Below are 72,089 nucleotides of genomic sequence, written 5' to 3' on the forward strand. Positions count from 1 at the left end.
CCAGTATCTGGAGAAGTGTCCAGTCCACTAGCTTCCACAAGTTCCCTATACCAGTCCAAATGCTCTGTACTGTTATCCTGGTGTTCCAGAGGGTATAAGGACCCTCTCCCATTCGCCTCCCAAGCCTAGCACAGCCTCAAATTGCTCCGGTGACAACATAGAACTCCTGGTTTCAATCAGTATCAAGCGAAGTCGTCTGGGATAAGGATGGGGCTGGTGCTGCTAGTGGGCACCAGACGCAACGACTTAGGGTCAGACTCTGGAGGAGGTCACGTTGGCACGACCAGCATCGACCCAGATTGGACCCAAGAGGCCCCACCGGTGCCATAGCCAAGCCAGATGGGGCCCAGATGACAGCAGAGGTGAATTAAGTCCACTTGGGCAACTTCTTTTTATGCCTCTTCCAAGTGTCCCGAAGACCTCGAGTGGGGTGAAGAGGACTTTGGGCTCCTGGAGTGGTCCCGCGACCTCCTCCTCTTCAATCTAGACCAGGATCTTCACAGAGACTCACTGGGCAGTAATGACTGCCGGGCCACAAGGGCTTCATTGTCTGCTCCCACAAGGCCTCCAGAGCCATGTCCGGCAATCCAAGCACGATTTCAAATCCTGGACGTGCTCAAAACAGAGACAGACTAGGTGGAAGTCGGAAACCGACATGCAGTGGCAGGCACCGAATGGCTTGAAAATGGTCTTCCTCAAAAACATCCTCGCACGCAAAGTTGTAAAAAATTCAAATGTCAACAAAAAGTTGAGAAAAAAACCTGTTAAAAAGCGACAGAGGGGTATCTCTTCCCGCATCAGTGCTTAACAGGCACAGCAAAAAAAAAAACTGACATCGGCGTGCCTCCAAAATAGGTACAGCTACATCATAACCGATGCAGACGACGTCACGCAGAGCCGAATAGAGCAACACGATGGTGCGCACAAAGTGTATTGCCAGGAAAAATATCCATATTCAGCCTGGCACCTGTGAAATTCAAAGGTAAGGCATCTGCAGCTAGAAGTCTCAATCAGATCATTTAATTTTACAATGCGTCAGATATACAAAGTTCAGCCATGTTTCAAATCAGAAAAAACATTACCTGTCCCAGTGGCCCGTAACCACCAGTCGAAGCGCAAGCAGGGCAGGTTGGTCAACTTATTCTATGGCATTGTCCCACAAGAAGATAGTCTTAAAACATTATATTAGTCAGAACTTCAAGTTCTGACAGGAACTACGTAGGTGAAAACATTTTAAAAAACAGACGCACCCTGAGACTATAAGAAAATGGGTCACAAGTGCTTTAACACAGTCTCCAGGTCTTCCACATTATCCCACGGTACACCCATGTCTAACCATTTTGTTAACTACCCAACAAGCACAACCCTCTTTACTCACCTGAATATGGCTCTGGTCCAGTCCGAACCACACTTGAATCCCTGGGCACTGTGAAGAGATGTAAACTGCAAGTTAACAACCAAGAGGTAAATGATAGCTCTGTAAGAACAGGGCCATAGAAAACAAGAACGCAATGAGTATATTGTGTGAAGTTTGATTTAGCAACTACATCAAGCTGTGGCAGAGTTGCATATTTGTGCTATGTAGAAAGAGGGCATTATTTGGCATGCCACCACTATTTGAACTAATATTTTTTTCAAGGGGGTTCAATCAGAAACCACACTCTGACCCTGGGATTATTTGGACCTCATGTGAACTTCACTTCAGACCCAGAAAGAATATGTGCAGACATGTGGGACCAGCATGCTGCATTCTGTGCCCCTTGAAGCTTGAACAGCTAACAAAAAATCAGGATTTTCAAGTTGAAACTGTTCATTGCATCTAGTTCTTTCTGTTGGTTAAGCAATAAAAAATACAATTTTAAGGTGTAAAACCACAAATCCAGACTAACAAGAAATACTACCACCAGCACAAAACACATTTGTCAACATACCCAATTTCAAAGAGTAATTTCAGAATGAAGCTGCGGACTGCATAACAAAAATGAAACTTACTAGTAAACATGAAGGAAAGTTTACATTCTGTTAACAGAGGAAAGGATTAAGCCCTGCTTTCTTCCTTTATTTCTATTACAGCACACTTCAATCTTGTAAAAAACTAACTTTCTTAAACAGGCAACGGGAAAAGGACTACAACTATTCAACTAATCAGTTGTTAGCTCACTGGCTATAGGGAGATATCCCCCGATTAACTTCCTCTTTCTTGCATGAGACAGGAGCGCTTCTATCTCTTTGCATTATTCTCAGAACCTGAAAGAATCCAGAACAGAAACATGAACCCGTACCTTTATAACTCGGGCCATGAACATTCTACAGAGTCCTAACATTGCACAACTGGAAAGACTTGGAGGAAAAAGAAACAGGATTAGCTAATCTGAGTATCATGTTTTAACAACAACCCCATAAAATGTAATAAAAGGCAAATACCTATATCTTTTGAGAGCCTTCAACCGAAATATGCACTTCCATTAAGACCAACCCTCCATATCCTCCTAAGTTGGGAAGAGTTCTCAGGAACCTTGGGTGAGAGCAATTCTCGCTGTTGTGTCCTTAATGGAATTGAAACTTTCCTTCATTCTTTTATTCTAGGCCTCATTTTGTTTCATCTGCGTAATTGAGCTGTTTCCCACTGGGTCCCCTAACGGGAATCGTGGACGGAGGTCTTACCTTCTCAGAGGCCTTCTCGATCTATATGACAGGGTTTTTTTCTGCCTAAGCTTCCCAAAAATGTCCAGAATTCTGCCCAAAAATTCGAAGGCTCTTCCCTTATTTCCAGACCAACAGCAGGAAAAAAATAAAATCTGAATGTGACATCAAAAGGGATGCAGCCAGCATCAAATGTCGGTCAAAGGGGGTGGGGGGGGGGGGGGGGGGGGTCAATGGGGCGTGTAGGAGAATACAAAAAAAAAACCTAAAGTTTAAGAAGAAAAAAAAAAAAAAAAAAAAAGAAATCCTGGCCAAACCACTAGATGGCGGAATAATGCACAGCATGCAAACCTAGAAATAATTTATGCTGCAAAACTACTAATTTAGTTTTTCACTAAACCAAAGCTCATCTCTCCCATAGGTTGGCATTGGAGCTGCCTAGTAACATCTTACAAGTGTATGTCAATTGGGAGTTGGTAGAAATCTCCGCACTCAATTTAAAATACATCTTTTTGTAAAGGTGTTTTTTTAAATTGCATTTATGAAACAAACACTTTTACTTAGTGCCCATTTTCTTACTTACCAATTCTGTGCCTCAGCCCATCTCTGAATACACATCTGGGTCAGGATAACAGTTGGGCTGTTTGTGCATTCACTCTAAACAGTCAGACAAAGGGAGCTGAGGTGTGCCCTGCAGATCCTGATGGCCAAATCACCAGGCTGTTAGGCCTTCCTGACCTACAGTGGTGGTGGGGTGGGGTGGGGTGGGGTGTGGGGAGGACACAGATACCAGAACAGAGCTGTGCCTGTTTTCACACAAATTTCCACCCGCTAGAATTCTGTCTGGAACCCAGGGAAGTGAAAGGCAGAGTCTTGTGCACTACAGAGACTATTCTTTGAAGTTTGCCCACTTCAAAGGCTGATATAGATATAAGTAGTACTGGATCCTTCACACCATATATGCTCAGAACATTTCTGGGCCGAGTACATTCTACCAGGAAGAAGGGCTGAAATCCTGTCGGGAGAGACTGCCACTTTGCTGTGCTGGCATCCTGCTGCTGCTTCTGTCCTGGGAGTAAAGAGACTGGACTTTGCTTTCTACATCCTGCTTCCAAGGTCTTGGGTTGAGCTTGCCCCCGGTTAAGTCTCAGGACCATCAAAGACTTCACCTACCAGCACATGGGCTCTTCTGCGGAGTCCTGTCTTGCCAAGTGGTGCCAAATCCAGTTCCCAGGCCCTTGGAAGAGAGCCCTGGTAATAAGAACTGCTGTGGTGTGAGTCTCAAGCACTCAGTCGTCCATGACGCACCACGCCAACGCATGACGCAGTGCCGGCTTCCACACGGTAGAACCGACGCAGTGGGAGTGGACTTTCAACCCATCGTCCCTGGGCACAGATTTCTCCATTGACACCGCACCACAGTAAGGAACTGAGGCCACTTGCCCAAAAATGAAGCCTCACCTCGCCTGCCTAACAGTATTGAAACGATGCATCATCTGCCCTGTAGAAGTAAGGAACCAAATCATGGTCTGCTTTTTCAGCACCTTACCATAACTTAGTCTTTTGATGCATTTAAGGTACTTTGTCTGGGTCAAGTGCAACCATTGATCATTAAAACTACACCTTTATTTAATCTTTAAAACTTTAGGATCATTACAGCCAAAGATCCACAAAAAGAAATCTTTCGAGTCCTAAATGAACTCAGGAAAACAAAAGATCAGAGGCCGGAGTTCACGTTAGAGGACTATCAGAGGTTTCAGGACTTCTTCACTAGCAAAATCACAGACCTCATCTCGGAAATTGCTCGTACTCCTATGCATGCCTGCCCCCTACAGACCACCCCGGCCAAGAAGCTGGTGGACAGACCTCTGGACACTCTACCCTTGATTGCGAAGGATGAACTGTCCCTGCATAATGGGGCGATTTCGAAGGATGAACTGTCCCTGCTTATGGGGCGAGTTAAGTCTGGCTCCCAGGCTGATCCCTGCCCACCTGAAGTCTTCAAACTGGTCATGCCAGGAATAGAAGAAGAGGTCCTGGCTCTCCTGAACTCATCTTTAGCATTAGGCAAGGTTCCGACAGCCTTCAAGGAAGCACGACTGATCCCTCTGTTAAAAAAAACTGGGGCAGACGTGAAGTGCCTGAAAAACTTCAGGCCTATCTCCCAGATTCCTTTCCTTGCCAAAGTGCTAGAACAGCATGTTTTGTCCGATCTCTCCGACCATCTGGAAAGGAATGGTCTGTTGGAACCAAATCAATCGGGGTTCCGTGCGAATCACAGCACGGAACTGGTCATGCTGTCTATCCTGGATGAGCTAAGGAATAGGGCAGACAAGAAGATACCCGGTGCCCTGGTGTTGTTAGACCTCTCCGCGGCGTTTGACACCGTGTGTCATAAACAACTCTTGTCGCGGTTGAGGGATTTCGACATTCAGGGCACAGCTCATGCATGGTTTGCATCTTTCCTACAAGGGAGGACGCAAAGAGTACAGCTGGGAGAATTGCTCTCCACTGCAACACCAATCTCTTGTGGAGTGCCGCAGGGGTCTGCCCTGTCGCCCCTCCTACTTAATATATATCTCCAACCATTGATTTCACTCCTCAATCAAATGGATTGCCAGGTATATAACTACGCTGACGACACCCAAATCATTATCCAAATGGACAATGCTCCTGGGGCATCAGCAAGGCTGCAAAACATTCTTAAACACACAGCCAATTGGATGTCGTTGAACTCTTTAAAAATCAACCCGGACAAGACGGAGGTTCTACCTATCACCATCGCTGGTAATCCATGGCACGACAGGTTTTGGCCAAGGGAACTTGGGCCACCCCCAGAACCTCCAGTGGAGGTAAAAAGCCTAGGCATCCATGTGGATGATAAACTATCCATGCGGAAGCAAGTCACCACGGTGGTAGGAACCTGTGTCGGCCTTCTCCGACAACTCAGAAAAATTGCGCCATTATTGTCCTTCTCCACCTTGAGACGGGCGGTGTCCGCAATGATATCATCAAGGTTGGACTATGGCAATTCGCTTTATCTTGGTCTGCCCCAAAAACTCTTGGACAAACTTCAAGTGGTGATGAATGATGCCGCCAGGCTCATTTTTAAGAAACCAAGGAGCTCGCATGCGTCCCCACTTAAGACGAGCTACACTGGCTGCCAATAAGGCAGAGGGTGCTCTTTAAAGGGCTCTGCATCGAAAATAAATCGCTCTATGGAAAGGCGCCAAGATATATTAAGACCCGCCTGACTCCATACAAACCGGGTAGGTTGTTAAGATCTGGTTAAGCAACTTTTCTTACCCAACCACGCTTCAGATTGGCTACTGTGGGTGGCCGCGCCATCTCCAATACTCTCCCAGCAGTCTGGAATAATCTATCGGCGAATCTGCGGAAGGAATCTAATTTGATGTCCTTCCGGAAGAAGCTGAAAACGGTTCTTTTCCGGAAGGCCTGGGCTGGGCTATAATTCCTGATTGGGTTTTTTTTTAGGAATTTCCGCTGTGCTCACCTGACAAGCGCTTAGAGACCCCCTGGGCTAGAACGCGCTATATAAATCGAATAAAATAAATAAATACATCTAGACTTGTGTATTTTGGATTACTGTTGTTTTGGTCTTGTTTTATTCCATTATCGGTTATTTTTCTTAACTGGTGACTACTCCTTTTGTAGTGTTTCCACTGTGTATTAATAAAAGCTTCACACATTTAGTCTGAGATAAGCCCAATTGCTTGTGCCTTGGCTACGAAGTAGGGGGGAACAGGGGTCATCTTAGCTGTGTGACTACCTTGCCCCGACTTGAGGGAGGGGTCCCTACTTGACAGGTAGGGTTACCAACTGGCAGGGTCAAAATTCAGGACAAAAATTCAGGACAGAAGGCCAAAATTCAGGACAAAAATTTGGGACGAAACATAATTTTTACAGACATATCAGAGGAGGTGGCACAATAATGTGTAAGTAAATAGACAACCAAAATAAATACAATTCAAAATAAGTTTATAAGGTTGAGCCAATCAATGAGTTTTTCAGAATGCGCGCAGCTTTGCAAAGCGACATCGGGCCCTTTCTGCAAACAAGATTTGTGCTAGTAACAAACATTAATAAATAGTATTTTTTATTTGTATGTTGAAATAATCTTTTGAATGTACCGTGAAAACGCTGTTAGTTATTTTATTTGTATTTTCTCCAGCATGGCGCCAAGACAAAAGCAGAATGCTTTGCCCTAGTCCCATGCAGGAGGAGGCACCCCACATGCTGTCCCTACAATTGGGCCCATTAGCCCTTATAGAATGACAATCAGCTGCAGTCTCAGACTGAAAATGGGCCACTCCACAGTCTGCAGGAGGGAGGCACTGGAGGGGCCTCTGCAGGCAGCCTCTTCATTTTAAAAAGATAAGAGCAAGAGGCCCGAGTGAAATCTTTTTAACTCACCTGGGGCCTCTCGTATGGGAAACAGCATTCCTTTCTGAAATTTCCCATTTCGATTTTAGTATGATGTCTGTAAGGCGTCCGTAATTTGGGATCCCCAAATTACGGACGCCTTGTGGACATTATGCTAAAATGACGGTCAGTGTAATTTACGGACGGTTGGTCACCCTATTGACAGGGTGCAAACCGCTGCCAATTTGAGACCCCATTTCTGACAGTACATAGCAGAAAAGAAAAAGGAAGTTAATCATGGGACGTCTGCCTATATCCAATGAACTAATTGCTGATTGGTTGAACCATCGTAGTCCTTTCACCGTTGCCTGTTGAGAACGTTTTTTTGCATTTTTGTTGTCAGTTGGAGAAGAAATAAAGGAAGAAACTTGAGAACAATCCTTGCCTCCACTCTGAACACAATTCAGAATAAAAAAAAAAAAAAAAAAAAAAAGAACAAAATGGAACACCCAACCACTACCACCACATAAATAAAGAATCACTTCCTGATAAGGACACTGCTTTTAAAAAACACCTAACACTCCACCCCTGATAAAATGGAGTTTCAGTCCCATTAACACGAACAGTTTAACAAATTCCAGCAGCTGATTTCAAATAGTGGCGCGGAAACCAGCATGGCACTCATCCAAGTTGAGCTTGTCAAACTGCTTTAATAGGCTCCCTGTGAGCAATAATTGCATAAGAAGTTACTTTACTTATGAACTTATAAATCATTGTTGGTCAAATTCTGGTAACGTTTCAGCACTATTAAAGGAACTGATCAACGTATCTTTGACAACTTATTTAGTTCTTGATCTACTCAAACAGAATAAAACTCTGACCAAGAATATTCACTGTCTAGGTTGTGGTAAAACAATTTTGAATATGACCCTTTATGGATTTGGAAAAGGCCACTAAAAATGGGACTTCATGTAAAAGTAGTAGAATACCAGAACAAACAATCTTAGGCCAAGTAATGTAGCAGGCTGCACACGCAGATGTCCCAAGTAATCTTTATGTCATCAAGGAGATTAGATTCAAAGGCCTCTAGTGATGCTAGATTTATCAACACAACTGGCAGTGGCATAACAAGGAGTGGGTGTTTGAGGTGTATGGTCGGGGGGGGGGACCTTCCATCCAAAGTCAATAAATATCTGAGATACGGGAGACTCATGGGCCCCTCATCACATTTTGCAGGGAAGCACCAATATTTTGCATTCTGCCGCTGAGTACATTGGACCACTGTTGAGTGGCCAGAGATAAAATTAATACTTACTAGAAAATGGATTACCAAAAGTAAAATGGGAAGAATGTGGGAACTTTAGCCCATCCAATTCCATTTAACATCGCACAAGAGTCATATTTAGCAACACTATTTTGTACCCCCCCAAAAAAATGCTTCAACACACCATCAGGGGTAGCAAGAGCTATATAAATACAAACCTTTGTTACTCTTCTATCCTTCTGAATCCAAATAACTGACTAACCTATCCACCACTTAAATTACTTTCATATTTCACTATACTAATTCAACACTAATCCTTTATGGGTCCCGGAGTAACGTGCCACTCGCTGAAAACTCGCTTTGACGCCTCGTCAGGGGTAGTAAGCGCTATATAAGGAAAATGCTACTTACCAGTATGCATCTGTTCTTGGCATGTTGAGCTGTAGATTTGTATTCTTATGCATATATTGCCATCTGGTGTTGGGCTCAGATGTTTGCACTTTGTTTTTGTCTTGGAAGAAGTCTTTGTAGTCACAAGGTAGGTGACTTCTCCTTATGACAATAGTGCACAATAGGCATCAACTCCATCTCCAGATGTTTTTTTGCCATGAGGGTTATGGAGTTAATAAGAATTAAAAAAGATGTCCATGTGTAATGTTTCTAAGTAAGAGAGTACTGGAACAGATAGAGTTATCTGGGGAGGCGGGTGGGCGTATATGAATCTACAGCTCTATATGCCAAGAACAGATGCATACAGGTAAGTAGGAATTTTCCGTTCGAGGCATAGGAGCTGTAGATCGTATACTTATGCATAGACTATACAGCAGTTATCCCCTTAGCAGTGGCTACCTGTATCTGTTGCAGTGGTTTGAAAAAGGGTTCTTAATACAGCCTGGCCCACACTAGCTTGTTGTTTTGCTTGCTGACTCTCCTGACTCGCTCAGAAGAGGCCGCTTCCCCACACTCCCAAGGCTTGGTGATTCCAGAGCACTTTGAAGCAGATTTGCGGTATCGTAGCGCCTTCCAGCTGACTCAAACCACCGCGTCTGCGCTCCGCTCGCTCTGCTGCCTCTCATTAGCGCTATTATACCCCCGCATTGCTGCCGCTGCCTACATTGTGAAATTGACATCTGTAGTGCTGCATATTTCAATCAGCGCATTGTTCTGTTCACATTGTCTAATTCTAAAGTACTTTATGCTCGATTGTGCCCCAGTCTCGCCCAGTTTCGCTTTCTACCTGTTGGAGCCATTTTGTTGTTGTTGTGCTTCTTAGCCCGTAGCTCCACCCCGCTCCCCAGCTGACCTTCCCTCGCCCCTCCCCTTCCACTATCCATTTATGACAGACGCATTTGCGTGTAGCGTTCACGTGCAGCGGACGCACCCCATGCGCGCCGAAGGTGCTCCAAAGGTAAGCCCTTCTACGCCCGTCCGCGCCTGGACCGCGCCCAGCGCCAGACCCCCTGGTCCTCGCAAAACCCTCTCCATCCGCATAACGTACGGCGCCGATACCCTCCTTGCCCTCAACCCCGGACGCACACCACAATGCTGTGAAGCTACCCCAGGACACACCCATGGACCATTCGCCTGCCACTCCTGCAAGTTCACCTGCATCAGGACACACACCAAATCCACTTCCTCCAAACACACCTCTGACTCCAACCACCTGAAGTGCATCCTGCTGAACACCCGCTCGGTCCACAGACACGCCACTGAACTCTGGGATCTACTCGACACTACATCACCAGACGTCGCCTTCCTTACTGAAACATGGATGAACACCTCATCAGCACCCGACATAGCCATCCCGGACAATTACAAGATCATACGAAAAGACTGCCCCATCCAAACAGGAGGCGGTATCGCCATCGTCCATAAGAACACCATCCGAATCACGACCAGCTCCAACGACAACCTTGCGGCCGCCTAACACCTTCACTTCCAGATCCACACCGACCCCAGGACCACACTTAGAGGCACCCTCATCTACAGACCACCAGGAACCCGCACACAATTCAACGACGACATCACTGACTTCATCAGCCCACATGCCCTCACATCCGAAAACTACATCCTACTGGGAGACCTCAACTTCCACCTGGAAAAGAGAAACGACAGCAACACCACCCTTCTGGCCAACCTGGCCAATCTCGGACTCAAACAACTTGTTGACACCCCCACCCACCTAGCCGGACACACGCTCGACCCCATCTTCACCTCCAGCAAACACATCTACTTCGATCGCACCACAGCTCTCCATTGGACGGACCACAGCTGCGTCCACTTCAGCTACAAAAAGACCTCGACTCACAACCCCCCACAACCTATTCCTCGAAGAAACTGGAACAAAATCACCACCGACCAACTCTTCACATCGCTTAACCAAAACCCTCCTGCCATATCATCGGGCCCAAACCAAGCTGCCACCAAACTCACACAATGGATCACCCACAGCGCTGACGAATTAGCACCCTTGAAAAACCACCAGATCAAACATGGTATCAAAAATGCCCCCTGGTTCAACGATGACCTTAAGAAATCCAAAAAGTTATGTCGTACCCTCGAGAAAACCTGGAGAAAAAACCCAACCACTGACAACCTGACCACCTTCAAGGACGCCACCAATAACACCACCAATTGATCCGATCCTCCAAGAAATCTGCATTCAAGGACCGACTCGACAACAACGCCCACAACAGCAAGGAACTATTCAACATCGTCAAAGAATTTACCAACCCCATCGCCGGCACCAACGACATCACTCCCTCCCAAGACCTCTGCGACTCTTTATCCTCTTTCTTCCACAACAAAATCACCGACATATATATTAGCTTTGAAAACCAGACCGAACAGACCACTCCACCCACCTCCGAACCAAAACCGCACTCTCACAACCTTTACGCCTGGAACCAATCACTACTGAAGACACCATCCGCCTGATGAACTCCATTCACTCAGGTTCACCAACCGACCCATGTCCCCACCACATTTTCAACAAAGCAGACTCCATCATCGCACCCCATCTCCGCGATGTCATCAACTGCTCCCTCAACTCCGCAACCTTCCTGGAAAGCTGGAAACATGCCAAACTCAGCACCCTCCTGAAGAAACCCACAGCAGACCCCTCGAAACTTAAGAACTACCGCCCCATCTCACTCCTCCCTTTCCTGGCCAAAGTCATTGAGAAAGCCGTCAATAGTCAGCTCGCCGCCTTCCTCCGAAACCACCCTCATCGCAGCTACAGACGACATCCGAACACTACTGGACAACGGAGAAACAGTTGCCCTCATCTTACTTGACCTCTCTGCAGCCTTCGACACAGTCTGTCATAGCACCCTCATACAACGCCTCAGCAAAGTCGGAATACAAGGAAAAGCCCTGGACTGGATCATCTCGTTCCTCGCCGGAAGAACCCAGAGAGTCCGCCTCCCCCCCATTCAAATCAGAGGCCACCAAAGTCATCTGCTGCGTACCACAAGGATCATCGCTCAGTCCCACCCTCATCAACGTTTACATGAGTCCCCTCGCATCCATCGCGCGACAACAAAACATCATCTCCTACGCAGACGACACCCAGCTGATCCTCTCCCTCACCAAAGACCCAAACACCTCCAAAACCAATCTACACGAAGGAATGAAAGGAAAGAAGTAGCCGATTGGATGAAGAACAGCCGCTTAAAACTAAACTCGGACAAAACGGAAGTCCTCATCTTAGGATCATCCCCCTCTGCCTGGGACGACTCATGGTGGCCACCGGCCCTGGGTACAGCACCCATACCTACAGATCACACACGTAACCTGGGCTTCATCCTAGACTCCTCCCTCTTGATGACCAGACAAGTCAACGCCGTCTCATCTTCATGCTTCAACATCCTACGCATGCTCAACAAAATATTCCGTTGGATCCCCACCGAAACAAGAAAGACAGTCACCCACGCACTGGTCACTAGTCGACTGGATTATGGAAATACCCTTCACGCCGGAACCACAGCCAAACTACAGAAAAAACTCCAACGCATCCAAAACGCCTCAGCCAGACTCATACTGGACATCCACCGTCATACTCACATTTCCGGTCACCTGAAAGACCTCCACTGACTCCCTCCGTAAACAAGAGAATCACATTCAGTCTCCTCAACCACGCACACAAAGCCCTCTACGACCAGAATGCCTCAACACACGACTATCCTTCTACACACCCACCCGCCAACTAAGATCATCCAATCAAGCCCTCGCCGCAATTTCGCGCATCCATAGATCCACCATGGGCGGAAGATCCTTCTCCTACTTAGCGGCCAAGACTTGGAATTCTCTCCCCACTCACTTCAGTCTTACACAGAACCACCTCTCCTTCAGAAAACAGCTAAAAACCTGGCTTTTCGATAAGTAATGCACCGATCATTCCCTCAAGCGCCTTGAGACCCTCTGGGTGAGTAGTGCGCTATACAAATTCCTGAACTTGAACTTGCACGCCTACACAATAGTGTTTTGTGAACGTGTGGGGTGTAGACCAGGTAGCTGCTTACAGATGTCATCTAGGGGAATGTTTTTTTAAATATCCTCAATCGCCACAAAAATCACTTCAGTTCACACTCAAGATGTCTATACCCTCACTCAGCAAGCCGAGAGGCGTAGACAACTGGAAGTGGGGACCCCGTCTACTCGTACCAGAACTTGCTCGGGTGCTAATTAACCAGCTGAGAACTCTTCTGCAAGCTCCCAGAGCTAGAAGACACTTGTCGGAGAACCCACAGTTACGAGCTATGAGAATCAGTCTTAGCCTGAAGAGTATTAAGGCAGCATAATCATAGGACTCAGAGAAAAAAACACCTCAAACGGTCAAATCTGGGCCCCATCTCCGTTGCAAGAGGTCCCAAAATGCTTTTTTCCTCTCCTAGGGGAATGTTCCCTAAGAATGCCTTAGATGCCCCTAGTTTACATGTTGAGTGAGCTCTAAAGGGAATGGTTAATGTGCGTTTGGCTTTAGCATAGCATAGCATATTTGGATGCATTTAACAATCCACCTTGAATTTACTGTGTTTGAGATAGGATTGCCCTTAGGAGTTGGATTGCCCTTATGAGTTGGGGAGAAAGACACAAAGTTGTCTAATCTTTCTAAAGGATTTGGTTCTTTCAACATAGTAAAGTATTGCTCTTTTCACGTCTAGCGTGTGAAGAGCTTGTTCTGCTATTGAGTCTGGTTGTGGGAAAAACACTAGGAGTTCTACAGACTGGTTAAGGCGAAAAGCAGACATGACTTAGACATTCTAGGTTAGTCCTAAGAACCACTTTGTTATGGTGAATTTGTAGAAATGGTTCTAGTATGGTTAATGCCTGGAGTTCACCGACTCTCCTGAGAGGTGATCACTTTCAAGTCACGAGCACAACGTTCTCCAAGTTTCTTAGGGTGCCTCTGCATTTTATGCTCACAGTGCTGATATAACTGTCTTGTATAAACTATATTTTCAAATATATGATGCGATGAGCACATCTGAACAAACTACTAGGAGTCTTCCTTTTGTTTCATTTATGTAATGTCTTGTACATACATGTGTATTAGCCTTTTTAGGTCTCGCCTACGCAGTACACATGCACTGCATAGGAGACCTATAGCCGCCGTTTTTCCAAGCACACTCGTGCTTGTGACGGCATACGCCTTGCAGGAGTGCGCAGCGGCACACCACAAGCACGAGTATGTGCTTTGAAATAGAGCAAACAGTTGCTACTTAGCGCGCGCACGCACGCACTTCCCCCACCCCTCCCACTTGTTCACTCTTGCCTTTTGTCTGCTTTTTCGCCCGTCTGCATCTCAGCTTTCAACAGCTGGAGTGCCGCTTTCTGTGCCTTCTTAACAATCTTCACCTCTTCCTTGATTCAGGCCTTCTGTTGTGCTCCCCACAGATATACCCCACACAGCACCCCACACATATACCCGCCTCCTTCCTGCTAGTGCTTGAAGTTGCGCTCAGTGTTAAAAACTATTTGCGTGTAGCACGTTTTTCTCAGCAGAGCATTCTCTTTCAGACAGCATTCTCTCCAACTCTTCCCGGGCCTCCTGCTCTGCTCCCCCGCTGCCCTGTCTCTTGTGCCCTCCTGCTACCCAGCTCTTCCACCGGACCCTATTTTACAGGGACTGTCTCATACTGGCCTAACGCCGGTCTCTCACCTTTGTCTCCAGTCTGTCACTGGCTTTGCAGATTGTCTCTCAGTAGAGTGCAGCCCCCCTCCAGGAGAGGAGTCCCTCTGGAGCCCGCCCTGCCCCTACCAGCCCTGCAGGCTAATTTCGATCAGACCCTAGGAGTCCCCGTCAAACTCATCCTCTGCCCGGTCGGTCGCCTCCTACTCTTCCTCCCATTTCAGCTTGCCTCTTCAGTTCGTACCCTGTACCCGTCACCATCGCTCAATCTTCTAGTGACTGTCTCACTTATCTCCCCTCTTCCAATGCCGCCGTCGTGCTCGGGCACTCAGTGCCCTTGCCGGTCACCTCTCCTCTCTGCCCTGCTTCCTCTCCCCTCTCTTTCCTCAGTCTCGTGCCTACTCCCTCCCTTGATCTTTCTCCCTCTCTATCCGCCTCATCCTACTCTTGCCACCCCCATCACCCTACTCTACCCTCTCTCCCTTTCTGTCCCTAAACCCTTTCCTTCCCTCTTAAGTTCATGCACTCTCTGAAAAGCAGTTACATTTGCCAATACTTGTTTACAGTGTTTAAACAAGCATTGGCATAGCCAATAGGTCTCGCTTTTGGGACCTTATAAGTATTTAGTTATACAGCACACATCATTACATCAACTGCTGCATGGCTAAACACTTATAAGGTCCCAAAGGCAAGACCTATTGGTTATGCAAATGCTTGTTTATTGAATCCGGTTGAGACATTGTTGCTAGCTTTCTCGTGCTCACCCAGATCTCAACCTGGTCTATGGGTTATACTCCTGTTATTTACTTAAACAATGGTGAGCAGCATACTGTGTTTTAAGAAGTGTGACCAGACTTGATTTGTGTCTGGGAGTGAGACTTACTGGCCACACTTGAGTAAAATTCAACTTTTGTGTTTATGCACTGAGCCTTGCACTGGCATACCATGTGTACGTCTAGAGTGGGCTCATGTGAAGTGTGTGAGTGAGCCTAAGAAATAATGGCAGTGGAAATCATTTGGATGCCCCTGGCCTGCATAGTACAAGACCGAAGTTTCCTGACAATGAAGTCTATTGTCTGCATTTCTGTGCGGGAGGGAGGAAAGTCAGACCATGAAGTGAGGAGCATGCAGACACGACTACCTTTAGAAATTTCACAAGGCTTGAACTGAGTGTGTACTTGACTGTGGAAAGTCTGAGACTGCACCGAGCTTGATTCATGCTTTACACGATCAGAAAGGGGTGCACCAAAGCACTACAGGCCACCTAGAAGGGGCTATCTTGGGGTATTGTGCCACAAATTAGATTTGCGTCAAGGGACACTACCACATATGTTAGATTGGATTGTGCAGTATTTAATGGTACTGTGCTAATAAAATGACATGATTTCCTAAGAAAACAAGCATTGGGTTGGACATTGAAGTAATTTTGTCTATTGGTTAATTGTTGAATGAAGCGCTTGACCTCCAAGCTACCTCCATGATAAGCCTACCACTGCTAACCTCACCACCCCAACAGACAATTGCAGTAAGAGCTGTACTTAGCCAAGTTTTCATAGAGCTAGGTGCGAGTGACAAACTACCTGAACCACAGGGGTTGAGGTCCAGTAGCTACGATCTGCATCATGGCTCCCACTGAACCTGGCCTTATCTCTGGGGGACACTTGCATGGACGCAAACTAGACCCGAAGATATCTGCTATCAGAGCGCTTTACATAGCACGTTTCTTTACACAAGGACACATTCATTTTATTTTGGAACGGGGAGATTCAGTGGTTTTCTCTGAATCACAGGATATGGAGTCCTTGCAGAGACCCGAAACCGGTTCCCCAGCTTTGAGGTCGACCGCTCTAGCCGTAAGGCTACATCCTCTCCCCAATGACAGAAAAGAATGCCAGAGACAAGTAAACATCTCAGCTACCATAATAGTACACAGGTCTATCTCTAAAAAGTATACTCACCTAAAAGTATGTCTGATTGCATTGGCTCGTAGATCATAGATCTTTAGCTGGTCATCTCGTGAGCAGCTCAGGAGTTCTGATTTATCAGGATTCAAGTCCAAAGCCGTGATTCGCCCCTGAAGGTCCAGCTCCCGCACTGTGCTCTCAGACCTTGAACGGAATGGACATCATGAGTTTGGCACTCATAATAAATAAATTAATTAAAAAAAACACTAAAAAGTCACGTTCAGCTCAGTGAACACACTCAAGAAAGGACCACAGGGCAACCCCCATACACAGAACAGACTGCCTGGGGGCAAGTTCAGTTCTCAAACCTCCAACACTTAGGAAAGCATAAGCTGACAGCATCCTATCTGTAAGCAGTCAATCTGTCCATTCAAAGCACATCTGTAGAATAGGACAGATCAGCAACAGAACAGACCTTTTACAGCTCATCACACAGACCACTGAACAAAGATAATCTTCCAAAGAAGAGGGGAAGAGTGGGTAGGAATTAGGAGAGTGGGCACTATGTTTAGCTGTAGACCTTGCCTAAATTTTTCCCAGATGCAATACCCACTTTCCCAGTCTCTTACCGGATATCCCAGAAACGGATTTTCTTATCGAAGTGGCCACTCATCACACACTGCTCTGTGCAGACAATGTCATTGCAGCTGGAACCAGCAAACACAGTCTTTATACCTACAGCATGAAAGAAAAAACTGCTAAGACCCTGATGTGTACAAATGTATATTTTGCTCATGATTTATTAAACCCCTGTGTTTTTTTCATTTGTAGCTTAATGGAGAAAATGTATCTAGTTTACCTAAATTACCTTTTAAACTAGGACTCCAGTCACATGGTCAGACCACCATTTGCTTGCTTCCCAACATAAAAACACAAAGAGACTTGCCTAAAACCACCTTGTATGCATCCACCTATCGACCGTGGAACAAACTTAATATGGAACACTTGGAAACACAAGATACAGATCTAGACACAATAAATTCAGTTTATGCAACGTGCCTGCTCAAAACAAACACCATCCAAGACAAACTCCGCCTACAAAAAATTACCATTATACAAGTCATCAATCAAAAAAGCTTAGAAAATGTCCTATTCAGAGAGGATTCATAATGCCCAAATAAAGAATTCTGTCAAATGCTCAATGAATTTCGTAAACCAAATTGCCTAGAAGGTGCTCATCCGGTTACTCCAGATTTCATAGAAACTGTCAAATCATTACCCGGCCTAAGCAGACACGTTGGACTCTTATTTAAGCAAAGACCAAGCACAAGCACCGACCCTTTTCCAAAACAATCAAAGAATACTCTAACCCAGCTTCTTCGTTCCTTCCCAACACATTTCACACAATGAATTTATGGACCTGGTCAAAGCAAGCAGGTCTGCTGGAAGCCTTTCTGACCCTCGTCCCCAGCAAACCTTCAAGAGAATTCTTGAACAACCTATGCTGCAACACCAGCAAGAAGAATCATCAATAATTCCGTAACTACAGGAATATTTCCAGAACAAAAAAAAGTCATTCATACGCCCATTAATGAAGAAAAAAAAACTTGGACTCTATGAACCAGATGTCACAGTTCATTGAAGATAATGCCATACTTGCAGATTTCCATCCAGAAAGCGGCACAGAATCTGCCATCTGGGATGACTTAAAGAACACAGTTGACAGGAACAGGGTTGCTGTGCTACTTCTCTTGGACCACTCAGCTGCCTTTGACGTGGTTGATCAAGACACTGATACAAAGACTCTACGAAGCCAGAATACAGGGGACTGATCTACATTGGATCACATCCTACCTTCGCAACACAGCTAATGTCATCCATATGCCCCCCCCCCCCCCCCAACCCCAATTTTCTCACCCAAACCGCACTTCACAAACGAACGGGTCCCTCAAGGCTCTATCATCTCAACCATGCTTTTTAACATCTACATGAAGTTATTACCAGCACTAATCAATACATTTCACCTCAAGTGCTATAACTATGCAGATGAAAAGCAAATGCTCCTCCAACTGGAATGCCCCAAAGACATTTGAAAGTCACTAATTTTCAGTTGTCTGAGCAGAAGATCAATAGATGGGGTGGTGCCATCTCAAACGGAATGCTTCCAAAACTGAAAGACTCATGTGTGGCGATTGGAAACATTATGACCCCTCCACGCTTGACCTGAAGATCTGGGAACACTGCCTAAAGCATCAAAGAAAGTAGGAAATCTCAGAAGGACCATGGACTCTTAGCTATCAATGAATGCTCAAGTGGACAAACTGGCAAGATCGAGTTTTGTTACTATAAAAACTCTGCTGAATCTTCCCCCATCTGGGATTTCCACACAAGGTACAGGCTATCATCCTTCTTGTTCTGCCCAAACTCGATAACGCCAAAAGCCTCTACTGCGGATAACCTTGAACGACTATGAAAAGACTACATAAGATTCAGAACTCAGCTGTCAGACTGATCTTACATATAAAGACAAAATACCACACCTCCGCTGCCTTGTAAGCACTGCATTGGTTACCAGTTGCCAGAAGATCCATGTATCGCAAAGCAGCTTGAACGTGGAACAGGACCCCTCTTCATCAGGAATAAAATCACCAAACATTCAACTAAGGAACCCACGCTCTAGAAGGGCAGATCGCCTCAAAATGCCAACGTACTAGAAAAAAAAATCCTCTGTTCAAGCAGCCAAACTATGGAACTCTAAAACCCAACATAAGACTGAAAGATAACCACCATATCTTCAGAAAATAATTGTCTCTTCCCCACATAACCATCATACACAAACAGAAATATACAGCTTATCACTCTGTATATAAGCATTTATTTGGACTATATTTATGTGCCTATATATGTGTATTGATTGAATAAACTTGTATACTGTTTTTTAAAAATATAGCTGTTAGTTCTGTATATAAGGGACTGCATAAATAAGTAAATCTTATAACTATTTATCTACAATTGCATCACTACGGATACAAAAAAAAAATTATTCAAGTACAACACTTGAAAGCCGGAGTTTACAAAATGCATCTTTAATCTACATATACTCTCTTCCTTATGCACACACATACAGTCAGAGTTTGTTATCTGCAACTTTCATTTACATGTATTATTTTCCTTTCACATATATACCTTGTGTGTACATATGTATCTATACATTTATAACTTTTATTCTAATTCAGCATATCCAATGCTCTACCCTTTCTCACCCTATACTGCACTCTATATATAGCTCAACTCTCTGGCTCATTTCAAACCTGATTCTACTACTCTTTCCTATGCACTACCCCATTTCTCACCCTAAACCTCTATCAATATATCCTCTACCTCCACTCGCTCATTCATCCCAAACCACATACCACTACTACGGTCCCCAAAATAACCCTTTCTATACTCTTCCCTCCTCTACCTCGGCTTGCATCATCTCATACCTCTTGTACTATTCAGATCGCCCAGACAAGCCTTTCTTAACCCATACTTCAGACTCTTCCCTCCCCACCTCATCACAAACCCCCTCCTACAAATTAAAAAAAAAAAAAAAAAAAAAAAAAAATTCTAGCCCCTTCCCTCTTCAATCTCTCCTTTCCTCTTCTATCCCTCCACTATTCCCTTTCAATCCAAAAAAACAGAACATGTCCACCACTCAAATTAATTTCATATTTCCATATATATCCCATCCACCTCCCGCTCACTTAAAAAAAAAAACACAAACACGAAACTCTGCCCTCCTCCTTCTCAATCCAAACGACTAACCAAGCCACAACTCAGATGCCTTTCCTACTCCACTATACTAATTCCCCACTAATCCTTTATTGGTTCCGGAGTAACGTGCTACACGCTGAAAAAGAGCTTTAACACCTCAGGGGTAGCAAGTGCTATATAAATCCAAACCTTTTCCCCCCAGAGTACATTGGACCACTGTTGAGTGGCCAGAGATAAAAATTAATACTTACTAGAAAATGGAATACCAGAAGTATATTGGGAAGAAAGTGGGATCATTAGCCCATCCAATACCATTTAACATCGCACAAGAGTCATATTTAGCAACACTATTTTGTACATATAGGTTTCCGGAGTAGCGTATTACTCGATCCCTCCCAAATCCAATTACTCAAACATTTACATGAAACTGTAACAGGATAAGATATTGCAATTTGAATACAATTGAGAAATAAAAGCCTTAAAAAAGGGATACAGATGGGGAGCACTCACACACTTTGCTCCGTAGGTCCCACAGCTTGAGTGTTCGATCATGACTTCCAGACACAATATGAGTGTTGTCCAAAAGGAATTTGGCAGACAAAACTTTCCCACTGTGGCCAGTCAGGGTGTGCTACAGGAGGGTAGAAAGGGACAAGTTATATGTTTTAAAGTGAAAGGATGTCATAAACATAAAAGTACAGCAATGTATCTTATGAACCTGAAACCATGCACACATCAAAAACTGCACATTATGGAATCTACAATGATACTATTTGTTAGAAACTACGCCTAAAAGGTCTCAGATTGAAAACTTCTGATCATGCACCATTTAGTAAAGCCTCTCCCAAACCTCCTTGTGAGTGTACTCATGTTGGACACTGAATCAGGAACTCGTCACACCAAACTTTAGGAATCACGAGCTAAACGCATCACCATGTGTCAGCAGCCCCTTCACCGAATCACAGCACACCTGAAGCTTGATCGTAGAAGAGAGGGATTTGCTGGGAGAGTCTGAAACAGGCTCTACTGGTGGTCAGACCTTTTACAGCTCATCATGGACCACACCAAAAGGAAAAATAAAAACTTCTACACTGAGGGAACAACAGGTTTAGAAGGTATTTTAAAACTGAACAGCTTACCCGGAGTCGAAGATCCTCCACAGTCCAAATTCTGCTTGCAAAATCATTAGATGCCGCAAGGAGATGATGTCCCTAAGTAGGCAAAGCAAAACTGAATAAATTTTAAAAAGTTTATGTTCAATAATCTGGACAGTCCACTGTATATCACAGCATGAAAATCAACTTGATTGCAGAAGATTGTGTGTGAGGTGTTATGGGGCAAACCACACGCGGCCCCACACGTGTAGACTTGATAAGCCTGCCCATCATGGCTAGAACTAGATGCCTTTTAACACAAGAATCTTATTTCTGCCCTCTCCAGAGAGGACAAAATATGTAGCATTAGAATATCAAGCACAGCAAAATCATATTACCAAAATATATATCATGAGGGTTAACGTATGTAAGGGTATATAGATAAGTAGATGGGAGGTTAACACATCTTTACCTATCTTAGAGATAGCTTTTCAGGGTATTGCAGATGTGGAGTCAATTATAGCCATTATTTATTTACCCACAATTACTTAACTTTAGTGTTTTCCCAAGTTGATATTCAGATATGATATTTTGGTAGCAAGAGATTTCAAACTCTATAATCAAGTAATACACCTTTCTGCAACTAAAAATCAAACAGTACTCCTCTGCTACAACTAAAAGATAACTACTTAAACAGGATTGTAAACAAATTTTAGTCAAGCCACACCACAAACATTCAGCTAGCGTGAATGTGTGAAGCTGGGTGTCTGTTGCACTACCCCCCCACCACACACACACACAACTTTTTGCCTGGCTTTTGATGCAACTTGGACTGTAGAGTAATGGTTCCATGCCAATCAGGTGCCCAGTACTATTGTTCTGTCCCTAAAACTGTACCACAATTGATCCTTTAGGCCCATGGAAGTCCCAAGTAAATGTTACCTAGGACAATGGGACTGAAGAGGGTTCCCTAGTTACCCCTCACCTAGGCCATGCTGACTGCCACTGCAGAATGCATGCCCTTGTGCAGACAAAGTCGACATGGTACACTGCCCGAGAGCCATGCCAACTACCATTGCCTAAGATGCAGGCAAGTCACCCTTCTAGCAGGCCTTAAAGCCCTAAGGCAGGGTGCACTATACCACAGGGGAGAGCATATCTGCATGAGCAAATGTGCCCCAACAAAATCCAAGTACATTCTTATATATTGTAAGTGCAAGGAAAGCCATAGACACTACATGGGCTGGAAACTTGACCACTCAAGGTCCCCATCATCATGATGGCTCTTCTGTACCCAAGAGTGTTTTGTACCAAACCACTCCTTTCAATAAACCAACACTGATGCCAGTGTTGGATTTATTGTACCATGTACTCAGAAGGCACCTCAGAGGTGCTAACTGAAAACCTACCAACCCTGAAGTGGTCACAGACTGGCCCCCGCTCTATGGGACCAGAAACAAAGCACAACCTGGGCCCCCAGGATGGGCACAGTGCTCGAGAGGGGAGATTCAAAGGACTGCCGCCTTTGCGATGCAAACCCCAGCCTTTGCTGCTAAAAGCAGATTGCAGCCCCCGGTTTAGACCCCCACTGGGTGGCAAAATCAGCTGGAAAACTTGGAAAGAATAGGTTTGCCCTCCTGTGCCAACTCCACCCCTAAGGTGTTGGAGGAGAGGGTGAAGCACCTTTTAGTCCCCACCCACTTGAAAATGGTAGGACTCCTCCAATCAGGGTTAGGACTATACCCCTCCAACTCTGGAGGGTGGCATAGCTGAGGGTGTAACACCCCAGGTAAGGTACCCATTGGCCGTGTCACGCCCTTAAAATGCCCCTAAATCTAGTATTTAGGAGGCCCCCCCGACCCCAGCACTAGTTCCTGCCGACATAAGGATGAAGAAGACGCCGTGAATAGAAGACTGTCGACAGCCACTGACTTGGCTTCAGTCCTACCGGACAGTCTGCAGCCCTCGAAGATCCCACCTAGAAATGACACCTGTCCTGCAGTCAGCGACCTCCACAACTCCGGAGAGGTCTGCCTGCCTTTGAAGACCATAAATCCTGAGGATAGCAGTTCAATACACAAGAAAGCGACAGAAAGGACTCTGGTGCCCCCCTCAGATCTGTGAACCCACTCTGCGCCAGACGCCTCTGGCCTGTGTCCAGGTGGCCTACGGATCCAGAAAAGGATCCCCCAGCAATCCTCAGCACAAGTCCAGCATTGGCTGAACCCACCTGGACTCCCAGACAACACCTGCAGTGTGAATTCGAAGGCTCCTCACAAACAACAACGGGCATCAGTAAGAGAAAACAGATGTCAAAGGAAACCCCTGCACCCAAAGCCCCTGGGCCTTGAGGAGCTCCACTGTCCCTACGACTTACAGCATCCCAATGTACCTCTGCTGTCGCTGGCTTCCTTCATGCAACCTCCAAAAGCAGAACAGGGCTTGAACAAAGGAGGGGACAAGTACAGCAATGAAACAGAAACCTTGTGCAAATCAACATACAGAACTGTCAAACCAGGACCATGTAGATAATAACACATACAGAACTATCGAACTCTATGCTTGTGATGCCAGCGTTGCTGCCAGTAAGGGCACCTTTCATTTCACATTTGTCTGCGGAGAAAGAGATAAGAGTTAGGTAAGTAATGAAATCTAACAATAGTACAAACTTTAGTTTTAACTATATGTACTAGCTAAAGACACCAGATTTCTCTTAACTGTTCATCTGCCAAGCAAGTACATGCAAGGCATTTTAACTGGAACATTTAAATGCACTCAAACTTACATTCAGGATATTTGTGACAAACTTTCTATTGTCACCAGTTTGCCTTTTTGCTTTAAGTGCCACCAAAGGCCTTTTCCAAATAAACAAACATTTTCCAAATGTTAGCCGTATTTATATATCGTACGTCTAGCAACTGTGTGGAACGTGCAGCGTGGTCTGGAGGTTTTTTTTACCCCCTTTTCATACTTGAAATTAGAGTTTGATTGGTATCGGTTAATGCAACAAAAGTGTGCCATATGCAGTGAGGGTTCTTTTCATGGAGCAGTGAGGGTTCTTTTCATGGATTTGGGTACTAAGGGACTTTCAAAGTTGGACAAACCTTTGCGAGTGAAACCAAAGAAATGGCAAGCTGACATAGCTAGCCAACTATAGTGTGTGTGTGTGTTTCATTTTGTAGGCCACTAGCTCTACGTTATTCTGCAAGTGCTGTGTACACCCTATGGTAAGAAGGTGCTTTAAGCGATTCACGCCCGCTGTTCACTGGTCCAGCCACACACTCTGAAGCAAGAATAATGATCAGCAAGTTGGTAAATGCATTCAAGCTCCTTCCTGCAAAGTCTATGTTCAGTAACGATTAAATACGAAAACCATAAAAAGGGCTGGCCTTTCTACTATCGAGATGTGCAAAATAATTTCAATTTTACGAGGAGGAACAAAGCTGAGGAGATAAACAAACCTTTATCATTGTGTTTTTAAGAACACCCTTACGAAGAAAAGACAAAATAGATGTGACCCTGCCAGCACATTTTGGCTTTAAATGGTTCACATTAAAAGTTAAGTGACCTAAAGAGTAGCAATGTAAAAATGTTGGTGGATGCTATCTGCAAAACACGCTCAAAGATGTTACACCAATCCAAGCACATTTTATCATGTCATATTGACACCTTGAGGAGCGGTTTCAGAAAAACTGTAGGCACCACTTGTGTTGCTTTTGTGGGCAATTTAGGCCAACCACCCATAGAACATTCTACTGGAAGGAGTATCAGAACAACCAGGCTTGGGTTCAAAAGGTACACTTAAACCACAATAAAATTATGTTTCGTGCGGCCCACAAAGGTGCAATGCGAAACAAACTGAACAACCAAATGGCCCTCCACTTCTCCAGGAGGTACTTAATACTCTTGTGCATTTAAAGGTACATTTGACTGTACCAACCAGATTATAAACATCAGTCCCTCCAACACAGTAAACCAGTCCCAGTGACCTCAAATATCCTAAGATCAAATGGACAAAACCACTCATAACCCCATTTCCAAGATCTGTCTCCCGAGCAGCTACTTACCTCGAACCACTTCCCAGAGTTTCACCCTCCTGTCCATCCCTCCAGTGGCAAGTAGTCGGGAGCTAGGGCTGAAACGAACAGCATTCACCTCTCCATCATGAGCATCCTACAGAAAAAAAAAAAACACACCCTTTATCTGTATCATCTGAAGTGCATCATACACTACCAAAGTAGCAGCATGCCACAAAGGCAGGCTTTCACAATGAAACCGACAAGGAGCTTGTAAACATACTATTTTGAAGATATGTGTTCGCCACAAGCCACAAATCAAATTGCAAGGAAACAGTGTGGCTAAGAAAAAGAAAAAATGGGCCCTTCAGCCCACTGGAAAACAAAGTTATATAGTGCTATCCTTAAGTAGAGTAGCTCAGACTTCTGCCGAATGGTAGGAGATCCATCTACTGAAGATAAACTGACATGAAATGAGCACTGTTTGAATTGTAACCTAGACAACGCCCATTATTTGCTTAGGCTTGTGCTCAAAAAAGCAATGGCTGGAAGCAGAATTATTGGACCCTATATTCAGGGTCAAATACTCAACCTGGATTTCATCACCATGGTCATCACTAGTGAGTGGCTACCTGAACCTTTGAGAATCTCGTGCTGCATAAAAATCAGAACTGGATGACAAGTATAGAAACGGATTTTTTTTTAAACTTTTGCGTTAAAACTGAAAAGCCACTAAAATATATTTGACCTAAACTTACCCAACTAGTTTACACTATGAAAACAAATGAAACAAAGCACAAATACGGTAGTCCAACCGGATAGAAAGGGGCCAGTTTTCAAAAACACAAACAAAGCGCTTCTTTGGCAAAAACATTTAAATACACAACAGGGTACTTCACAATAGACAGCAGCAACTCAATGCCACCGGTTTCAAAACCCTGACTTCCTCCACACAAGGTTGTCCTATGACTGAGGTCTCAGATTTACAATTAGTGATCATGTCCAGCAGATCCGCACCCACCACAATCTCCTTATACACAGGCATTGTTGGATGCAAGTTCAAGGTCTCAGCACCTCACACACTTTGGAGGATAAGACCTGAAGGCATCGCTGGTTGTCAGCAACCTTTGCACCCAAGCACAACAAAGCTAGTTATGATGGGATAGAAGTATAGCTGCTGGGAGCATGACAGAGCGGAACTCACTGGCAGTCAGCCCTTTTACTACTCATCACAGACCTCCACTAAATTCAAGAGAATGAATTGAAACACAATAGCACAAAAACACTGATCATGATCAAGAAAGAAAATGTAATACTTACAAAGACAAAAAGGGCTGTGTTTGGCAGACGCACCTCTCGGATTGTCCCAGTTGGGCTGTCTGCACACTCAGTCTGCAAAGGGTAGGAAGATGAGGAACGTCGCCTGAGGATTTAAAAAAAAGGTACATCACATGGGAGAGGGTTGTCAAGGTGTAAGGTAGAAGCATCAGACTTCTTAATGATCTCAAACAGTTGAGAAATTGTCGTGGGTACATACAACCACTTCTGGCCAAAACTGACACGATGAGGTACCAGTGTGAAGCACATGCCATCTGAAATAATTCAATAATTCTACTGTTCAAGGAGTAAAAGGCAAACGTAATAGGATTAAGGACCTTCACCTAATTATTCCACCCCACCAAAGACAGATGGCAAGCAACCCTTCACAACAGAGTACCCTTTGATATGGACCCCAGAACAAGTAAATATCTAGATATATGGCTCAGTAGAGACCGGGAGGAGCTTTGGAGAGCCATTTACGGCTGCATTGTCGACTGGCTGGCCAGAATACAGATTTGGTCCAAATCTTGTGCCATTAATTTGGGCGAGTTAGCAACTATGGGCCTCATACAAGCTATTAACACTCCCTCTCACACAGGGCAGGCTGGGAGCACCGGATATGCAGCGATATCAATTCCTGCATTACTAGATATACCTGGCAGCATTCCAACCTCATAGGGCAATAGAGGCAGGCCGGGCATCCCCATGGCCTTTAAGAACTGCACTTTATTTACCCTACAAGCCTTCCAGGATGGGGATCGATACAGTGGACTGTGTCGGACGGACCTGTGGTGTAGGATCAGCTTTTCTGGTTACCCCCACTTTTTTCTGGTGTTCTACTGTCCTGACTGGTCTGACTGGGATTCTGCTAACCAGGACTCCAGTCACTGTGCTCCCTCCATAAATTGGCTATGGTGAGTATCTTGGTACATTCCTAATTGTCTGCAGGTGTACCTAGTATGTGGTACTAAGATGGCTAGGTACACCAGGGGTCCCCCATGGGCTGCTGCACGTTATACCACCCATAAAGGGACCCTCCAAACTGACAGGCTTGCATTGCAGCCTGTGCGAGTTGGTGCATGCACCTCACAAAAGATATGTGTCCTAATATCTACCTTCACTGCACTTTAAACCTATAAGTCACACCTCTAGCAGGCCTTTCAGTCCCAAAGCCAGAGTTCACATTTCAGAGCGTGAGGGTGGACATGCATGAGCAGACCACCTCTACAAACCAGAGTCCATTCTCCAGGCTTTCTGAGTGAATCAGCCATTACAATACAGAGGGGCAATGCGTCATTACGTGATGACCATCTCTTAACTGCCTGGAACGACCCTGAGCATGTTTGGTATCACATGTTGGAATCAAACCCCAATACCGTATCCAGTGTTGGAGGTAGGATTCCATCCCAAGTAGGGTCCCTCAGGAGAGCCCCCACATGCTCCCGATCTTACAGAGACTGACAATAACCTAGGGCTGCTGCCGAACACTGACACGATTCTGCCCTCCTGCTGCTGGGCCATGCCAGAGCAAGGGAAGTTAGGACAATAGGTTTCCGGTTACGGGGCGGTGGGACCACCTCCCAGACAGGACTTAGTCTATTAGACCGGGGTGGGGGCGCTTGCCAGCGCCACAGTCTGCTGGAAGGGCACATTTGGTTACCTCCTTGCATACTCCAGATCAGGGAGGAACCCCTGAATCAACGCAACCCTCACCTTATGGTACTTAAGGGCTTACCTGTGGGTGGGTCCCTAGATTGGTTGTGGGATTACATTCAACTCCACTTCAAATATGACCCTCTGGACATCCTGGCGGAGTCATACCAGACTGATCGCACCGTTCATTGCTCTGTGACCGAGACTGCAACTGAGAAGACTCAGTCTGCTCCTGACCTAGTCGTCCTGCAACCCGCTGCACCATCAGTGCTCCATACAGGTTCCATCCTGGGCCTGTGGACAACTAAAGACATCGAAAGGAATCTCCCTTGGAGTGAAGGAGTCACTCCCCTGCACCCGCAGGCACCGCATTGCAGCCAACCGGTTTGTTGATCTTGGCTTTCCATGGACTACACAAGGCTCAGTAACACAGGTGGTGGTCCTGTTCTCACTCGAGGCATTAGCTGTCCTCTCATCCAGTTGAGGCCTGTGCACCGCACCGCTTCATCGCACGGCAATCGCATCAGGTGCCCCAACTCTGGCACATTGAAAGGTTCGGGCAACGAGTCGGTCCCTACTAGAACTGATCGGCGCTGACGCGCTTGGTTGAACAGATGGACTGTTACCTTAAGTGTCACGGTAGCTCGGGCAGAGCTACCAACTGTGTCACAGTACTTGAAGCTCTGCATCACCTTTTTGCCAGCATACTTGAATGAGAGGGGCCTTTGTCTTCCGTGCCTCCTGGTGGCGCAGACTCCCCTCGGCTTTCTGGTACTCTTCTAATTTACATGTGAGTTCCAGCCAACTCTCTTCATCCTCCGGTGGTAAGACTTTAACCACGACTTACTCATTGAGTGATAGTGAGTACATGGTCGTGCATACTCTTGCACATGACCACTCTGGGGTTCCTAGGCACTCTTCTGGGGTGGTTCCTTGGGTCCCCAACTCTTCTACATCTTCTGGGTCCAGTCTCGACCTAGATCGCGGATCACATTCCACTATTTTGACACGGTATGGTCTCCCCCTGGAAACCACTGATTTGGTATTACTTGCTGTTCTGTGTCCAAAGTACTGTGTGCATTGTGGTGATATTTCCGGGTAGGAGACATCGTAACAACTGATGAATATTTCTCCTTCTACCCCACTACCAACAATCCCACTATGTCATACCTGCAGGACAAAGGCGCTATAGCTATAGCACGACCCACCAAGTATATAATCAAAACATTCTCGTATCTCTAGGCCGATGACTGCTTCATAACATCGTTTGTCGACATCACAGGTATGCAGCTTTCTCGACTTGCTGCTGTACTACCAATTGAGGTCCACCTGTCGGCAGCATGATACTCTCAGCATAGGAATACATACTTACCTTCCATCACGCAAACTCATTACACGCCTACATAATCAAATGCAACTATCCCCATCCAACTGATCCCATAAAGCGCTTAAAATGTGGAGCACAGACAGATACACAAACAATGACCCGTCTGTTGCAGTCCACGGACACTCCTCTTCCCGAATTACAGATTGCGTCTTATCCAGTTTAAATCAAACACAACTTTACATGCCATTGCAACTCTTCAGTGGCTCACAGCAGCCTACTTTTTACCATCTTGCATGGCAGCGCCTAAGAGAATCTTCATTATGGGCAGAGGTGTATGAAATAATACATGTGATCACTGATCACCTTTAAACACAACTTCTTCTGAAGTGGCATGCAATCTGGTGAGGGCATGCTCTGCCACAGGCAGACCAGAAAGCCTTGCCATATCACTTCCCTAAACCATATCAATCCTAGGGAGCAAAAAGGTTATTAAGCTTAACCTGGTTACACTGCCTGAACATCAAATCTTGCATGAAGTACCCCCTCCAACCCATGGAAAACACAAAGTACCAAAGACTGAATGGTGGTCATCTGCAGGATTACAAGAAGTAGCAATGTCCCCAAAGGAGAAACACTGAAAGGTTGTAGACACATCAAGGCGGTGCAAAGATCAAGCAAAGAGAATTAGAGGCACCAAGAGAGAAAAACATTACCAAAAAGGTTGGACATATTTAAGTAGAAAACTGTAAGGAAGGGTGGAAAGATGGAACCTACCCAAAAATATTAGTGAAAGAATCCAGAAGGCCTCCGCTTGGCTGGGACTGTCTCTTACTGGAAAGGAGGAGGGTTGCATAGAGGTAAATATATGCTCGTGTACTTCTCTAAAAATTCACAATATTCTATTTTGCATCATTACAGTAGTATCAACCAACTAATTGATCACTGCCAGAATATTTCTGCATACATTCAGGCAGAGCTAGTGTTTTGCAATAATCAGTACAACAAGTGTACTCTAAAGTTTGAAATGCGTACACCACAATAAATCGAAGTTGTTCCAATTAAATATCAATCTGCCCCCCAAAACTCTGGTATATGCGCTAGGGGGCACCCATCTGAACTGCTCTTCAATGGATGTGAATGAACTTTTTTTCTTTAACCGAGAACCCTTAACAGCAAGTGAGCAGGTCTAGAAGAGGGAATTTACTTGCCCCCAGTAATCTAAAATCTCTGCCACCCACCACCCTGCCTCCTTACCTGGGTGTACGGGTGACTGCTCGGACGGGGGATGTATCTCCTGTGGAATCATGGTTCTGTTCCAGAACTTCTATCTCATCATCATCCCTGCAGAAGAACCAACTCTTTAACTTGCCACTGGAACAGAACTCACACTACATGCTTCAAACAATGAATGCAGTAGGACTTTCAGGGCCTAGGAAGGGCTAGAGTGTAAACCAATTGGACTTGGACCGCATTTATTGCAGGTTTCCAAAATAACCTGGAAGAGCTGCTCAGTAACAATTCCAGTGCTTTTCAAAGTGACCAAGAAGCACAGTGGTTAGATCCAGGAGTTGATGAGGTAGCCTCAATAGCAAACAGTCAATCAGCAGTCACTAACAATTCCCATAACCTGCTTACAGAATTATACAAAAGCACAACTAACCAGCAAAATAATTGAAAGCACTCAACCTGAACCCTACTCCCTAAATAAACCAGTGCATCAAGCACTATCACAGACGTAGTATGAATCCTAGCACACTCCATGAAAATCACAAACAAACTTAGCGAGGTAGGTCTAAACTAATACTATCACCCACCAATGCACTCAACCTGAACCCTACTCCCTAAATAAACCAGTGCACCAAGCACTATCACAGACGTAGTATGAATCCTAGCACACTCCATGAAAAACAAACAAACTTGGCGAGGTTGGTCTAAAATAATACCATCACCCACCAATGCACTATCTCCTAAACTTATAATGAAGAATGCATGTTTAAAAAAGCATGGTGTTGAAAAAAAGTGAATGATCCAGGAGGTTTGTCTCATGGTTGAACATCAAGTCTTTCACTGTTCCCTCAAAAGCTTGTGTTAACAACACTCCTTCCGGGGTGGGCAATGCAGCAAATTTTAACCGAAAAGAAGGAATGCATTCTGTGTTGAAATGTAAAAAATAGTAAAGTAACCGCCCCACCATCACCTTCAAATATAGTTATTCGTAGAAAGATCACTAAACTTGCGTGTTTAGCCTTGGTTTGCTTCCTAAACGCATGTACATTCTAAGCAACCTCCCCTCCCCCCGCTTATACTGCAGAACTCTTCTACGGATATAGCAACACTTCAGAGGCCAGAACAGAGTCCGGCACGCTCACATGGATGCCATTAGAATGATTATTTTTGTAAACATATGGCATAAGTGAACAGCATTAGGTTAAACTGTGCATTCCCTAGATTAAAAACATAGACATTTTTACAATGAATTTCTGTCAAAATCCTATCTGAAAAATATTTCAAGCCTAAAACCAGTAGTATAGGACCTGCTGTTGACTTCCTACCAGTGAACCTCCTAAAATTTGGACTAGATGGTTGCCGTTTCTTGAAGGGGGGGCGGATATAATGCACTTTCTGCGTAAGTATTTACGTTTGTGCTGCAATTTGTTTTTATGTACTCTGATATTGCCTGCATTTCAATTACTCAGAAAACCTCTGGCTTTCCATATACAAATTCAAACCCTCGGAATTTGTGGCTGTAGTTCCCTTGTGAATAGGACCCCTAATGAATTTTCAGAGCTTCTATCAGTTGCTCTCTCAAAATATTTCCACCATTACAATCTACTAAACTTGTCCTGAAGGTATGCCTGAATGTACATCCTTCAAATAATACCACCAATAGTGTACATTAAATCTAATGTTACCACTTTGCTCAGTGTGAGAAATTATATCTGGAACATGATGCATCTTCAAAACTACCCTCACAAGTATAGAATTGTTACAGAATCGTGTGCAGCTATCTCAGCCTTGAGGATCAGGATTTCCGTCAGACAGAATGAGGATTTTTTTATGCTCAAGTAAATACAATATATTACTTTGGTATGAGGTCCACTTACGTTGATGGAGAACTTTCAGGAAATTTGCGACGGATGGTTATCCCAGACAGAAAGTAAGAAAAATTTGATTTTTTAAAGCTAAATTTGAAGTTGCAGGGAACTCCACTGCAAAACCAGGTCATTATGTTATCGATAATTTTGATTCCCTCCACAAGGTTTTATGCTCATCCCAGTCGCGGGTACTTGGCCCACACACCGAAGTGAGGTACCATTTTTAATCGGGAGACCTGGGGAAACGCTGGGTGGGAGGACATTTATTCCACCCAGTGATCCCACAACTTTCACACACACAAATGTAAAAAAAGTGTCATTTCTTTTTTAAAGCAAAATTTGAGGTTTGCAGGGGATTCTGGGTAAGACAACGTTTGACCTCTTTTTATGAATACAGTGCTAATGTGACAGAACAAGATTTAAAGCCATCTTTATTGCTCATTTGATTTGTGAGGGAACAGAGCATCTTATTTTTCAGTTCACTAGCACGGGCTAGTAGGACCGAATAATAGCTTGCCATGATGAAAATCTAATTTGTCATAGTGATTGGGTTTGTAGATTTCTCGAGACCCGATGGGGTAGATTGCAGTGGAGAGGGTTAGAGTGAGTGGAGTAGATTTGAGTTGGGGGGGGGGGGGGGGGGCAGAGTGGAGAAGGGGGTGGGCAGAGTGGAGGTGGGGGGAAAGGGCAGAGGTGAGAAGGGGGGGCAGAGTTGAGAAGGGGGGCAGAGTTGAGAAGGGGGCAGAGTTGAGAAGGGGGAAAGGGCATAGTGGAGTAGGGTAAATGTGTAATTAAGTGGAGCGTTGAGTGGAGTGGCATGTCGTGGAGTGTATAATGGTGTGGTAGTACACTGCCACTAAAAACAAATTTTCAATTGAAAGGACTATTACATATACACTGACAGATAATTTTGCTACTCACAAACTGTGGAAATATCACCATGTGCACTGATGTGTTATGATATTCAAATATTTGTGTCCTCTACACTTCAAAACTAGCAAGTAACAGTGAGTAACAAAGCCAATAGCAAGCAATGTGCAAAATGAATACCTAGGAAAGCTTTAGAATGCCCACAAGAAGTCGTAAGCAAACCGGCTTACTCACAAACTGTGGAAATATCACCATGTGCACTGATGTGTTATGATATTCAAATATTTGTGTCCTCTACACTTCAAAACTAGCAAGTAACAGTGAGTAACAAAACCAATAGTAAGCAATGTGCAAAATGAATACCTAGGAAAGCTTTAGAATGCCCACAAGAAGTCGTAAGCAAACCGGCTTAGACCTTTAAAATACACCCTGCCGTTAGAAAATGCTTTCTCCAATTACCAGATACTAATCTGAAGCCCGTTGAAGTAATAAACTAAATAATTTGCTAATCCTTTCAGACCATTCAATGTTACCGAGAAACAATAAGGTACTTCTAGGTGGTGGTCAGTCGAAATACTAGGTAAAAGGAAAAGAAAATGTGAGCAACAGGCCAGCTCTGAAATGCAGGGAGTTTGTTTTCTAGCGTTTAAGCTGAACAAAACAGATGCAGCAAGCGAGGGCAGACAACCATTTTTAAAGCTGTGCAGAAAACACCAGAACTAAAAACACACTGGATGTTATGCAGGCAGTACGTAAAGTGCAATGAAAGTTGTCAGCCATTAAGTGCCTATTACAAATTTGTAGCAAATGCATTTGAAAGAAGGAAAAGAAGAAAGCTATAGTAATGCAAGAGAACAGAAAACACAAGAATTAACAGAGGAGGTGAAAGAAAAAGCCCAATTAAAACTATTCAAGCACTTACGGCTCAATGGGCAAGGGCTCTTTCGCAGCTTCAGCAAGCTCATTCTGCAATCGGGTTTGTTGCTTCCTATAGGATAATACAATGAGGAGCAGTTATTAAATTGTGAACAACCCAACGCCACCCAATTCCACAGCAGAATAAAACCAGCAGACCAAGAATGTTTATGCTTCAGATACACAAGTCTGAAATGGGTAGCAGGTCCAGTTTTGCGGTCAATCGTGATCATGCATGTAATGGCAACCAGGGTTAACAGAACTCTTCTGCTTAGCATAGCACCACACGCTTATCAGCCCAGCGGAATTTTAGGGTGTTCATCTCTTGAATGGTTGTCAAAAAGTTGGTGCTCCTTAGGGATAGAGAGCACAATTAGTTTGCAAATGCCACTGCCTAAACCAGTGTCTGTTGTAGTACCAACCATATTGTGCTTTCTGTTCAGGCCAGAGCAAGGTAGAATTGGTCAAGTGAACTTCTTACAACAACAAAAGTTGTGTATTCTTGCTCTTAAGGGCTTTTCCTCCTAGTGAACTTCTGGTTTTGGGTTATCACCTCAGTAAGCTAGGAGTAAACGTTCCTACAATCAACCAACCTTTATGAGAACGTGGAGCTAAACCAAAGTCAGAGATCATGATTGTGTCAATATATCATTTCAGTTACCCTCTAGGATCCCAACTGCAGCCAACGTTTATGAGGCTGCCACCTGAGCTCCCTGTTCTTTGCTTAACCTTAGACTGCCCCAGACTGGCTAGCCTTCCGGAAGAGTGAAAGGGATTTACTTTCTGGTCTAAAAGGAAGGACAAATGGTGAAGTAACATTCTTCTTAAAACATACCATGGTAAAAACCAAGAGAGTGGTTCTTAACCGTTTGACATCTGTGGACCCTCATGTAACCATTACTGGAACCCATGGACCCCCACCGAATCACTACTAAGAACCGGGGACCCCACTGAGTGCCTGATCCAAGCACTCTAGACACACAAAAACAAGCACTCAAATTAAAAACTATTTATTGAATTTGCACACACACACACACAAAAAAATATATATATATTTTTAGGGCGAGTCTGGGCAGCGCATGCACTGCTCTGCGGCATGCTGTATTGGAGTATGGAATTGAAGCCGCCCGCCCATATTTGTCATTGCCCATCGTAAATGATGGCTTCTGATTCGTTAATTGGCTTGTTAGTCCCATGTACACATAACTTTACAGGCAGCCCGGGACAATGGCGGGCACTTCTTTGAATAGGTCTCGCATTTACAAGACCCTCTCAAATTTGACCATAAATTTCTAGGAATCAGTTCTCCATGAAAGCGGAACACCTCCAGAGAAAATGTAACCAAGTGGCAGCACTCCTGACATCTGAAAGACGCAAGATTTTATTTTGGTGCAGATTTATATGGTGCAAACTCAACCCGAAGGTATTGAAGCGCTTACATGAGCACAGGTTACGCAACATAGGACATATTCATTTTTGTTTTCGGGTAGGCACAGGGAGATTAAGAAATTTTCCCAGAATCACAAGATGCAGAGCCAACACAGAGGCTAAAATCTGGTTCCCCAGCTCCAAAGGCACCAGCTCCGGCCACAAGGCCACATCCCTTGCCTTTAGTAATACCATCTGCCGGTCTTCCAGACCATTTAGGCAAAGCGGGGTCTGTTGTCGGTAAACCTCGTTGCATGTAACCACCCAGCCAGGTACTTTAGCTGGTGCCCGGATCCCGAAGCGGTAGTCACAGACTCCTTTCTCCAGGACTGCTTCTTGAGCAGGGGTATGCCTCCCTCCCAGTTTGCGATGATAATGTGCCTCTCGGCGCAGAAGGCAGAAATGGTGCTAGTGACCTCAATCTGGAAATCGCAGTGTGGTATCTGGTTCTACTGGAACCTTCTTTGGATTTTTCATTCCCTATTTCCAAATCTCCTCCAGGATCTGTAAGGGAATCACCACTAGCTAGTGCTGGTGGGGTTTCTACCTCTCATGGCATGGAGGATTACAGGGAAGGGGGGGGGGGGGGCGCAGACGGTGTCCATATCTTTAATTTCCTCGCCTCCCCTGCAGCTTAGGGCCTGGCCTATCGATCCATCAACACCTTCAGGTCGGCGATACCAGCTGGTCATACGCAGACTGGTGATCATCCAGTTGGGGACAACACCCCTAGGTGAGGACACTTCTAAGGGGCATCAGTTCATTCCCTCCTCTGAAACCTTGGTACTCAATACTATGGGACATCAATAAGGTCCTCAAACTTTCTGGTCTTGGCAGTACGATAAGTACGATTCATGTAAGGAGCCGTCGGCCGAGTTGGCTATGCGGTTATGCTTGATATCTTGTTGAATGGTCTCCGATGTCAGAGCATTGGACATTACGAGTAGGGTATTTATCCCAGAGAGGGTTTCTTTTCATATTTCCCATTGAACTAAATGTAATTTGTTGTTTCTAACCCTTCCTTTCCAGATTCCCCAAAACTGTGTTGTGCGGTGTATTAAGAATTAAGAGACAAAGATGGAGGAAATCCACCCACATGGAGAACGACAACTTTTGACTGCTCTCAGAAATCTCTACAAGGAGGTCTCTTTACCTATTATCACTAGATTGGTTTGATGGGCTATGCATGAGGCTGGCATTGATGCTCTTATATTTGGTGCTCACTCCACTAGAGGAGTCATGGCTTCAAAACCATTTCCTCTTGAGGGTCACTTTGCTTTGTTGGTCGTGGAGAAGCTTTAAACTAGCTTAATCATAGCCTCCGGTCCAGATATAGAATGAAAAATAATCTAGCTATAGTAACAGAAAGTTTATATTCTTTTAAGGACACGGAGGCGAGGATTAGCCCACAAAATTCATGTTTACCATTAGCAAACATGTAGTGAAATATACATATTTGTGCAGCTAAATATACAGCAAATTATTATTTTTTGGCTGTAAAACGTGGTAGTGATCCCGCCATATCCTGTTGAGGTGTGCGACTGGTAAAATGCCAAAAGACAAGTCAGGTCAATCTGCGAAATGAGCTGCACACGAGGTCAAAATTAATGAAAGTGACCTTGTAGTGAGTGAAGACAGCCAGGCATTAATCAAAGTGACACCCTGACCCCCATTGTGGGTGATACGTGGTTGTTAACAGCCCTAGTAATGGATGATTTGACAATGAGTCGCAACTGTTGAATCAGACTTGATCAAACTAAGCAACCCTGATAACCATACATGTACCACCACCAATGAGGTTAGACCAAGAACGGGATGACTATTATAGGTCTCCCTTGTCGAACCAGACGTGATCAGACAAAGCCACACTCCGATGTCCTTGTTGCTGGCGATTCATGATAGGTTACGGAACAATCTAGAGAATTACGCCATGATGGGGTTCAAAACTAACTCCGATGGGATCATACAAAGTAACATTCTTTTATCCTCATTGAGGATACGCTACTGATTAACAGAACTTCTAGTGAAAGATGTCACAGTGGAGTCCAATGTCCAACTAGGGCTCTTCAAATATGGTGACAGTAAGACGCCAGGTAAAGAAGAGGTGGAAGAGTAATCGCAGGGCAGCTGGAAAACCTTGAGTTTGGCTTTTGCACATAGTGGGAATATCAAAACAGTATCCTACAGCAGATGGCTCTGGGACTTGGAACTGCTAGCCCCAAGACAGCACAATGCCACAAAAAAACAAAAAAAAAAAAAAATGGGATGAGTAGCAACCCTGTGCTTTTCTGCTTGGCTTAACCTATGATCCAGAATGTTACCACAATGGAGAATATAGCAAACTCTCAGAAACTTTAAACATGCATTTGTCAAAGTGGAATACTCTGCTAAACCATCATCTTTTCTTCAGGAGCTGAAGGGTCTAAACAAGGCTGAAGGGAACAGTAATCTGTTTCGGTCGCAGGAAGAAGAGGCAGCAACAGGGGTGAAGGACTATTAAGTGGTGCCTGACACCATTGATTGATTTACAAAAAGGGGGGTGGTGACACCATTGATTGGACATTGGTTATTTATTTATTTTTAATATTTGTAAAGCGCATCATTTACCCTTGGGCGTCTTGGCGCTAGTAAAACCAGTTATTTGTAACGGTTAACATGAGGAAGGAATAATCATTGAGCGAACAGCCAGGTTTTTAAAAGCTTACGGAATTGAAGGAGAGAGGAGCTCTCCCTGATGTTTAGGGGTAGCGTGTTCCAGAGCTTTGGGGCGGCCACCAAAAAGCGTTGGTCGCCCCATGTGACGGTTTTAGTGCGAGGAATGACCAGTTGATTGAAGGTGGCTGATCGCAGAACTCTGTTAGGTTTGTATTGTTGTAGCTGTTCTTTCAAAAAGTGGGGTCCTTGGTTGTTGAGCGCTTTAAACACAATACAGAGGGACTTGAAATGGATTCTGTTTCGCACGGTGAGCCAGTGGTAATCCTTTATACTGTTGGAAATTGATTCGTATTTTGTTTTGCCAGAAAGCAGACGTGCTGCTGCATTTTGAATAGTCTGCAGTTTAGTAATTACTCTGGATTGAGCATTGAGAAAGAGACCATTACAATAGTCCAGAGCAGAAAGGACAAGAGAAGTGACCAGTGTTTTGATGGCTGAGTCAGGAAGAAAAGGACGTATTTTCCTTATCTTCAATTTCAGGTGTGCTATGGACACTGTTTTGTTGGCATGATCCATGAAATTTAGACCCTCATCGAAGATGATACCGAGGTTCCTGACTTTAGCAGCTGGAGTGGGAGGGGTACCGAAGGCCTCTGGCCACCAGCTTGATGGCCAGGCTGGAAGAAGGGGTCTGAAAATGAGCACCTCGTTTTTTTCTGAGTTTAATTTGAGGCAGTTGGTAGCCATCCATTCTCCTATGTCTACAAGTCCTTTCTTGAATTTTTCAGCCACTAGATCTCCGTCCCCCTTGATCGCCAACACTAGTTGGGTATCATCGGCGTAGGAGGTTAGGCTCATCCCGTGTGCTTTGATGGTTTTAGCAAGGTCCGACACATAGATGTTAAAAAGTGTCGGACTCAGGGATGAGCCTTGAGGTACTCCACAAGGAGATGAAAGTTGGGCCGATTGGAAGGGTCCTAAGATGACAGCCTGCGTTCTTTTGGCTAGGAAGGACGAAATTAAGTCTTTGGCAGTGTGGCAGATGCCAAATCCCTCGACACGGTCGACCAAGATGGTATGGTCGACCGTGTCGAAAGCTGCTGATAAATCCAGCATTACTAGAATGGCTGTTCCCCCCTGATCCCCGATTACCCTGATGTCATTGGCAGCCTTAATCAAGGCTGTCTCTGTCCCATGGTATTTCCTGAATCCAAATTGCGTGTTGTCCGGGAGATGGTGTTTTTCAATGAATTCAGAGATCTGAATGTTCATGGTTTTTTCGATCACCTTCGCCATGAAAGGGAGACTCTCGATGGGTCAGTAGTTTTTTAGCTCGTTTTTATCCAGGGAAGGTTTTTTTAGCAGGGGTTTTAGTAGAGTGTTTTTAAGGGGGTCTGGGTAGTTACCTGAAAGGAGAATGGAGTTGCAGACCTGAGTGAGTAGTGATTGAACTGTTGACTTTTTCCTCTGGGTCCTGTGGAAAATGAAGTCTGTTTTGGTTTTATATGGCTGCTGTATAATAAAAATGAAGAAAGTACAGCAGAATTCTCGCCTTCGTGTCCTTACGATAGCTAGGAAATTTGTAATTCGCTCACCTACCCTGTGGCGAGCAGCGAGCAATGGACAACAAAGGATGTCAATTTTGCAACAAATTGTGCCTTAGAGAATGCAGCTAAAGTGGCAAGATCTTCAGGAGTCAATATGGAAATGGGGATGTTTGAAAGGACTTACTTGACATCCTTCTCATTTTCTGCATTTAGGCGGTTGGCCTCCTGGGCTTTCTCAGCCATCCAGCGGGCGACAAGCTCCTGGTTGTCCTCTGTGGTCTTCCGTAGCTTTTCCTCTAGGGCATTAAAGGTGATCTGCAAAGCGTCATATTCATCTTTAAGAGTCTGATTCACCTCCTCTAATTCCTGCAGTTTGGAGCGCAGATCTTGGCACTCCATTTTAAGGTCCTCAATGTCTTGCAAATACTGGGCAATTCTGAAACAGCAACCACAGTGGGGGTTAGGCAATGTCTGCACACACATGATAAAAAAAGAAAACAGGAACAAACTTACTTTGCATCATTGGCCTGAATCTCACGGTCCTTCTGCTGAAGCTTGTTGTTCAAATCAATCACAGTCTGGGCCAACTGTGTGTAAGGGAGAGCAAGACATTAAAAGGGCTCATGGTGGGAAGAAACTGAAAGGGGGGGGGGGGTGGAGTGAAATAGGCTGGGGCACAAAGATGGAGGATCCAGGAACATATCACAGCCATGACTGCATGCAAGGATACACTGTAAGACATTATTTGGAGACAAATGTAACCTTGCAAATAACTACCCATAGCAAGAACTTACCTCTCCTCGTTTCTTGTGGAGATCTGTGAGCTCTTCTTGGTGTTTTATCCTCATCTCTGCTAGGTCCTGTAGCAAGGTCTCACTCCTATAACCGTCATGCCCTGGGCTGTTCAAAGGAAGGAGCAGTGAAGTTCAATAAGTGACCTGTAGCAAAACGCTGCCCATGGAATTTTAGTCAAAACTTCCATACTCATGTACTTGCACCAATAACCAGACAAATTGTGCCATTTAACCAGTATGCTGTAATTCGACAGAAGCAAACTCTTCCTCTAGGTAAGTAACAGTGCAAGAGATATAGTCATAGTCCTCTACCTTATAGGTAGGGAGGGGGGCAGCTGCCTGTGACTTAAAATATCATCTTGCCATAGACGTTATTTAAATAGCAAAACGAGTGGTTTGTTTAATCAACGATCAACATATACTGAAATACTGAAGGAAAGACTAGAAATCATAATGGGTAATTCCCATACCAAAGCTGGTAAATGCTCTGCGTTTCGACTGGTCCTTCCATCGAACTCTTTCTTGCCTATCATACAGCTTTTGTTAGCACCCAAATCCGGCTTTGGAATTCATTAGAGCTATTAAAGGATCACGCTATATAAAACTTTATAAAAACATAAATAAACAGTAACTATTACCAGACTAAAGCATTCGAGATTTACAATTGAAGGAAATCTACTAATAAGCCTTTAATAAAATAGTTTGCTGATATATAGTGTGTTGGGAGACAGATCTGAAAAGTTAATGTGCCCAGTTCAATTTCTAGAGTGTCAATGAGCTTGCATACTCTGTAAAGCACAGTGATTCAGTGTAGTAAACAGCGTGTGCTTGAGACCCAATGAGAGTCACATTATTCTACTTCTCGCTGCAGTAGCCAAGGGTTTGCAGAGGCTTTGAAATATTTCTTTCAGTTTACTAATTTTAAAGTGCTGGGACTGTGGATGTTGCATGGTTTTGGACTGGTGCAGGTTTTAACAACCATGACTGAAAGTTGAAGTGCACGAAAATTCTCGACTTCGAGTCCAGGAACTTGATCAATTTAACAGTCTTGGTTTACTGGTGAATGGCAACAACAGTGGCGTATTAAAACTAACTTGTAAAGCTGTGTTGGCCAGGTCTTTGAGACCAGACGTACTTTTATTCTAGGTTTACACCATAGGATTTGTAAATACTTAAATATCAGAGGGAAAACAAATATGAAAGAATCAAGTTAAAAAAGTAAAATACAGTGATCTGTACATAATTTAAAGATATTTACAGGTGATAATTGCACTTGGTCTTCTGCATTAAAAGGTAACTTAAAAATTTAGAAGAGGGGGTTTGTCAAACTGTGGATTGGGGACCACAGGTGGGTCGCATAATTTCTGGCCAATATGTATGAAATATTTGAAATGATTATCCCCATTTGTGCACGAGTACAAAGTTGTTGAACAATGTCCCCAAGTAAAGTTTTAAAACGAACCCTTGCAAGTACTTCAGTATTTGTTGCTGATGCTTTTTTTTTTTTTTACTTCACAAAGCCTTTCAACAGAGATTGTGCTCACTAGGTGATCGTACCAAGCCATAGCACTTGTGTATGACTTTCTTGCATAATTGAGACACTGCTGCAGATGAGCTTTCTCAAATTTTCTAAAAATGACTGGTAACACCACCAAGATTTTTCAGAAGCCTTGTAATTTTAGTGAATGGATGCCAGACGCCAGCACCCCATTCGTAAGTGAATCAGCTCCAGTGAAATTCACCATCTGCCACTTTCATAGACAGATCAAGAAGTTCACCACAGCTTGCTATCGAAGGGCATATGGTAACGGTTGTAACTTTTATAAACACTTACTGTTATTACATTTAAGGAACATGGCTGGCATTTGCCCACTATCTGAGCTAACAAATTCACAATGCTGAAAATAAACAAAGTGAGCGCTTACTGATGCTTTTCAACATTATGTAAGAATGAGATAGCTAGGAGGTTATAGTTCAAGATAGGATTGTATAGGTATGTGGGCTTGTACTGGTGGTAGGTTAAATGTACTGCTCTCGCTAGCACATGGAAGAGTAAAGCAATAGTGCTTTTTAACTGGGAAATGTACTGTGGTCTTTATGAAGGTAGCAGTGGGAAACGTTTGCTTGATACAAAGCATACCCCTATAATTAGCTCCCTAAAACTTAAGTGTACTGTTGTCGCCTTCCTTTTAACCTTCTGACACTCCTTTTACATCTGACAATCCATATTCAAATTATGTCATGGCTGCTGTGCGCCTGTATTAACTTCTTACAGAGACATTCCTTTCGGCCTACAATGGGTGGTAGGTGCTAATCGCAAATACTCTCATTTATAAACCGAGTAACTAAGGAAAACTAAAGCAATGAAGTTTAATAAGGCTGCAATAAGTTTCCCTGTTATGAGAAACTCAGACATGCCTCTTGGAAAGTTGACGATGCCAAGAGAGCGATATACAAGTGGTCCGTGCTATGAAGACGTTCCCTTTGCATTTTATGCAATTCAAGTAGCTGCAAATAAGGTTGTACAAGAGTGTGTCATTCTGTGTTGCCCAGCAGTCTGCTGCGTGCCAAGTAACTATGCTGCAACCCCCAAAAGAGGAGGAGATTCAATCACCACTGAAGCTGGGCTCAGAGGTCCCAACTGCCCCCCAGACTCAATGAAGTAGAATCAGCTTGGAGACGGCAATGTTTGCAAGCTCGAGTGCTCGTCTGCAGCTGCTCAAGTAAAGGCCACTACTGCCCAAGACTGGTGCCACTGCTTAAGCCGGCCCCAGGTAGCCAGTCCTATGAAAATAGCCTTGCTTGCAGTAGCTGCTGCTGTTATCTACAAAGGAGGGGCCTGCCATCCACACCAGTCTCACAGCCTGGACGCTAGCCAATCACCAAAAGCCAACTACCTGGTTTAACTGCACCAAGTAATGAAAGTGACTGAGCCATGCAGGCACAGCTGCAGTACCAACTAGAGACTATTTGACAAAAAAAGCTGCTGAAGACACTGAACTTAGGTGAACACTTAACCTGTGCGGACGTTTGAATGGCCTGCCCCTGAACCTAATCTTTGCCTCTGTCCTGCTACAATAGGGAATGTAATATCAGGATTTCAACTATAGCGGAAAGGAAGGTTAAAAGGGATGGCAAAGTCAACCAACTTGTGGTTAAGGGGCAATGTCTGACAATCAGACCGTAACACTTCTACTTGCCCACTCGCTATGGCGAGTCAGATTTGATCAGAGCGAGCTATATCTAGGGCCTACTTGCCTCCTCTGGCGAGCTAAAAATCACATTCTGTTCACTCAAAGTGAAGGAGATTTAGAGATTCTTTTAAATATTTTTATATTGTCACATTTGTTGTATGTAGAGACAGAGGTCAAAATGTAATTTACAAAATCCTTGGAAGTTGCAGTCAGACATGGGAAAGTAATTATAGATGTAAAGTGAACTGTGACAAAGGGCTGTACAAGGAAATATGTAAAGAAAGGCTGTGATGTCATGTTTTATTCTAACACTTAAATACCTAAAATGTAAACCGTACAAAAATGTCAAAATAAATTACAGCAGCGATGAAAGCCCTTGTTTTGCAATTTTGTGTTATTGTTTTAATAGGATTAAAACAAATAAGAAAACTGGGTAATGTGCAAATGATAAATGTTTGCTGAAACCCATATTTCCATTATACATTTATAGTTTTGAAAGTATAACTGCATGTTAATGGGAACGTTTATGGCCATTTCAATGGAAAATCTGCTGTCTTGTAAATGACAGTGCACTACCACCTCATGCTTTAGTAAGCCCTGATGGCAATGCTATTAGTGAACTAAGAGGCAAGACAAGGGTTATGTGTACCCTATATGTGGGCTAAATTCTTATATGCATGGAGCAAACGTTTAGTCTATTAAATCACCAAATAGGTTTTGTACATAATAATAAAAAAAAAAATTGACCTGATGTCATGTCTGATATGGGATTCGTACTTCTCGGTTTGCAACTTCGAAGCCAACACGCCCTGAAGGTCTGACTTCTCCAGCAGCTTATTATCTGAAAAACGAAAGAGTTATAAAAGGGTTTAAAACCTGGTAAACAGTTAGGTTACAATAGGAGGAGCGGATTAAGTCATATTTTGGGGGGCTAACAATCCCCACTATGTTGGCCTACACTCTTCAAAGAGCACAAATTCAACAAGCAATCACTCTTTAAGCGGTCAGCATTGAAAAGAGCGGTTACACAATATTATTAGCTCACAGCGTCAGGTGAACTAACAATACATCAAGATATTCCCCGGCGGAATGAGAAACCCTCAGCATATCTAGACATGAAAGCTGCACGAGAATCGCAAAGCGAAAGCGGCTGGGGGGGGGGGGGGGGGGGGTGGGGGGGGGAAATAATGCTCTTTGGTGTTGTTCAATCTCACTCGAAATGTGAGACTTCGGACGACCACAGGTTTTCTTACTAGAACTCGCCAGAGCACGTTTACGAGCAGGCTATTTCGTCTACCACACCAACATTTAACTGTGGCATATAACAGATCAGCCTAGCTGGAACGGGAACAGCGATAACTTACAAGATGGAAGTCGGAAGGATGGCCTACGACAATTCTGGCCTAGTGTAATACTTGTGAATGAATACCTGTTGGCATTCCCGAGCTTGGTTACACCACACACTTTAACGAAGGTCGTTATCTATTGATCTACATGCCCTCAACCCGATTGTGTACACACTATAAAAATTAACCACTAGTCTCAAAGATGAATAATTCTATTTCCCCACAAAACCCATGTTAATTATCCGTATGTCGCCCTGCATCTTAACACAGACCGGATAAAGTCATATTCCGTCCTTTCTAACTAAACATAGGGGTCGTCAGGCCCGTCAAGCTGAACACAGCGGCAAGTCCTCGCACCATCTGTTAGAATCCCTTCCTTAGGAGATGCCTAAAATGAGTCTGGTGTAATATCCCGCGCCAGCAACTTAACTCACACTGCTGGATGAGCTCCTCGAATCCCTGCCTCTGGGCCCGGTCCCTCCGTCTCAACTCCAGCGAAATATGTTGCTTCCATTCTGGTAAACACTGCGTCCGGCAGCCCGAGGCCATGTCCGCAGCTCCGGACTCGGGCTGCCGGCTCCCGGCTAGCTGGTTACCCTTCTGTGCTTCTGAGATATTTTTCAACTTGTTTCCCGAAACTCTAAGGAATTATTAAGAGCGCTACGGACGTATGCTCCTCCTGGAGCCTTCCGTAACTTTCCTAGCACAGCCCTAGGTGTCCCAGGGATTTTGGTAACACCAACAGCATCCCATCCTTTCCGCCGCCATCTTGCTCTCGTAGGCCGGTCGCAGTCTGATGACGCACCCGAGTACGCCCAAACAGAAACCTGCCCTGGGAGCGCTGCACTGCAGGCCAACCATTCCTTCACTCGCATCCGAAGCAGAGGAGCCGTAAACTAACCAAGTGCACTACCCGTACACGCTTAAGACTAACAAAGAAATGAAATAAGAGTGTGGGCGAACTACGCTGCGTGGTGACGTCACGGGACCAAAAAGCAAACGCTAAGTAACTGAAGGCCCTATGAAGAAACTGCCATCTTGATATAGTCTTTTTTCTATGTCCGCATCTATAAGGGATTTTGCAAGTCTGTTGTCTATGTCGCTGATGTTGCAATGGAAGAGAGCGTTAGAGGTTTTTGAAGTTGAAGAACGAGTTCGAGGCTGGTACCGAAGGATTTCTGAAGCGGAAATTGGAATGCTGATAGATTTATTGTGTTGAATATGGATGCCGAATCTCCTGCCCCGCCTGGAGGTGCTGCTGTGAAGTTTGAGGACGTGGTTGCTGAAGAAAAACAAGAGGATGAAGAGCTTCCCCACGCGGAAGCCGTAGACATCTTCCAAGAAGGCCTGGCAATGATCGTACAAGATCCATTGCTCTGCGATTTACCCATCCAGGTGACTTTAGAAGAAATTCATTCTCAAATCGCACTTGAATATGGGCAGGCAATGATGGTCAAAGTAAACAAAGCAGACGGAGAAACGATGCCCATTGTTGTTGTGCAGAGTGCCACCGTCTTCGATTTAAAGAAAGCCATACAGAGGTTCGTTCAGCTAAAGCAGTCGCGCGAAGGCGGTATACAGCACATTAGTTGGAAGTATGTATGGCGAACATACCTTTTAATGTTTAATGGGGAAAAGCTGACGGAAGATCGAAAGAAACTTAAAGATTATGGTATAAAAAACAGGGACGAAGTGACGTTTGTAAAGAAGTTGAGGACAAAGTAGTGTGGATGGGGAAGATAATCACAAGGAACTGACCCCATGCGTAGCTAATCCACGGGGCAATATTGAAGAGACGTTTTATGCACCAGCGGTAAGAAGCGGAGTAGCCAACTTGGCATTTAGTTACTACTCTGTAATATCAGTTGCACCGACCTCCCATTCTTTGAACCATAGTTGGCGATTAGCATTTTATATGTTGATGTGGTATTTGTTGTTAGGAACGCATTACCTCCTCTTGTTCTGTTGGTTTTTAGCGCTTGGACGCCCCCGGGCAGCAATCGCGCTCTACAAATCGACATACAAATACAAATTCGTTGTAATTACATTTCAACATAAACCTAACTGAAAAATACAGCAAAATTGCATATTAATGGTCTCATAATCGACCTGTCTCTTTAAAGTAATCCATTTCCATGGATGTTTTACAATATGAACAATATTCTTCGTTGAAACATTCTAGAAGTGCACTACTCTGCCGGACACTCAAAGGAGGGGTTCAAGTGTGGACGACGGAACTCCTTTGGCAGGAGGAGTATGGAGCCCAGATTTCAACAACTACCCGATTGTAGTGTTTATCCAGATCGGTGCTACCATTAACTTTTTCTGCTGGAGTGACCCATGACGTATTGGTCATTGAAACCTGCTTGTTTGCCACTCAGCCCCAACAACCTTGTTCTTGACTGTCTAATTGAAGGCAAACTGCACTTCAGCTGGAACTCAGTTAAGAGGGACACCGTGGAAGCGTATGCATTTTCAGGCAGCTAAGCAGTGCCGAGGTTGGTGCAAGCAAATTGCCTTCTTTGGGGCCTTTCTGACTGCCACTTCCCCACAACTTTGAGCCTGACTCTTTTCCTAGAATGACACAGATGAAGGTGATTCATTGGGGGGTGGGACAGTTGGTAATGCAGGTGTTTGGGCCCTATGAAAAATAATAATGTGATGGCATAGACACCAAAAACAAGCTGAGTGAATAGGTGTGGAGGCAAGTGATACAACATCATTTGGTGACTGATGTATTGTGTCAGAAGCGTACGAAGTACAAGTTAGACAGCTGGACAAGGTTATGACTAGGAGACAATGTTTTATTTGCAGAAGAAACTTTTGTCTAATTTTTTTTCCTATTAATTTATTAATGATAAATGTCGTCTATGAAAATATTGTTGTAATAAAAAATACATACAGCTTTGGGCCAACAGTGTTTGACAGTTATTTGTATCTGGCTCTTACTCCCCGCCTCTTGGCTTGGCTCCCTCTTGCTCTGAAAGGCAAACCAATGAGACAAGCGATCTTTGTACAGTTCAGAAGGAGACCAATTGTTAGTATCCAATGCCAATGTTCTGAAAGACCAAAGTAAAAAAAGAAACCCCTTTGGATAAAGGCACACTTCACACAATGTTCATACACAAACACGCCGCTCAGCAGTGGTATAGCAATAGGTACGAAGGATGCAGTAGAACAAGAAGAAATTATCTAGAAAGATACAGATCTGAAAAAATAGACACATTTATTAATGGTTAAAAATAATTAAAAACACTGTGTATATCACAATAAATATCAAGTTCATAACACTCCCAGTCATAGGCTGAAAGGAAAAAATTGTCTCTCTTTTCTTTTTAGAATATGGTGTAGGCTCTATTAAAAACACAAAGGTGTGTGTGTATATATATATATATATATATATATATATATATATATATACATTAATATGCACAAAATTAATATACAGAAAAAGTAATTGGGAACATACAAGGAAAAATTAATTCCTATTGCAGAAGAAAGCCAGTAAATCATACATGCCTCAATTGTAACAGCTATATTTAATGTACAAAAATGCTGTAATCAGAGACAATTGTCATAGATTTTACACGGTTTTCTCTTAAAAGCATTGACGTGTTTCCGTGGGCGCTAAATTGTTGGCCAACACCTTCTTCAGGAAAATGTATAAAAAGTCCTGATCAAAGAAAACATCTGTTAGTTCTGGGAGTTTTAAAATCTTCAGAGTATAATGCCAACTGGAACTCAGAAATAGTACTGCCAACAGGTTCTGTGTATCATGTGTACCTTTAAGCAAGTATTAAGTCACTGATTATTGGGTAATTGTCAGATATCCGCAATTCAGTAAACTTCTTCCATCCTTGGGTAGTTTAGTATATTCTGTTAAATCGTTCATGTAAGCCACCATACATTCCTTAGTGGTTTCACAAGTAAAAGTTGGTGACACTCCTTCGCAAAGTCTCCTGCCGTCCCGGTACTTGCCGGTGCGTTTTGAGTCTGTCTTGTTTAAAGCGAATCGCACAACGAGGTTATTACTGGTTCACAGCGACTGTTTGTCAGGATTCTTTACATCCCAGTCTTCGACAGCGATCTGTCTCTTATTGTAACCTTCATGCGGGGCAGGATACCTCCGTCAGTCAGCGTAAGGAATACGGGCCGTCTAGCAGTACTTTAAATACACTCCCGGTGCCCTTATTCACCCGGAAGCATACCATTGTGTTATGTGTATATACATTTGTGTTTTTAATAGAGCCTACACCGTATTCTAAAAAGAAAAGAGAGACAATTTTTTCCTTTCAGCATATGACTGGAAGTGTTATGAACTTGATATTTATTGTGATGTACACAGTGTTGTTAATTATTTTTAGCTATTAATAAATGTGTCTATTTTTCCAGATCTGTATCTTCCTTGATAATTTCTTCTTGTTCTACTGCATCCTTCGTACCTATAGCTATACCACTGCTGAGAGGCGTGTTTGTGTATGAACGTTGTATGAAGTGTGCCTTTATCCAAAGGGGTTTCTTTTTAGGTCTCGCCCTCTGCCAATGCCTCTGGCATTGCAGAAGTCGAGACATATAGAGGTGAAACAGGAAAGCTGAACCAGGCGGATTACGCCGAGTGCATGTGCCTGTGAACGCGCTTGCTGTTTGCTGCCACAGAAATGCAGAGAGCTTCACACTTCAAAGGAATGCTCTCCCCGCCCCCCTCTGTGCAATGCCTCTTCTCTCACCCTTTGGCTATCTCAGCCCGCCCTCCCACCTTCAGCCTCTTCCTCTGCAGTGCACTCTCTCCCCCCTCCTTCCTCCTCACCCCCTTTTTAATGAGGCGAAGCAACACAAATTCGTACAGCCGCAATCGTTTCAGAACCTAATACTTATATTACCACCTTTGCCTTCTTTGAATTAAGGTCGTGAATATTAATTTAATTGAATTTCAGTTTATCCAGGGCCACGGCTGTAGTTGTGTTTGTTGTGTTGTGGGCGAGCCTCAAGTGAATGTTTGGGCTGCCGGTCCTAAATGTGCTTCCATGTTTATTTTACAACTTTTCCCATAGAGCTTCTCCCCTCGCTGAAGTCTGCCTGTGTGGTGCTGCTACAGTTGCCATGGTGACAGACGTATGGGAGTCTGACTCATGGACATAAAGGAAATTAATCGCTTTACGAACTGCGGATCAAGCAATCGAGGCCTTGTAAATAATGGCGCTGTTCTTGTACCTAGGTCTGATCATTTAGTCGTATTTTCTACACTCTGTTTTTATTATTTTTTCCAACAACAACAACAACAAAAAAACATGATGTGTACGTTACACAACAGCCTGTACGTGATACTGTTGAAAGGTCTTAGCACTGTTGTTTTGTTGCCAGCACTGTTGTTTTGTCTGCCACTGTTTTCGAAATTGAAATGAGCAACAGAGGGCAGTGAGTTGTAGTTTGTCTCAGTCAAAAAGGTAAACATGAAATATCGGGGTACATGCTCTTATCTTCCAGCTCCAAGGTGTCTCAGTGCTTCCTTTGGCCAACGCCCTCTGTCTCTTAATGTCGAAGCTGTGGCACCCAGTTTAACTGACAGGTGATGTTACATTCATAATGTTGGTATTTAATTGCTTTCTGTGGCTTTAGAGGGGAGAGCACCATTGATTTCTCTGCATCGCGTTCACTTTTGTGGTCGGGAAAATCAAACATCCACAAGCAACAGACATCCACAAGCAACAGACATCCACAAGCATCAGACATCCACAAGCATCAGACATCCACAAGCATCAGACATCCACAAGCATCAGGCATCCACAAGCGTCAGGCATCCACAAGCGTCAGGCATCCACAAGCGTCAGGCATCCACAAGCGTCAGGCATCCACAAGTGTCAGGCATCCACAAGCAACAGACATCCACAAGCGTCAGACATCCACAAGCATCAGACATCAACAAGCAACAGACATCCACAAGCATCAGACATCCACAAGCATCAGACATCCACAAGCATCAGACATCCACAAGCATCAGACATCCACAAGCATCAGACATCCACAAGCGTCAGGCATCCACAAGCGTGAGGCATCCACAAGTGTCAGGCATCCACAAGCAACAGACATCCACAAGCGTCAGACATCCACAAGCATCCACAAGCATCAGGCATCAACAAGCAACAGACATCCACAAGCATCAGACATCCACAAGCATCAGACATCCACAAGCATCAGACATCCACAAGCGTCAGGCATCCACAAGCGTGAGGTATGCACAAGCGTAAGGCATGCACAAGCGTCAGGTATGCACAAGCGCAAGGCATGCACAAGCGTCAGACATGCATTAGCTTCAAGCATCCACAAACATCAGATATCCACAAGAGTCAGACATCCACAAGCGTCAGACATCCACAAGCACCCACAAGCATCAGGCATCAACAAGCATCAGACATCCACAAGCATCAGACATCCACAAGCATCAGACATCCACAAGCATCAGACATCCACAAGCATCAGACATCCACAAGCAACAGACATCCACTAGCAACAGACATCCACAAGCATCAGACAACCAAAGGCATCAGCCACCCTCAAGTGTCAGGCATCCACAAGCGTCAGGCATGCACAAGCGTCAAGCATTCACAAACTTCAGACATCCACAAGCGTCAGACATCCACAAGCATCAGGCATCGGACATCCAGAAGCATCAGACATCCACAACCAACTGACATCCACAAGCATCAGACATACACAAGCATCAAGCATCCACAAGCATCAGACATCCACAAGCATCAGGCTTCCACAAGCATCAGGCTTCCACAAGCATCAGGCTTCCACAAGCATCAGGCTTCCACAAGCATCAGGCATCCACAAGCATCAGGAATCCACAAGCATCAGGCATCCACAAGCAACAGACATCCACAAGCAACAGACATCCACAAGCATCAGACATCAGGCTTCCACAAGCATCAGGCATCCACAAGCATCCACAAGCATCAGACATCCACAAGCATCAGGCTTCCACAAGCATCAGGCTTCCACAAGCATCAGGCATCCACAAGCATCAGACATCCACAAGCATCAGACATCCACAAGCATCAGCCATCCTCAAGCGTCAGGCATCCACAAGCGTCAGGCATGCACCACAAGCGTCAGGCATGCACAAGCGTCAAGCATTCACAAACTTCAGAAATCCACAAGCGTCAGACATCCACAAGCGTCAGACATCCACAAGCATCAGACATACACAAGCATCCACAAGCATCAGACATCCACAAGCATCAGACATCCACAAGCATCAGGCTTCCACAAGCATCATGTAAATGTAAATGTAGTGTATTTTATATAGCGCACTTCTACCCGGAGGCCTCGTAGCGCTATATTCATACCGCTGTGGAACCCATCCTGGCTTTCCTGTGAAATGTCCACTCCTGGGCACCCCCAAGGTGAAGCCAGGCATCCACAGCGCTGCTGGGGCTGTTGTGGATATTAAGCAAGCTATTGCCCAGAGTCACAGAGTGGGACCCATGATTAGACTAGGCACCGAGGCGAGAATTATCAGGTCCGGGGAAATTGGGTCCAAGAGCCGCCGAGGCGGGAATTGAACCCCTGTCCCGGGCCAGACCTCTGCATCAGGGTCTGCCGCTCTAGCCATTGAGCCACGCTTATCCATTAGGCATCCTCAAGCGTCCGGCATGCACAAGCGTCAGGCATGCACAAGCGTCAAACATTCACAAACGTCAGACATCCACAAGCGTCAGACATCCACAACCAACAGACATCCACAAGCATCAGGCACCCACAAGCATCAGACATCCAGAAGCATCATGCATCAGACATCCACAAGCATCAGACATCCAGAAGCATCATGCATCAGATATCCAGAAGCATCAGACATCCACAAACATCCAGAAGCATCAGACATACACAAGTATCAGGCATCCACAAGCATCAGATAACCAGGAGCATCAGACAACCAGGAGCATCAGACATCCACAAGCACCAGACATCCACAAGCATAAGACATCCACAAGCATCAGACATCCACAAGCATCAGACATCCATAAGCAACAGACATCCACAAGCATCATACATCCAAAGGCATCAGCCATCCTCAAGCGTCAGCCATCCTCAAGCGTCAGCCATCCTCAAGCTTCAGCCATCCTCAAGCGTCAGGCATGCACAAGCGTCAAGCATTCACAAACTTCAGACATCCACAAGCGTCAGACATCCACAAGCGTCAGACATCCACAAGCCTCAGACATCCACAAGCGTCAGACATCCACAAGCATCGTACATCCACAAGCATCAGGCATCGGACATCCAGAAGCATCAGACATCCACAACCAACTGACATCCACAAGCATCAGACATACACAAGCATCAGGCTTCCACAAGCATCAGGCTTCCACAAGCATCAGGAATCCACAAGCATCAGGAATCCACAAGCATCAGGCATCCACAAGCATCAGGCATCCACAAGCATCAGGCATCCACAAGCAACAGACATCCACAAGCATCAGACATCCACAAGCATCAGACATCCACAAGCATCAGACATCAGGCTTCCACAAGCATCAGGCATTAGGCTTCCACAAGCATCCACAAGCATCAGGCATCCACAAGCATCATACATCCACAAGCATCAGGCCTCCACAAGCATCAGGCTTCCACAAGCATCAGGCATCCACAAGCATCAGGCATCCACAAGCATCAGCCATCCACAAGCATCAGGCATCCATATGCAACAGACATCCACAAGCATCAGACATCCACAAGCATCAGGCTTCCACAAGCATCAGGCTTCCACAAGCATCAGGCATCCACAAGCATCAGGCATCCACAAGCATCAGGCATCCACAAGCATCAGGCATCCACAAGCAACAGACATCCACAAGCATCAGACATCCACAAGCATCAGACATCAGGCTTCCACAAGCATCAGGCATTAGGCTTCCACAAGCATCCACAAGCATCAGGCATCCACAAGCATCAAGCATCCACAAGCATCAGACATCCACAAGCATTAGTCTTCCACAAGCATCAGGCTTCCACAAGCATCAGGCTTCCACAAGCATCAGGCATCCACAAGCATCAGGCATCCAAAAGCATCAGGCATCCACAAGCATCAGGCATCCACAAGCATCAGGCATCCACAAGCATCAGGCATCCAAAAGCATCAGGCATCCACAAGCATCAGGCATCCACAAGCAACAGACATCCACAAGCAACAGACATCCACAAGCATCAGACATCCACAAGCATCAGACATCCACAAGCATCAGACATCAGGCATACACAAGCATCAGGCATCCACAAGCATCAGACATCCACAAGCATCAGATATCCACAAGCATCAGGCATCCACAAGCATCAGACATCCACAAGCATCAGACATCCACAAGCATCAGGCATCCACAAGCGGCAGGCATCCAAAAGCATCAGACATCCACAAGCATCAGACATCCAAAGGCATCAGACATCCTCAAGCGTCAGGCATCCACAAGCGCCAGGCATGCACAAGCGTCAAGCATTCACAAACTTCAGACATCCACAAGCGTCAGACATCCTCAAGCGTGAGACATCCACAAGCATCGTACATCCACAAGCATCAGGCATCGGACATCCAGAAGCATCAGACATCCACAACCAACTGACATCCACAAGCATCAGGCATACACAAGCATCAAGCATCCACAAGCATCAGGCATCCACAAGCATCAGGCTTCCACAAGCATCAGGCTTCCACAAGCATCAGGCTTCCACAAGCATCAGGAATCCACAAGCATCAGGCATCCATATGCATCAGGCATCCATATGCATCAGGCATCCACAAGCATCAGACATCCACAAGCATCAGGCTTCCACAAGCATCAGGCTTCCACAAGCATCAGGAATCCACAAGCATCAGGAATCCACAAGCATCAGGCATCCACAAGCATCAGGCATCCACAAGCATCAGGCATCCACAAGCAACAGACATCCACAAGCATCAGACATCCACAAGCATCAGACATCCACAAGCATCAGACATCAGGCTTCCACAAGCATCAGGCATTAGGCTTCCACAAGCATCCACAAGCATCAGGCATCCACAAGCATCATACATCCACAAGCATCAGGCCTCCACAAGCATCAGGCTTCCACAAGCATCAGGCATCCACAAGCATCAGGCATCCACAAGCATCAGCCATCCACAAGCATCAGGCATCCATATGCAACAGACATCCACAAGCATCAGACATCCACAAGCATCAGGCTTCCACAAGCATCAGGCTTCCACAAGCATCAGGCATCCACAAGCATCAGGCATCCACAAGCATCAGGCATCCACAAGCATCAGGCATCCACAAGCAACAGACATCCACAAGCATCAGACATCCACAAGCATCAGACATCAGGCTTCCACAAGCATCAGGCATTAGGCTTCCACAAGCATCCACAAGCATCAGGCATCCACAAGCATCAAGCATCCACAAGCATCAGACATCCACAAGCATTAGTCTTCCACAAGCATCAGGCTTCCACAAGCATCAGGCTTCCACAAGCATCAGGCATCCACAAGCATCAGGCATCCAAAAGCATCAGGCATCCACAAGCATCAGGCATCCACAAGCATCAGGCATCCACAAGCATCAGGCATCCAAAAGCATCAGGCATCCACAAGCATCAGGCATCCACAAGCAACAGACATCCACAAGCAACAGACATCCACAAGCATCAGACATCCACAAGCATCAGACATCCACAAGCATCAGACATCAGGCATACACAAGCATCAGGCATCCACAAGCATCAGACATCCACAAGCATCAGATATCCACAAGCATCAGACATCCACAAGCATCAGACATCCACAAGCATCAGACATCCACAAGCATCAGGCATCCACAAGCGGCAGGCATCCAAAAGCATCAGACATCCACAAGCATCAGACATCCAAAGGCATCAGACATCCTCAAGCGTCAGGCATCCACAAGCGCCAGGCATGCACAAGCGTCAAGCATTCACAAACTTCAGACATCCACAAGCGTCAGACATCCTCAAGCGTGAGACATCCACAAGCATCGTACATCCACAAGCATCAGGCATCGGACATCCAGAAGCATCAGACATCCACAACCAACTGACATCCACAAGCATCAGGCATACACAAGCATCAAGCATCCACAAGCATCAGGCATCCACAAGCATCAGGCTTCCACAAGCATCAGGCTTCCACAAGCATCAGGCTTCCACAAGCATCAGGAATCCACAAGCATCAGGCATCCATATGCATCAGGCATCCATATGCATCAGGCATCCACAAGCATCAGACATCCACAAGCAACAGACATCCACAAGCATCAGACATCCACAAGCATCAGACATCCACAAGCATCAGACATCAGGCTTCCACAAGCATCAGGCATCCACAAGCATCAGGCATCCACAAGCATCAGACATCCACAAGCGTCGGGTATGCACAAGCGTCAGACATCCACAAGCGTCAAGCATTCACAAACGTCAGACATCCAGAAGCGTCAGACATCCACAACCAACAGACATCCACAAACATCAGACATCCACAAACGTCAGGCATCCAAAAGCATCAGACATCCAAAGGCATTAGGCATGCACAAGCGTCCGGCATGCACAAGCGTCAGGCATGCACAAGCGTCAAGCATTCACAAACGTCAGACATCCACAAGCATCAGACATCCACAACCAACAGACATCCACAAGCATCAGGCACCCACAAGCATCAGACATCCAGAAGCATCATGCATCAGACATCCACAAGCATCATGCATCAGACATGCACAAGCATCAGACATCCACAAACATCCAGGAGCATCAGACGTCCACAAACATCCACAAGCATCAGACATACACAAGTATCAGGCATCCACAAGCATCAGACAACCAAGAGCATCAGACAACCAGGAGCATCAGAAAACCAGGAGTATCAGACATCCACAAGCATCAGACATCCACAAGCATCAGACATCCACAAGCATCAGACATCCACAAGCATCGGACATCCAGAAGCATCAGACATACACAAGCATCAGACATACACAAACATCAGGCATCCTCAAGCATCAGGCATCCACAAGCATCAGGCTTTCACAAGCATCATGCATATCCACAAGCATCAGACATCCACAAGCAACAGACATCCACAAGCATCAGACATCCACAAGCGTCAGACATCCACAAGCGTCAGGCATCCACAAGCAACAGACATCCACAAGCAACAGACATCCACAAGCAACAGACATCCACATCAGACATCCACAAGCATCAGACATCCACAAGCGTCAGACATCCACAAGCATCAGGCATCCACAAGCAACAGACATCCACAAGCAACAGACATCCACATCAGACATCCACAAGCGTCAGACATCCACAAGCGTCAGACATCCACAAGCAACAGACATCCACAAGCAACAGACATCCACAAGCATCAGACATCCACAAGCATCAGACATCCACACGCGTCAGACATCCACACGCATCAGACATCCACAAATGTCAGGCATCCAAAAGCATCAGACATCCAAAGGCATTAGGCATCCTCAAGCGTCAGGCATCCACAAGCGTCAGGCATCCACAAGCGTCAGGCATCCACAAGTTTCAGGCATCCACAAGCGTCAGGCATCCACAAGTGTCAGGCATCCACAAGCAACAGACATCCACAAGCGTCAGACATCCACAAGCATCCACAAGCATCAGGCATCAACAAGCAACAGACATCCACAAGCATCAGACATCCACAAGCATCAGACATACACAAGCGTCAGGCATCCACAAGCGTCAGGCATCCACAAGCGTGAGATATGCACAAGCGTAAGGCATGCACAAGCGTCAGGTATGCACAAGCGCAAGGCATGCACAAGCGTCAGACATGCACAAGCTTCAAACATCCACAAACATCAGATATCCACAAGCGTCAGACATCCACAAGCATCACACATCCACAAGCACCCACAAGCATCAGGCATCAACAAGCATCAGACATCCACAATCATCAGACATCCACAAGCATCAGACATCCACAAGCATCAGACATCCACAAGCAACAGACATCCACAAGCATCAGACATCCACAAGCATCAGACATCCACAAGCAACAGACATCCACAAGCATTAGACATCCAAAGGCATCAGCCATCCTCAAGCGTCAGGCATCCACAAGCGTCAGGCATGCACAAGCGTCAAGCATTCACAAACTTCAGACATCCACAAGCGTCAGACATCCACAAGCGTCAGACATCCACAAGCATCAGGCATCGGACATCCAGAAGCATCAGACATCCACAACCAACTGACATCCACAAGCATCAGACATACACAAGCATCCACAAGCATCAGACATCCACAAGCATCAGGCTTCCACAAGCATCAGGCATCCACAAGCATCAGGCATCCACAAGCATCAGGCATCCACAAGCATCAGGTATCCACAAGCATCAGGTATCCACAAGCAACAGACATCCACAAGCATCAGACATCAGGCTTCCACAAGCATCAGGCATCAGGCTTTCACAAGCATCCACAAGCATCAGGCATCCACAAGCATCAAGCATCCACAAGCATCAGACATCCACAAGCATCAGGCATCCACAAGCATCAGGCATCCACAAGCATCAGGCATCCACAAGCATCAGGCATCCACAAGCATCAGACATCCACAAGCATCAGACATCCACAAGCATCAGACATCCACAAGCATCAGACATCCACAAGCAACAGACATCCACAAGCATCAGACATCCACAAGCATCAGACATCCACAAGCAACAGACATCCACAAGCATTAGACATCCAAAGGCATCAGCCATCCTCAAGCGTCAGGCATCCACAAGCGTCAGGCATGCACAAGCGTCAAGCATTCACAAACTTCAGACATCCACAAGCGTCAGACATCCACAAGCGTCAGACATCCACAAGCATCAGGCATCGGACATCCAGAAGCATCAGACATCCACAACCAACTGACATCCACAAGCATCAGACATACACAAGCATCCACAAGCATCAGACATCCACAAGCATCAGGCTTCCACAAGCATCAGGCATCCACAAGCATCAGGCATCCACAAGCATCAGGCATCCACAAGCATCAGGCATCCACAAGCATCAGGTATCCACAAGCATCAGGTATCCACAAGCAACAGACATCCACAAGCATCAGACATCAGGCTTCCACAAGCATCAGGCATCAGGCTTTCACAAGCATCCACAAGCATCAGGCATCCACAAGCATCAAGCATCCACAAGCATCAGACATCCACAAGCATCAGGCATCCACAAGCATCAGGCATCCACAAGCATCAGGCATCCACAAGCATCAGGCATCCACAAGCATCAGACATCCACAAGCATCAGGCATCCACAAGCATCAGGCATCCACAAGCATCAGACATCCACAAGCAACAGACATCCACAAGCAACAGACATCCACAAGCAACAGACATCCACAAGCATCAGACATCAGGCTTCCACAAGCATCAGGCATCCACAAGCATCAGATATCCACAAGCATCAGATATCCACAAGCATCAGACATCCACAAGCATCAGACATCCACAACCATCAGACATCCACAACCATCAGACATCCACAAGCATCAGGCATCAGACAACCAGGAGCATCAGACAACCAGGAGCATCAGACAACCGGGAGCATCAGACTTCCACAAGCATCAGACATCCACAAGCATCAGACATCCACAAGCATCAGACATCCACAAGCATCAGGCATCAACAAGCATCAGGCATCCACAAGCATCAGGCATCCACAAGCATCAGGCATCCACAAGCAACAGAAATCCTCAAGCAACAGACATCCACAAGCAGCAGACATCCACAAGCATCAGACATCCACAAGCATCAGACATCAGGCTTCCACAAGCATCAGGCATCCACAAGCATCAGGCATCCACAAGCATCAGACATCCACAAGCATCAGACATCCACAAGCATCAGACATCCACAAGCATCGACATCCACAAGCATTAGACATCCACAAGCATCAGACATCCACAAGCGGCAGGCATCCAAAAGCGTCAAGCATCCACAAGCATCAAACATCCACAAGCAACAGACAACCAGAAGCATCAGACATCCAGAAGCATCAGACATCCAGAAGCATCATACATCCAGAAGCATCATACATCCAGAAGCATCAGACATCCACAAGCGTCGGGTATGCACAAGCGTCAGACATCCACAAGCATCAAGCATTCACAAACGTCAGACATCCACAAGCGTCAGACATCCACAAACATCAGGCATCAGACATCCACAAACGTCAGGCATCCAAAAGCATCAGACATCCAAAGGCATTAGGCATGCACAAGCGTCCGGCATGCACAAGCGTCAGGCATGCACAAGCGTCAAGCATTCACAAATGTCAGACATTCACAAGCGTCAGACATCCACAACCAACAGACATCCACAAGCATCAGGCACCCACAAGCATCAGACATCTAGAAGCATCATGCATCAGACATCCACAAGCATCAGACATCCAGAAGCATCATGCATCAGACATCCACAAGCATCAGACATCCACAAACATCCAGAAGCATCAGCCGTCCACAAACATCCACAAGCATCAGACATACACAAGTATCAGGCATCCACAAGCATCAGACATCAGACAACCAGGAGCATCAGACAACCAGGAGCATCAAAAAACCAGGAGTATCAGACATCCACAAGCATCAGACATCCACAAGCATCGGACATCGGACATCCAGAAGCATCAGACATCCACAAGCATCAGACATACACAAACATCAGGCATCCTCAAGCATCAGGCGTCCACAAGCATCAGACATCCAAAGCATCAGGCTTTCACAAGCATCAGGCATCGCCAAGCATCAGGCATCCACAAGCATCAGACATCCACAAGCATCAGACATCCACAAGCAACAGACATCCACAAGCATCAGACATCCATAAGCGTCAGGCATCCAAAAGCGTCAAGCATCCACAAGCATCAAACATCCACAAGCAACAGACATCCACAAGCAACAGACATCCACAAGCATCAGACATCCACAAGCATCAGCCATCCAGAAGCATCAGACATCCACACGCGTCAGGCATCAACTGGCGTCAGGTATGCACAAGCGTCAGACATCCACAAGCATCAGACATCCACAAACATCAGGCATCAGACATCCACAAACGTCAGGCATCCAAAAGCATCAGACATCCAAAGGCATTAGGCATCCTCAAGCGTCAGGCATTCACAAGCGTCAGGCATCCACAAGCGTCAGGCATGCACAAGCGTCAGACATTCACAACCAACAGACATCCACAAGCATCAGACATCCACAAGCATCAGACATCCACAAGCATCATGCATCAAACATCCAGAAGCATCAGACGTCCACAAACATCCACAAGCATCAGACATACACAAGCATCAGACATCAGACAACCAGGAGCATCAGACATCCACAAGCATCAGGCGTCCACAAGCATCAGACATCCACAAGCAACAGACATCCACAAGCATCAGACATCCACAAGCAACAGACATCTACAAGCATCAGACATCCAAAGGCATCAGGCATCCTCAAGCGTCAGGCATCCACAAGCGTCAGGCATGCACAAGCGTCAGGCATGCACAAGCGTCAGACATCCACAAGCGTCAGACATCCACAAGCAACAGACATCCACAAGCAACAGACATCCACAACCATCAGACATCCACAACCATCAGACATCCACAAGCATCATGCATCAGACATCCAGAAGCAGCAGACATCCACAAACACCCAGAAGCATCAGACGTCTACAAACATCCAGAAGCATCAGAAGTCCACAAGCATCAGACATACACAAGCATCAGGCATCCACAAGCATCAGACATCAGACATCCAGGAGCATCAGACATCCAGAAGCATCAGACATCCACAAGCAACAGACATCCACAAGCATCAGACATCCACAAGCATCAGACAACCACAAGCATCATGCATCAGACATCCAGAAGCATCAGTCATCCACAAACATCCAGAAGCATCAGACGTCCACAAACATCCACAAGCATCAGACGTCCACAAACATCCACAAGCATCAGACATACACAAGTATCAGGCATCAGACATCCAGAAGCATCAGACATCCTGAAGCATCAGACATCCACAAGCATCAGACATCCACAAGCAACAGACATCCACAAGCGTCAGGCATCCACAAGCGTCAGGCATCCACAAGCGTCAGGCATCCACAAGCGTCAGGTATGCACAAGCGTCGGGTATGCACAAGCGTAAGGCATGCTCAAGGGTCAGGCTTGCACAAGCTTCAAGCATTCACAAACATCAGACATCCACAAGCGTCAGACATCCACAAGCATCAGGCATCAACAAGCAACAGACATCCACAAGCAACAGACATCCACAAGCAACAGACATCCACAAGCATCAGACATCCACAAGCATCAGGCATCAACAAGCAACAGACATCCACAAGCAACAGACATCCACAAGCAACAGACATCCACAAGCATCAGGCATCAACAAGCAACAGACATCCACAAGCAACAGACATCCACAAGCATCAGACATCCACAAGCATCAGACATCCACAAGCAACAGACATCCACAAGCATCAGACATCCACAAGCATCAGACATCCACAAGCATCAAACATCCACAAGCACCAGGCATCAGACATCACAAGAAACGGGCATCCACAAGCGTCAGGCATCCACAAGAATCAGACATCCACAAGCATCATGCATCAGACATCCAGAAGCATCAGACGTCCACAAACATCAGACATCAGACAACCAGGAGCATCAGACATCCACAAGCATCAGGCGTCCACAAGCATCAGGCGTCCACAAGCATCAGGCGTCCACAAGCATCAGGCATCCACAAGCATCAGACATCCACAAGCAACAGACATCCACAAGCATCAGACATCCAAAGGCATCAGGCATCCTCAAGCGTCAGGCATCCACAAGCGTCAGGCATCCACAAGCGTCAGGCATCCACAAGCGTCAGGCATGCACAAGCATCAGGCATGCACAAGCGTCAGACATCCACAAGCGTCAGACATCCACAAGCAACAGACATCCACAAGCAACAGATATCCACAAGCATCAGACATCCACAACCATCAGACATCCAGAAGCATCATGCATCAGACATCCAGAAGCAGCAGACATCCACAAACATCCAGAAGCATCAGACGTCTACAAACATCCAGAAGCATCAGAAGTCCACAAGCATCAGACATACACAAGCATCAGACATCAGACATCCAGGAGCATCAGACATCCAGAAGCATCAGACATCCACAAGCAACAGACATCCACAAGCATCAGACATCCACAAGCATCAGACATCCACAAGCATCATGCATCAGACATCCAGAAGCATCAGACATCCACAAACATCCAGAAGCATCAGACGTCCACAAACATCCACAAGCATCAGACGTCCACAAACATCCACAAGCATCAGACATACACAAGTATCAGGCATCAGACATCCAGAAGCATCAGACATCCAGAAGCATCAGACATCCAGAAGCATCAGACATCCACAAGCAACAGACATCCACAAGCATCATGCATCAGACATCCAGAAGCATCAGACATCCACAAACATCCAGAAGCATCAGACGTCCACAAACATCCACAAGCATCAGACGTCCACAAACATCAGGCATCAGACATCCACAAACGTCAGGCATCAGGCATCCTCAAGCGTCAGGCATCCACAAGCGTCGGGTATGCACAAGCGTCAGGTATGCACAAGCATAAGGCATGCTCAAGCGTCAGGCTTGCACAAGCTTCAAGCATTCATAAACATCAGACATCCACAAGCGTCAGACATCCACAAGCATCAGGCATCAACAAGCAACAGACATCCACAAGCAACAGACATCCACAAGCAACAGACATCCGCAAGCATCAGACACCCACAAGCATCAGACATCCACAAGCACCAGGCATCAGACATCACAAGCGTCGGGCATCCACAAGCGCCAGGCATCCACAAGCATCAGACATCCACAAACATCAGGCATCAGACATCCACAAACGTCAGGCATCCACAAGCATCAGACATCCACAAATGTCAGGCATCCACAAGCATCAGACATCCAAAGGCATCAGGCATCCTCAAGTGTCAGGCATCCACAAACGCCAGACATCCACAAGCGTCAGACATCCACAAGTGTCAGACATCCACAAGCAACAGACATCAACAAGTGCCACACATCCACAAGCAACAGACATCCACAAGCATCAGGCATCAGACATCCACAAGCATCAGACATCCACAAACTTCCACAAGCATCAGACATACATAAGCGTCAGGCATCCACAAGCATCAGGCATCCACAAGCATCAGACATCCAAAAGCATCAGACATCCACAAGCATCGGACATCCACAAGCAACAGACATCCACAAGCAACAGACATCCACAAGCATCAGACATCCACAAGCATCAGACATCCACAAGCGTCAGACATACACAAGCGTCAGGCATCCAAAAGCATCAAGCATCCACAAGCATCAAACATCCACATGCAACAGACATCCACAAGCATCAGACATCCACAAGCATCAAACATCTAGAAGCATCAGGCATCCAGAAGCATCAGGCATCCAGAAGCATCAGATATCCACAAACATCAAACATCCACAAACATCAAACATCTCAGGCATCCACATGCATCAGGCATCCACATGCATCACGCATCAGACATCCACAAGCATCACCCATCAGACATCCACAAGCGTCAGGCATCCAAAAAGGGTCTGGCTTGCACAAGCATCAGCCATTCACAAGCTTCAGGCATCCACAAGCGTCAGCCATCCACAAGCCTCAGCCATCCACAAGCATCAGACATAACAGCTCTTCTTCCGGGCCTTCTTTCCCTGTCCATTCCCGTCTTTGAGCCCACAGCAGAAGGCGTGCATTGTGTTTTATTTATTTTACTGTCCATTTGAAACTGACTTTGTTGGTCAAAAAAGAATAAACGTCTAACTCGCCCCGACTGGAATCAGACCCCAAATACTTCTTGTTGCATGCAGAAATATGTGGTGTAGTTAACTTGCTGAGGTGCCTTCACTTCATGGCTGGATAGAAAAAAAACTGTGAAGAGACAGTCAAAACAATGAGCACACTGGTAGTCCGACTTCTCAGCACTCACTGTGCCCGCCCGCTCAGAAAGCACAAAGACGCTTTGCCTACGTGTAGGAACTAAGATCTGAACTCAGGTTTTGTGACTTTGAAGCCAGAGGCCACATGCCCGCCTCCTTTTGTTTGGGTACAGTGATTAACCGGCAAATTCATTTATATTAGTAGCATAACACAGGTGCTCGAGGGGACGCATTGAAACGTTGAATCAAAATTGAAATTGCACAGAGTAAATTCCTCGAATACGGGATGTTTACTGTCGCTATCTATCTATCTATCTATCTATCTATCTATCTATCTATCTATCTATCTATCTATCTATCTATCTATCTATCTATCTATCTATCTACCTGTCTATCGCCCTGACTCTATCTATCTGTTGCCCTCCCTCTATCTATCTATCGCACTCACTCTGTCAATCTGTCGCATCACCACAGCATCACTCAGCCCCACCACAGCATCACCATTCAGGGGCACCACAACATCACTATGTGCTACCACAGCATCACTGAACGCCACAGCATCACTCGTCGCCACCACATCTCCCAGCGCCACCACAGCATCAATCTGTGCAACCATTCAACAACAACTGGTTCAAATATGTCCTCTCAATGTTTCAAGCTTTATTACAAATGTCACAAAAAGATGTTAATATTTCACTTCTGCTCTTGGATTTTCATCACAATAAAATACACTGAACATAATCTTTACAAAAGTTATTTACAAAAGTTTAAGCTATTGCCATTATAAATTACAATAACTTTTATTTAAGTATTAATTATTTTAAAAAAATAAAAGCCATTGTTATTTGTAATATTAATACATCTAAGTCACGTAAATACAACACATATTGCATTACAAATACTACAGGTGTCACATTTGCAAAAGTTAAAACTATTGGCATTGTAAATGACAAAGCTATTAATTTCGCTATTTTCAAAACCAACACATAAATAAAAAATGTGTAATTTACAATACCAATAGCTCAAACTTTCCTAATGCGAGACCTATTGCATTGCAAATGCTTGTTTGACTTTTGCCTTTGTGGTACCCCGCCCTTTGGATGGTGGGTCCCCCTCTCTTATTCTGAAATGTTCTAAAAGAGAAATTACTTGTGCATGGACTGAGGCTCCCAACCAGAGGAAATTCCCTGTGGCTACCAAGCTTTGCTAATGGTGATGGTGTCTAGCACCAATAAGAATAAAAACAAGCATTTGCAATGCAATAGGTCTCACATTTGCAGGAGTTTAAGCTATTGGCATTGTAAACGACATTGCCTTTTATTTATCTATTTTGATAATTAACACCTAAATAAAAGGCATTGTTATTTACAATGGCAATAGCTCAAACCCATGTAAATGCAAGACCTGTTGCATTTAAAAGAAGCGACCGCCATTGTCCCAGGCTGCTTGTAAAGTGAAAGTGCGCATGGCGCGATGAATGTTTTTAGGAAAGCATGCTGGGCCTGCAGTAGGAGAAACTCATCAAAGAAAATACAACGTACAGACTAAGGTCGACATACCATGTAACAACAGAAATAAAAGGGGCAGTCCTCATGGGAGGTTACAAATGAAGACAAGGCAGTATTAACACCTTGGCTGCTAGGCGTTTTCCCCCTCCTGTGCTGATATTTTATCACTCCCATTGTTCATGACGAGCTCAGCTCGTCATCAGCACAGCTCAACTGTGCATCATGACGAGCAGAGCTCGTCATGAGCATCGAAAGGGTTAAGGAGGGACTTAGAAGCCTATTAACGAATCAGAAGCCAGCATTTACAAAGGACAATGATGCAAGCCATTGGAAAATATGGGCGGAGCTTCAAACCCATACTCAAATGCAGCATGCCTCGCAGACCTGCCCAGGCTTGACCTACAAATTGGGACTGGCCTAACCAGTCCCGCATGGATCTGGGAAACGTGCCAACTATGGGTGCAGCCCCCCATTAGTATCCTTCGAGCACTGCACTTTTGGTAGCAAGCCTCTGCTAAACCCCAACCGTGAGAGCTCGGAATTCAAGACATTTCTGCACTGGAGGTGGTTAGGTTATGCTCTCAGACTTTCTCTTTAGGATTAATTTAAATACAGTGTGACAAAATTGTGTGAATGTACATAGATTTTTGTTGTATTTTAGGTCGAGCTATTTATAGCTCTGAACTATTGTAGTTGAAACAACCCTCTTGAACAAGCGGATTTCTCCCAATGCATGTTCTCTACTGAAGCGTGAAGCTTCGCCAGGCGCGCGCTTGGCAACATTTGTCTCTCACACCACCAGACATTAAAGGCTGCTGCTCCCCCGCTCACCCACCCCCCACAGCAATGCCCATATGCTCTCGCCTCCTGTCTCTCCCCCCTCTCTCTCATGCTCTCTTCTTCCCTCCTCTCATTTACTCTCCCTCACACACTCGCTTATGTTTACTCTCCTTCCTTCCCCCCCTCCCATGCCCTCTCCCTCCAAGCCTGTGGCCTCTCATTAATGCCCACTTATCTTCCCTTGGCTGCTGCTTCTTAATCGAGTGCGCTTAATTTACCTCTGATTTTTCTCTCACTCGCCCTTTCTCTCTCTCTCCCTCTTCACAGCCCTCTCTCTCATTAATCTTCCGCTGTCGCTCAGTCATTTAATAAGACATGCTGCTGTTTTCTTTCTTTCTACCCTCCTTTTCTCTTCTCTCATTTTCTTCTCCCCTTCTATGTTTTCTCTCCCTCGCTAGTCGCTACGCCCTTCACCACCTTTCCTTGTTTCCTTCACCTCATCTTTCATTCTCTGTCTCGTTATCTTTTCTTCGTCTCTACTTCCTTCCCCTTCCCTTTGTGTAATTTTCTCCGTTTTTTTTTGGTCTTGTTTGTGTTTGTTTTTTAGACACGGAAAAATGAAGTGATTTGCCCAGAATCGCATGGTGCTGCTCAGTTTCAAAATCCTCGGCTCTGGCATAAGACATCCTACGCTTTTATGCAAGAGAGCAGAATCTACTACAGATTAGACAGGGACTCTTTCCACTTGGCTATGATTTCTGTCGCTCGCTTTCCATTTTTTTCTCCCATGCAATTCAATTTGAGAATGCTTTATTGACAATGCCAGAGCGTTTACAATTCACAAATAAGGGTTTACTTTGCATCCGATTTTAATAGCCCTTTGATGGTGCTTCAAACTGGAAGGTATTTTACCTCTTCCTGCCTCCCTTGAGTTCTTATCGAGAAGTAGACTGCTTTGGATTTACGAAAGTGAAGGCTGGTGTCCCTGTTCTGCTTGTACTCTGACAGGATGTTGAGACGCCTTCTCGGCTGCCTGGCTTCTTGTTATTCACTCCCTCTCTCTCACATACACTCTCTCTCTCACACACACACTCTCTCACACACACTGTCTCTCTCTCACACACACTCTCTCACACACACACTCTCACACACACACACACACTCTCTCACACACATACTCTCTCTCACACACATACTCTCTCACACACACACTCTCACACACACTCTCTCACCCACCCACACACACACACACACACACACTCTCACACACACACACACACTCTCTCACACACACACACTTTCTCTCTCACACACAGTACAGCCTTCTATGCCACCACTCTACCACTCTCTCCATCAACACTCTACCACTCTATGCGCCACCACTCTATGCGCCACCACCCTATCCACCACCACCCTATCCACCACTCTAGCGCCCACACTCTAGCGCCCACACTCTAGCGCCACACTCTAGCACCACCACTCTACCCGCCCACCACTATACCCTCCAACTCCACCCTCAAAATCCACCATCCAAGCTCTACTACACCCTCCAAATACACCCTCCGACTACTCCCTCTAACTCCACCATCCAACTCCACCCTCCAACTCAACACTCCAAATCCACACTCCAACTCCTTCCTCCAACTACAAATCCACTATCCAACTCCAACATCCAAATACACCCTACAAATCCACCCTCCAACTACAACTCCAGCCTCCACATCCACCCTACAAATCCACCTGCAAACTACAACTACGGACTCCAACTCCACACTCAAAATCCAACTCCACCCTACATCTCCACCCTCCAACTCCACCCTCCAACTCCACCCTCCAACTCCACCCTCCAACTACACCATCCAACTACACCATCCAAATCAAAATCCACCCTCCAAATCCACCCTAGACACTCCAACTACACCCTCCAACTCCACCCTCAAACTCCACCCTCCAACACAACCCCTCAACGCCACATCACCACTCAATGCCACAGCACCACTCAATGCCACAGCATCACTCAGCGTACAGTATCCCTCAGCGCCACAGCATCCCGCAATGCCACAGCATCACTCAATGCCACAGCATCACTCAACGCCACAGCATCACTCAATGCAACAGAATCACTCAGCACCACAGAATCACTCAGCACCACTCAATGCCCCAGCACCACTCAGCGCCACAGCACCACTCAGCACACAGCATCCCTCAACGCCACAGCATTACTCAATGCCACAGCATCACTCAACGCCACAGCATCACGCAGCACCACTCAACGCCACAGCACCACTCAGCACAGAACCACTCAACACCACTCAACACCACAGCATCACTCAACGCCACAGCATCACTGAGCGCCACAGAATCACTCAGCGCCACAGAATCACTCAGCACCCCTCAACGCCACAGCACCACTCAATGTTATGTTATGTTATGTTATGTTATGTTATGTTATAAGATGATTTATTAAAGTGCACAGCTACTCAGGTAGAGTGTCCCTGCACTAAACAGATCTATAAGGCACAGAGCAAGAGAGTCCCATGAGGTTATTGTCCAAAAAGCCATGTCTTGAGTTCCTTCCTAAAAGCAAGGAGGTTGTCTCTTTTCCGCAGAGACACAGGTAATGAGTTCCGGAGCTGGGGTGCCAAGCGTTTAGAAGAGCGGCCCCCAGTGCGCGCTCGCCTTATTCCCGGGACAGTGGCCAGTGCCAATGATGACGACCGTAACGACCTTGAAGGAAGATAGAGGCCCAGTCTTTTCCTGATATAGCTGGCACCAGTCCCATGGAGGGCCTTAAATGCCGTGGTAAATGTTTTAAAGATGATACGCTTACGAATCGGCAGCCAATGCAGGGATTTAAGGAGAGCTGCAGTGTGGGATCTCCGGTTCAGACCGAAAATCGCTCGTGCTGCCGAGTTTTGCACTGTTTGAAGACGTGAAAGAAGATATTCAGGAAGACCTAAATATAACACGTTGGCGTAGTCCAGTCGCAAGCCTATCAAGGCCTGGACCGTGATCTTTCTGTGTGCTAAGGATAGAAGAGGAAGAAATTTCCTCAGCATTTTTAGGTGACCGAAGCACTGACCAAATACTCCCAAGATCTGAGGTTTGAAGGAGAGACAATTATCCATCTTTACCCCAAAGTTCTTGGCCACCGAAGTGGCCGCGGAGGGAGGGGACATTGCCGCTGCCAACCAGAAATTCCATCCTGGATCCGGAGGGCAGCCGAAGAAAAGCACCTCAGATTTATCAGAGTTACACTTGAGGTAATTCTGTTGGAGCCAGGTGAAAACGGCGTCCAAGCAGGTCTTGATACTCTCTCCATTAAAAGCAGTGCTCTTTTCACACGTGAAAAGAAGCTGAATGTCATCGGCGTACGATACAATCTGGGCGCCAAAGGTCTCCCCCAGTGCCGCCAAAGGGCCCATATAGATATTAAAAAGCGTGGGGCTCAGGATAGACCCCTGAGGAACACCCACATTCAATGGCGGCACTATAGCAGAGTGCGGGGGGGCCCAGATTGTCTGTTGGCGGTCAGATAGAAATGACTCAAACCAACTGAACGCCGTCCCCCTCAGACCTATCTCATAGAGTCTAGAAAGAAGACGGCTGTGGGGGACGGTATCAAAAGCCGCCGAGAGGTCTAACATCACTAGCATCGCCTTTCCTCCAGCATCCAGAACCTCCTGTATGGCTTCCGACACTGCCAACAATGCTGTTTCCGTGCTCATATTGACATGGAATCCCGATTGAGTGGAATGTAGGATGTCATGCGTCTCTAAGAAAGTAGAGAGGGAGGAATGGACATGCTTTTCTACGACCTTAGCAAATGCCGGGAGAAGAGAGATAGGTCTGTAGTTGGCATGTAGGCTGGGATAAAGGCTAGGTTTTTTTTAGGAGAGGAAGGATAAGAGCCTGCTTCCAAACCTGAGGAACCACACCTGTGTCAAGAGATTGGTTTAATACTGGTTTTATTAGGGGATTGATAACGTGAGCTAATTTAGCAAGAACCATGGCAGGGCAAGGATCCAAAGGAGAGCCCGACTGAAGTTTGGAAAGAAGATCCAATGATGCCATAGGCGAAAGAGCAGGAAAGTTCAACAGCAAAGGCCCCTCAGGGGCAGAAGACAATGAGAGAGAGGAGGTGTTGGGACACACCGCCTGTCCTGACGGTGGAAAGGACGCTTGAATGTTTTTGATTTTACTGGCAAAGAAATCTGCAAGTTGAACAATCAAGGTCTCAGAATGGGAGCACTTAGATGTAATAGATGGAGGCGAAGTGAATTCCTTCACTATCGCAAAGAGTTCTTTGCTGGTGTTAAAAGCCTCTTCAATTCGTCTGACGAAATAAGACTTCTTTTCCATTAGAATATCTTTATG

The 72,089-nt window shown here is 45.4% G+C and overlaps 2 protein-coding genes and 2 non-coding genes across 4 annotated transcripts; 1 reads left to right on the plus strand and 3 right to left on the minus strand.

Annotated features, from left to right (window-relative positions):
- Positions 1-1,378: 1,378 nt before the first annotated feature.
- Positions 1,379-46,127, minus strand: ATG16L1 (autophagy related 16 like 1; the record flags this gene model as incomplete). The annotated part of the gene is made up of 16 exons (XM_086949166.1): positions 45,772-46,127; positions 44,739-44,832; positions 40,798-40,903; positions 40,517-40,590; positions 40,188-40,439; positions 34,381-34,446; positions 30,748-30,834; positions 30,268-30,324; positions 26,514-26,616; positions 25,245-25,350; positions 23,720-23,790; positions 21,223-21,294; positions 20,594-20,714; positions 16,957-17,062; positions 16,382-16,531; positions 1,379-1,426 (listed from the first exon to the last, which is right to left on the minus strand). Coding segments are annotated over exons 1-16 (1,628 nt in total), but the record flags the coding sequence as incomplete, so codon positions are not given.
- On the minus strand, positions 20,879-21,144 carry LOC147666275 (small Cajal body-specific RNA 6). Its single transcript, XR_015304853.1, has one exon.
- On the minus strand, positions 26,167-26,431 carry LOC147666276 (small Cajal body-specific RNA 6). Its single transcript, XR_015304852.1, has one exon.
- Positions 46,128-46,419: 292 nt separating the features above from the next.
- On the plus strand, positions 46,420-47,192 carry SNRNP25 (small nuclear ribonucleoprotein U11/U12 subunit 25). The gene has a single exon (XM_086949165.1). It carries the CDS (start codon positions 46,559-46,561, stop codon positions 47,060-47,062), a length of 504 nt encoding a protein of 167 aa, XP_086805291.1. The 5' UTR covers positions 46,420-46,558; the 3' UTR covers positions 47,063-47,192.
- The last annotated feature ends 24,897 nt before the right edge of the window (positions 47,193-72,089 follow it).

This window comes from Lissotriton vulgaris, unplaced genomic scaffold, assembly GCF_964263255.1.
Source record: "Lissotriton vulgaris unplaced genomic scaffold, aLisVul1.2 SCAFFOLD_1234, whole genome shotgun sequence".
Classification (NCBI taxonomy): Eukaryota; Metazoa; Chordata; class Amphibia; order Caudata; family Salamandridae; genus Lissotriton; species Lissotriton vulgaris.

What these genes read in the sequence shown, in the direction of transcription:
- SNRNP25 (XM_086949165.1), top strand. Translation starts at nt 46,559, where the DNA reads ATGGATGCCGAATCTCCTGCCCCGCCTGGAGGTGCTGCTGTGAAGTTT.